The following is a 72,089-nucleotide window of genomic DNA, read 5'->3' on the forward strand; positions in this document are numbered from 1 at the left end:
GTATGATACTACCGGACAGTAGCATAACATGCCTGTTTGTGGATTGACTGAATCGTAATATTGATAAAACAAACGCTAATATCTATGATTTTCTGTACATTTTGATTCATACCTAACAACCACTTCTGAATTTGTGACTTTAGGGGTTCTATACGTTTAAGTGTCGTAGTTGTATATTGTATTCTGATTTAATCATGTGTTAAGCTTGTATATCTAATTATATTATTCATTGTAACATTGTTTATTATAAGCAAAGATGGATAGCGGCTAGCAGTGGAATCCAGGACGCGCGTTTCGTCCTATTTGGGACTCGTCAGCTGGATGTACCTGCACCTCAGAGTTGATGTTCACCCTGGGACTCGAGCCCAGTACCGTTCGCTTCAAACGCCATCGCGTTATCTACTTAGCTACTGAGTCCTGATAGCCACTTGCTTGTGCAATGGGGTGAAGTTTAATTCACTTGGTATTGTTTTACTTGAATCTTCCCATTGATGTTTTAGGACTGAAACTGATCAGTCTCTTATTGGCATATGTGCATACTGTGCATACTGTGGATAACGCGATGGCGTTTGAAGCGAATGGTACTGAGTTCGAGTCTCAGAGTGAACATCAACTCTGAGATGCAGGCACATCCAGCTGACGAGTCCCAAACAGGAAGAAACGCCCGTCCTGGATTCCATTGCTAACCACTATCCATCTTTGCTTATAATACTTGTAAATTAAGGCAATATCGAGGCATACGCACAGTATGCAACATATGCCAATAAGAGACTGATCGATTTCAGTCCTAAAAACATCAATGGGAAGATTCAAGTAAAACAATACCAAGTGAATTGTTTATTATGTTATAATAAGCGAAATGATATTTAGATATTATAAACAGATTTGTTTGATTGATAAATGATAATGTTATTTTTGTGAATAGTTGATATATAGTGTACTTAACGTCAAACCATTTCGATAAGTTGACATATTAGGATTTGAGCAATAAAATTTGATGAATATTAAAATGGAATAAACAGACATGATATTGGTTACTACCTAGTGATCAATCTATCATAGTGGTTAGGCTTCGTTAACCAATCACCCTTGTAACCGTTATCATATAATCCTCAACGGTGTTTGAAATCAGAAGGCAAAAAGAAGCAGAGACTACAGTTTATTAGCAGATAGATCAACCCACAAAGTAGAGAGGTGAATAAGTAAATCAGCGAATCGAGAGTGTATAGGACTAAATGTATATATATAGGGAAATGAATGGATCATCGAATCAATTAAGCAGTTAATAATAAAGCTAACAGAATGAATCTGATTAATTGAGTCTAGCATTGTATGAACTCATTGTTGTACAGTAGAATAATTGTGGTTTTTGCTATTCTAGAACATTAAAGTAACCTACCTACCTGTATTATTTGAGAATCATTTGCTTCAATAAACTGTACTATCTCTTGTTATTTTCGCGCTTAATTTGTATAATTCGTCATAAGAAACAACTTCTTAAATTAGAGGAAGATTTATTGTTTGTTGCACCTTTTTTGCTTCCTATGTTAATATTCAAAAATAACTTGACTGACTTTACGAGGTTCAACCAGGTCTGTTGTGAGATAGTAACTCACTGAAGACAATGGTGGATGTGTCACTCAATTTCGTGGATAAGTTGAATTTAGACATTAACACCGTTGGATGCCGGCTCAGTGGTCTAGTGATTAAGTGCTCGCGCGCGAAACCAGTAGGTCCTGCGATAGAATCTCGCAGGAGGCTAGGTCGTGGATGCGCACCGCTGAAGAGTCCCACAATAGGACGAAACGGCCGTACAGTGCTTCCAAGTTTCCCATAGTGGTCTAGCTCCAAATGACTCATGATCTTAACCATCGAAATTACTATAATATCCACAAAACCCATCTGATATTAATATGTATTCATTGAGCTTTCACTCTTCATATGTTGGTCTATTTGTATTCACTAAAAAATGATTTTAATAGATTCAGTGATTACGATTTCATAGATTTTCAGTATTTTTAAGAGTTAATTTAGATGTGTTAATGATCGAGATTATGACGCTAAAAAAATACGAATTTGCACTAACAACAAACAGAGAGAGAGATTATAATTTATGGACGAACAAATAAGATATAAGATAACAGGTCTCTGGTTTTAGCGCGAAATTCATCCATACATTTGTCTAAATAACGTTTTGGCATTATAGCTAATCTCAGTTCGTGATGAAAACCTTAAATCTAGTTCCTAAACTTAACCATCGACTACGAATCATGATTCTGCTTCCTTACACTGGTTTATAACCCTCATTTGGTCCTAGTTACTAGGTTTACACTCTCAAGGTCACTTTAGCCTCCCTCAAAGGCTGTCAATAAATTATAATCTCACCACAAACAGACGGACAACGCATTTGTCTCTTATCTACAACTCTCTCATATCTCATGATCTAAAATGGTAATTTTTAATTTACACATTCCCTATTGACTGCTTGTATGCATATCTATTGTTTTAATTTCATATTGCTAAAAATAAATAACATCTGAACAAATGTTAAATGATAGTTGATGTGAAATAGTTTTATACTTTATCGTCATAAAGCCTAAGTGAGAATATTAACCACTAAATCTTTAGAACATTGTACAAATATATTAAATGTTTTGATTAAGATCATGAATCGATTGATGCTAGACTACCATTGAAAACCTGGAAGTACTAGACGGCCGTTTTGTCCTAGTATGCAACTCCTCAGCAGTGCGCATCCACGATCTCGCACACGGGACTGACAAAATATTAGTGTATCTTTGATACATAAATCACACTGGATATTATTTGTTGTGATTAAGGATTTTCTTTTGATCTTTATTGATTTCCTCATGACGTTTTGTTATTTTTTAAAACGTTCCACTTGTTTAAACAAAATACAAACACTGTATACTTTTGATATTGCTTAAATCCTAGTTTAATAGTTGATTAGTTTATGAGTTTGACATGTACCATTTTGTAATAATGTTAAGTGATTGGAAATAGTCGTGATAGTTAGCACTAGTGACCAAGTGGTATCGGAAGTATTAAGGGAACTGACTCTAGCCGTAGACATTCGAATCCACGCCATTCAGTGTCACAGTCTCAGAAGCTAGAACTATGCGATATAGACTGCATCCAGAAAATATAGAGCACACGATATCAAGTCACACATTACGTCTTGATTGGTCGAATTCAGTCACTACTAAAGAGTGAGCAAATCTTTATCGACCGAGGTGGTTGGAATATGTATTACATATGACTAACAAATATTTATTTTGATAGGGCACGACAAGTGGTGTAGGAGTAAGTTGAAAATCAAGGGAGGCCAAATCAAAATGTAGCGTTAATGGATGAAGTCATTAACTGTTAGCCTGAGACAGGCTGACAGACAGAGACTACCTGGTGTGGGTCTTCTTGATAGCACTGATCATTGATTGGAGACGATGGAAGAAATAGTTGAGAATCGATCATATTAACACAGAACCATTTTCTCTTTATCTCACTCTTGGTCCTGAATTTCGGAATTTCTCCATGCATAACATTTCGTTCATTCTCCTTGAATTTCATTCTTAATACTTAGTCTTTCTCATTACAATTACTACTTGCTACATCGTTTATATTCCTTTGGTATTCGTTTTATTAATTTCTTCTCATCTCGTTGTAGTACGGCACTTTGGAAGAACATATATCTATTCAAAACCCTTTGTTGATTATAGCTGACTAACTAGGCAAAAATGATGTCAGTTAATATTCCGTGATTACTCAACGATTTATAATACTCCATATTAGTTTCTGAAGCCAAAATATGTTTCGTTAGTGAAGGATTTCAGTGTATACGTGGTAGTGGATTTGATGATTATTGTTTTTTAAAAGGAAAACAACTACTCTTTTTTATTTACAGCTTACTTACTTTTAGATTGAATGAAACACAGTTTTATATACATTTAGGCACACAGATTTATTCGTATTAACATTTGTACACTTAAATATTGGTAAAGAGGGAATCCAAAATAAATATACCCGATAGAAGTAAAAATGTAAGATTGTGAGATAAATGAAATAGAGGGAATATAGCTAAGTAAATAAATAAAAATAAGTGAATGGGGGGGGAGATTATAATAGGCAGGAGAAAGCAGTTATTAAAAATATACAACCAAAAAGAATCTTTTTAGATAAAGAGGTTGAGCTTACACTGAAGAAGGGATAGGATATGACTTTGAGAATTCAGAGCGCATACGCTATTCGATGTCCAATGCGTGTAAAGTTAGATGGTGGTTGGAGGTAGTCGACAGGAAACATATTGCAACATAGTCGATAGCATTCGATCTGCACTAAATAAGGACTTGACACACATGACATTGATCACCACCCAGTGATCAATCAATTGTGAATGCGTGTAAAGTATCATAAATTTTCGGGAATTTTTTTCTGATGTTTCATGAGTGATTGCTGCATACCGAAATTTCATTACAAGTTCTAACTTCCAGTTTCTTTCTTATTCTAACCGGCGAGTTGAGATGTACTACAGTGGTGTGTTAAAAAACAGACATAAGTAGATAGCTTAAGATGGTTGAAATGAAATTTTAAATAAAAATTTCGCTCTTATATGTGCTAGTCATCCACTAAATGAATAGAAAAAAATGCTAGATATCACGCTTTAAAAAAGAAAATTTATCCTCACATAAAAAGAATGTCATGGGAAACCAGAATAGAATCGACATCAGCTTTTATTTCAAGCCATGTCTGAAAATATCAAACAACTGAGTTGTACCCTCTTCTGGACCCCAACAGTGAGTTATGATGAAGCAATACATGCACACACGATCGTATAAACCAGTCAGGGTTGATAAATGAATAGTTAACAAGGTCAAAATTTGACTCAAGAAGAATGAATAAATTGATCTGTCTGGAAGATAGACTAACTCATGTGGGTTTGATATAGTACTAAGCACTACAACCCAAGGGCACTGATAGTCAACTGATTAAGTGCAATTTGAATAGCTAGAGCACTGTGCAGCTGTCCCATTCTAGAATAAGACTCCTCTACAGCGGACACACATTTCTTCACTGAGAATGGAACTCAGAAGGTTCGGTCTCGTGCGCGATCGCCAAGCCTCTACGTAACTGGTCCAGCATTCACTGATGCACGTATCTGATCTAAATCAATTCACAATAATGCGCGACCATCTTCTATTATGTGCGGTAGATAACTGTCCTACACTAGACATGGCTGAGCTCTAATATTCACAGCTTTCCACTAGAAATCTTGAAATCACGACTAGAAGTTAGTCACTAGTGAGCACAGGATTATTATTAGCATAGAAGTTTTGTAAAGTTTGATAAATATCACAATGTACATCACGGACTGATCAAAGTCATACCAACATTTTCTTGTTTCTACGCTTCACCAAATGTTGGTACAAATAATTTATTTAAAATAAATCATCTACTATTTCTTTCGTCATTAAAAATGAAATACCTTTCACGTTAGCATATGATCGAAGTTCAAAGAAGTGATAATGATTAGTGTTTGAAAATTACTTTTAATAAATAACATTAATTGTTCCTTCATCTACCACGGTAGAGTTATAATGGTGTAGTTTGTTTAGTCTTGTTGGAGTTTCTAGCATGATTATTTTCTACGGGATGTGGTTGTCGAACCCACGCTCAACCCTCCTCCTTTAACCGGGCTTGGAACCGGCAATAACTCTCGAAGAGCCACAGGCAATTAACAATAAAATGAGGAGCAATTAAATTGGAAAGATTGAGCAGTGTGAAATCCCTTCGATAGATAATAATAATAATGTAGGATGGAAAGTGCTGAATATTTAGAAATGAACTGATAGGTGATTTAGACATCTTGTCAGTAAAACAGTGGTCCTCATTGGGATGGAGTGACCATCAAGGTATATTGTGAATTGATTAGAACTGGACGACGATCCAGAGGTTTTAATAGCTAAATGCTTACCGCGATACGCAAAGGTCGTGGGACTGACCAGTTGTGAAATCAACATGGTTATCAGACAAAACAACAATAAGAAAGCAGTTCGACCTGACAACATATTACCTGAAGCACTGAATTCACACATAGAACTAACTGCAATTATGCTCAACGTCCTTTTCAGAAAGATTTGGAAGGAAGAACAAGTGTCATTAACAGACTGGAAAAAGCAAATCTTACCAAGATGCCAAGTGTGAGGAATACAGATGCGTCACATCACTATCAGTACCAGCAGAAGTTTTCCACAGTGTTGCTAAACCGGATGAAAGATTCAGTAGACTTCCAGTTTCGAGATCAAAAAACCGGATTGCGTAAGGATCGGTCGTGCACAGAATAAATCGCGACACTACAGATCATCGTTGAACAATCAATTGAATGGGACTCGTCACTATACATCAACTTTCTTGATTATGAGAAGGCATTTGACAGCGTTGAGAGCCGAATCTTACTCGACAATACTGTGTACCTGAGAAGATCGTCAACATCATACGACGGACTACAGTGTAAAGTCGTGTATGGAGGACAGCTGACAGACGCATTCCAAGTGAAGACCGGTGCCGGACAAAACCGTGTATTGTCACTCTTTCTTCTAGTTGTTGATTGGATTATGAAGACCTCGACATCAAAGGGAAGCACGAAATAAAATGGATAGGTCGGATGCAACTAGACGATCTGGACTTCGCAGATCACATAGCTGTTCCATCTCATACACACGAACAAATGCAGATGAAGATAGCTAATATAGCAGCCGAAACATAAACAAAGAAAAAAGCGAGATCCTGAAGTATGATAAAGAAAACACCAAGGCAATCACACATGATGGAGAAATTCTGGAAGAAACGGGAACTCTCACGTGCTTGGACAGCACCATCAACAAACAGGGAGAATCTGATACAAATGTAAAGGCAAGGATTCATAAAGCAAGTACAACATTCCTACAATTGAAAAACCTATGGAACTAAAAACAACTGTCGACCAACACCAAAGTCACAATCTTCAATACGAATGTCAAGACAGTTCTATTGTATGGAGCTGAAACTTGGAGAACTACTACAACCATCATCAAAAATTTACTGGTACTCATAAGCAGTTGTCTACGCAAGATACTGAATGTCCGCTGATTGGATGCCAACAGCAACAACCTGATGAATCAGAGAACAAACCAGCTTCCAAATGAAAAGAAAATTCAGAAAAGACATTGAAGGTGGATAGAAGAAACATTGTGCAAATCATTAAACTATATCGCGGGTTAATCCCTAACTAAGAATCCTGAAGACAAAAGGCAAAGTGGCAGAACAAATAATACATTGCACCGGGAATCTGAAGCAGACATCAAAAGGATGAATAGGAACTGGAAAGTAGAGGTGATAACAGAGTTTTTTGAAGAGTTCTGGGCGACAACCTATACTCCTCCACGAGTGGTAACGGGCGTAAGTCGAATAATTCTCCATTCTTCTGAACTATTGAATATCATTTTTTCAACAGACTAATCCCATATGTGTTAGCATTTCAACCTGACTGAAATTTGATAGTTGCAGTTAAGTAACTAAAGAACTTTGCTGTTGCTCAATAGCTAACAGATCTGAATCCTACATTAACTACTTTGATTTCAGAATTCGAGTTGCGTCACTACCTCTCACACCTTAAGCATGGTTTGAAAAGGCTTAACACAATCCTGTACTTAATTAATGAGTTACATTCATTATATTACTCTTCTACGCTTCATAGTAAAATTCATGTGAAATCGAATTGACTAATTTTATATCAATAAAAGTTCATCTATAGTTTTTAAGTGATGAAAAGATTAAATTATTCATTATACACAATGTTGTATAGTATATAAAACACTAAAACACAAAGAAAATTAGCATTCTTACAATGTAGTCCAATCATTACATGAATAATGAATGGAATATGGGAAATTAAACACCACAGTATACTTTTCATATGACGTCTTTATTAAGTGTGTTTCCATTTCATCAGGGAAACATGCAAGCTAGTTATAATTGGGGGAAAAAAACAAGACACGCAATAATTCATAGTTTTTTTTTACTTCAAATTTTTATTTATCATTAAAAATTCAGTTGTCATTACTAAATAATTCATATTTCGACTTTGTTAACTAAAATTATTTTCAGTAGTTGAGATCATGAATAGTCAATTAAAGCTAGACCACCATGGAAAATCTGGAAGCACTGGACGACCATTTCGTCCTATTGTGGGACTCCTTAGCAATGCGCATCCATGACCTCGCCTCTCGAGATTCGAACCTATGACCTATCAGTCTCACGCGCGAGCGCTTAACCAACTACTGAACTGGCATCCAATGGCTTGTTATTACAGTCGTTTGCAAGTTTTATAATTGGTATTTATATATTCTGTAAAACTAACAGAAAGCCGAAAAACTTATATAAGGTATGTAATTTCCACGAAAGGAGACGTTATGACATGAGTTACATAATTCGAACTACTAAGCTAACTAACAAAATAAAACTAGAAGTCCTATCCAGAAAAATGAGTTCATGTTTTTGCTTTAGTAACGTTTGTAATAGGATGAGTTATAACGAACTTTGAAGATATTTAGTGATCATTACTTGTGATATGTGGAGATGGCTTTTGTCACCAACTGTAAATAGACGACAAGCTATTGAAAATCAGGGAATTCTTGATGAATGTCTCGCTCTAGTATGAAACATCTCAATAACGCGCACCCAGGATTCCACAACGGGTCAGTCCCACGACCTTTGCGTATCGCGGTAAGCATTTAGCTATTAAAACCTCTGGATCGTCGTCCAGTTCTAATCAATTCACAATATACCTTGATGGTCACTCCATCCCAATGAGGACCACTGTTTTACTGACAAGATGTTTAAATCACCTATCAGTTCATTTCTAAATATTCAGCACTTTCCATCCTACATTATTATTATTATCTATCGAAGGGATTTCACACTGCTCAATCTTTCCAATTTAATTGCTCCTCATTTTATTGTTAATTGCCTGTGGCTCTTCGAGAGTTATTGCCGGTTCCAAGCCCGGTTAAAGGAGGAGGGTTGAGCGTGGGTTCGACAACCACATCCCGTAGAAAATAATCATGCTAGAAACTCCAACAAGACTAAACAAACTACACCATTATAACTCTACCGTGGTAGATGAAGGAACAATTAATGTTATTTATTAAAAGTAATTTTCAAACACTAATCATTATCACTTCTTTGAACTTCGATCATATGCTAACGTGAAAGGTATTTCATTTTTAATGGGAAAAGAAACAGTAGATCATTAACTTTAATTAAATAGCACGGCGGACCACTCTTTCACTCACTCAATCATAAACAAAATGAAAACTGTTCATGAATGAGTGGCTCGCCCAAGAATAAACAACATAAAGACTGCCCCCAAACGCCCTGGTACGGCCGACAGTGAGGAGAGTCCGCTCTCCCCCTCCAAATGCTCTTATGTGTCCACTTGCATACAACCACTGCCTCCTCTCAACACGAATGTTGTTTACGAAAGTGAGAGGACGAAAAGCGAATTTCCGGTGCTTTAACCGGGTTGGTGGACACAGAGAGTCCACCTAGGGAAGTTGGAAAACCCTGGTTAAAAACCAATGGGGCACATGGGCTCCAGTATCCTGAAGAAACAGATGGCCTATGAACCAATCCTTGGTTACCAGTTACCGTGGGACTACATCTCCTGACGTTGCTCCACTGCCTTGTGGATTAGATCTTTAGGTCAAAAGCTTCGGGCGTGACCACCCAAGAAAACCATCTACTTCGGTCAGGGCACCCGGGCAGTATCACAGCTCTCACACAAACCAAATGATTACTACTAGAAAGATTATTCTCGCTTCAGTTCGCATTCAGACAGATCCCACTCACAATCATTTGATAATACTAGCTTGTATTTCTTTCATACTACGCACTTATATACTTCTCTTTATTCTCATTCTGCATATTTTATTTTTCAACTCATACAGCAGCTCGCCTGTGGTAGAAAACCTGTTCTATCTAAACGATCTCGAGTCACTGACTGGTCGAGAATTGAATGCTACCGCCGAATACGAATACTGAAAGTTTTTCCGAAACCATGTGCACCATTCAAACTGGCTGCCTTCAACGTTCGCACACTTATGCAGATCGGACAACAGATAGGGCTGGCTACGTCTTTAGAAAGTCTTAATACCGATGTTTGTTGTCCAGCTGAGACCCGTATTCAAGACTGGTGAAGTACTACAAATCCGTTCTCCATAAGGCTTGCTTTGCGTGTGTTTATCCTGGGACCCTGTGGCATCTTCGTCTGGTCTTGCTGTTGCACTAAGCGCTAGAGCTGAGGCAACAGTAATTGAATGGATTCCCATTAACAGTCGGTTGTGTGCTGTCAGAGTAGAAGGTTACATCAAAGTGAGAAGAAATCGGTGTGAGAAACTATGTTTTTTTGACGTCGCCTATGTTCCAACAGATTGCAACCCGAATGCGATCAAGGATGAGTTTTACCACCAGCTAACAGTTCTTCTATAGAAAGTGCATTCGACAGATATTTTAGTACTAGCCAGAGACTTGAATGCTCACTTCGGCGTCTAGGCACAGAAGAGTCGTTTAAGGTGGCCAATCGGGACGTGTTGGTGGCAGGTCAGATAACGGGGACTGTCTATTGCAACTGTGCGCAGACCACAATATATTTCTGACTAGCACTAACTACTGGTACAGTCATCGTCGATGTGCCACCTGGCGTCCTCCCTCTGCATCTCAAGCCTGGACTCAGATTGATCACATCGTGATCAGCTACCACTGGCGTGGTTGTGTACAAGAATGCCGCTCCTTTTGGAGTACCTATCTGGACTCTGACCATCCACTTGCTTGCGTTAATCTCATCTTACTTTCCAGTGGCCAACAAATTCATCGTCCTAAACGAATTGACGTCAGTAAATTGGTTGCAACTAAATATCAAACCGAGCTAGGTTAGCTAACATTCCACAGAAAAGTATAGATGAGCATTGGTTGCAATTGCCGAAGCCATGAAAATGGCGAGTACAGTCAAATGCGTCTTCGCGAAACGTCTCACTTATAAGCACTTCTCGACTTTGAGGATGCGGATGATATTGTCTTACTGCGCGATAATAACCAAGTCAAGCAATCCGCACTTAATCAGTTGGCAATTAGCATCCGTAGGTATGGCATGTGCTTCGCACCTCCTAAGTGCAAAGTACTTTTACAAGACTGGCAGGACCCTGCACTCACCCTGGGCAGTAAGCAGATAGAAGTAGTCGAGAAGTTCGTGTAGCTGCATAAGTGCTGGCGTGAGTGGTGAGATCAATTAACGTTTAGTGAAAGCCAGAGCGGCTTATGCCAATCTGGCGCCGTTGTGATGTTAGTCTGGCTGTAAAAGGTCGGATCTACAATGCGTCGGTGAGAGTAGTTTTGCCTTATGCTTGTGAAACCTGGCCTTTTCGAGTTCAGGATGTTAGACGACTCTGTGTTTGATTATCATTGTCTCTAAAGGATTGCTGACGTCCAGTGGCAACACCACGCTAGTAATGCGGAGGTTCAGCATCGTGTGCTCTGGCAAAGAGAAGATAATTCATTTGGTGTCACCATCTTGAAACACCGACTTCGGTGGCTTGGACATATTCTACGAATGTCGTCCCAGAAAATTCCACGTTGTGCATTATTTGCCGACGCTGGGACTGGTTGGAAAAAGCGGAGAGGTGGTCAATGTATGACATATTTATTTATTTATTTGAACACATAAATATTGGTACAAGAGAGCGCCAATATATATGCGCCACACAAAACAATGAAAATTCGAAGAGAAATAGAAAGAAAAAAAAAACTAAGGAACGCAAAAGAAAAGGAGAACAATGACGAAGAGATTGGAGTAAGGTAGTGTGGTAGTAACGACGGAACGAAAAGGTACAATCAGAAGAAATCTTTCAGGTAAAGGAGACACAACCACTTTTTAGAAAGAAAGTAAAAGAAGGTTACAGCAGGATCGCCACTGGCTTCTATTCTGAGCCATATCTGATAACGTCTCTAGCCACTGTGTAGCACCATCTCTCGGACCCCAACCAGGGAGTCGTGAAGGACCAACACAAGCCAGTCCTTTGCAGCTTTCTTTCATACCACGACACCATGTCATGCACTGACCACCTCTCCGCCTCTTCCAACCAGTCCCAGAGTCGGCAAATAATGCACGACGTGGAATTCTCTGGGACGACATTCGGAGAACATGTCCAAGCCACCGAAGTCGGTGTTTCAAGATGGTGACACCAATTGAGTTATCATCTCTGTGCCCGAACACACGATGCCGAACCTCTGCATTACTGACATGGTGTTGCCACTGAATGTCAGCAATCCTTCGGAGACAGCGATGATCGAACACAGAGAGTCGTCTAACGTCCTCAACTCGGAGAGGCCAGGTTTCACAAGCATAGAGCAAAACTGCTCTCACCGACGCGTTGTAGATCCGACCTTTTACAGCCAGACTAACATCACGAAGGCGCCAAAGGTGGCCCAGATTGGCATAAGCCGCTCTGGCTTTCACTATTCGTGCATTGATCTCATCACTCACACCCCCACCAGCACTTATGCAGCTACCCAGATACACGAACTTCTCAACTACGTCTATCTGCTCACCGTCCAGGGTGAGTACAGGATTAGAATCCTGCCAGTCTTGTAGAAGTACTTTGCACTTCGAAGGTGCAAAGCACATACCATACCTACGGACACTGATTGCCAACTGATTAAGTGCGGATTGCATGCCTTGGGCATTATCGCACAGTAAGACAATATCGTCCGCATACTCAAGGTCGAGAAGTCTTTCTCCAGGCAACAGATCCACACCACCATTACTTACATTCATCAGAGCTGTTTCCAGAATGTCATCGATGGCAAATGTATGACATGTCGTGGTATGAAAGAAAGCTGCACAGGACTGGCATCTGTTGATCCTTCACGACTACCTGGTTGCTGTCCTAGAGATGGTTTAACACAGTCGCTAGAGACGTTACCAAATATGGCTTGAAATAAAGCCATTGGCGATGCTGCTGTTATCTTCTTTTACTTTCTTCATAAAAAAAGACGTAACCTCTCTAAGTGGAAGAGTCCTTTGGGGCTGTACTTTTGCTAATTGAACCGTCCCTCCCACTATTGGTATTTCACTATCATACACTAATTTCTGTTCATTGTTGTACTTTTTTCTTCTTATACGCACCTTACATTCTTTATCTCTTCCCATTCTCATTATTATTGTATGGCGTATATATATCTGATGCCCCTTTGTACCAATATTAATGTGTTCAAATAAATAAATAAGAGTAGCAAAGTTAGTGATAGTATCAATGGTTGCAGAAGAACCAAGACATAAACAATGTAAGTGGAGAAAAGGGATAATTTTAAAGCTCAGGAGGATGTAGGGAGCTAATAAAGAATTCTGAACAATGCCACTCAATGTTTCCAACAGTTGTTTACAATGATCATACAGACCAGGTAGTCGGTACCTACCTACATGGCTCAGTCCAGTTGTCGATGACTTTATGGACTGGTGTCATATCTTGACTTGGTCACTTTTAACTTCCTTCCAACCTACTCCTACACTGGAAGACATCATTTGTAGAGGTGAGCGGTGGTTGAAGATACGTGAAATGTCTCAACTACCTCAGCTGATGAAGATTTACTACCTCATCAGCCTATTGTCATATCTACCTAGTACGCTATGCCTAGCCTCGGCATTACTCACTCGGTGGTCTTAAATACACGAGAGAAGACCTATTGATAGGCTTTATGGAAGAAATTCGATTACTGATGTTAGCTCGAAAACTCTATCAAGTAACCTTAAACTACTAACAAGTAGTTCGATACTTGTGCATAAAATACTAGGTATGCAAAAGTTGGGAATAGTCACTAATGTGAAACAACCACAATCTACGAGGCAACTTGATATTCGGGATTTTCAAAATACTTTAGGGTAAAGTAATTTTGAAACACTCATTCGAAATAGGAAATTACACGGCCACTATCTCGGATCAGTCTTATCTTACTGGGCTGTATTTATTCAACTATCATTCAAAGATTTTGTAATGCTGATGACATGGGCATAATAAAAAAAGAGCTTGGCAAAAATTAGTGTCGGCTAAACTTGGCATACCAGATTAGAATTCCAGGATGAAAAACTTAAGAGGTTAAAAAATGTAGCAGAAGTGCTGATATGTGACTATTGTATCCCAACAACCAGCCTGGACATTCACCACTTATTTTCAGTTCATAACTAGGTCTCGAGATTATATTAGTCACCAGACGTAGCCTCCCGAGAGTTGATTTTGTTCCAGACAGTTACACAGGTGTGGCACTGGGACGGTGCGGGAACAATAGGAAATGGAGGGAGGATGAGGTGATTAAAGAGCCTGACTTTTATGACTTATACGGATGTTTTGAACAATGAAGATTAACATATTGTCACAAACAGGCAGTATTTCTAAAACAGATAGGATTGATAAATCTAAAGACTTAGACATCAGTCCCGGTATTTTCTGGACAGAATAAGTACTACACTACACGAAAATTCAAACGACAAGGGGAAGGTCTCAATACCTAAGACTCCACATTTGCACCAACAGAAACCAACAAACTGACATCCGCAATGTCACGCCAAAATTATCAAGAACACTAGATACATAATAACTCAGATACAACAAGTGATACATGAAGCTCCTGATTTTGTCCGTCAAGATTCAATCCTAAATTCTCCTAAATCATCAAAGAAAAGTGAATAGGCTAAGAAACGATTATATCATTTTATTTTTAACACATACCCACTTTAGTGGTCGAGTCACACTACAATTCAAAACTTGTAGAACCACTACAAAATCTCACTTAAACCTCCAACTACTATCTAAATTGAGAACCCTTTTAAGTAGTTATAGAAGTGAAGCTATAATTTATGGACGACACTAAAGTGACTTTGGGAATATCCACTTACTAGGGCTAGCAGTATGAAAAGTAAGAATTATGATTTACATTTGATATCAGCTAAAATGACAGGACGCTATTTAGACTATTGGATGAATGAATCTCACACCGAAATCCAAGACCTGTCACCCTAAATTTGACTGGTTTGTCCATAAACTATAGTCTCGCCGTTATAGATACTGTGTTACTTTATTATGCTAGAAAAAATTTAAGATAGCTCGGACAAGTAGTTATCCAAGTTGGCGATATACTACATAAACTCAAACTATTAAAGCCATGCAATACATTTATGGCCTTACAACTACAATAATCTATAACTAAACAATGTCATGAAATTTCCATGTTTGGGGTTTTTGAAAAAATCATATATTCTTATACATTTTTATGAACAGCAGTTCTGTCGACCAGTGACCAATCGCTTGAATGAAACCGCATAAGCCAAAAGATGATAAGAACTAGCAATTATAAGAAAGTATTGGGATATATTTATTGAGTATTTTTGCTTTTCGATTCTTTGAAAGGAACATCTGAAGGCCCATACTAAAAGGGATGTTAAGAGAAAAACCATTTACCTTGTCCCATAATGTCTTAAGGTCCCTTTTCATAGCGTAGGCATCCTCACCATCGGCGTAATATTTAGGTTCTATATCTGATACTCTGGAAAGACTGCTCAGAAACAAAGTAGGAATTACACAAAGTGTAGAGTTTTTTTGTAGAGAGTAAGTGCAGCCCTATTACTCTTCCGAACGTGAAGAGAGACATACCTAGCGTGAAAATTTTCTACCATAGCTCTTGATGCCAGATTCATCAGCGTTTGAGCAATCCCTAATCGCCGATATGGTCGTTTGACTGCCAAAGAAGTAATATGTCCATAAGGGACGTCTTCTGGATCTTCTTCCCTATCCAAAGTTAATGTACAACGACTTCTTACATTTTTGCCAAGACATAGCCCACAATCTCCCCACTATCTGTTTCTGCCACATATGATAATTGTGGCCAAGATAAACCATGATAAAAATAGTACTTCATTTGATAGTTTTCCGGCAAGCAATCTAGATTGCAATCTCTCATGTTTAGCAAGTCGGTTGGCTAGGGGATAAATATAAATTGCAATTACATCCTACTCTAGCATTCCTAACATTCATCTTCACGAAGTAACGTGACCTACAAATCAAGAACAGCGGCACTATGAGGCCTTACAGGTGCTATCAACTAAGTAGAAATATTAGTCTTTATTCACATTAAATATATCATCCTATCTTCAGCTTAAATGTGTCCTTAAGAAACACAGAGTATCATATTTGTTAACTGTTACGATATGATGAGTCAGTGTAGACAATAATGTAACTTCTACATACGATCGTGTAGATTAGGTAGTCACATGATGACAAATATACGCTTTTGGGAATAGGTCTATTATTAAACTAATACCAATAACGAAGAAGACCATAGTTCTACAACTTAGTGAATGTGAGAGCATCTTGCTAAACGGTGTTGCGAAGATTGAAGCCCGTCCCCTTGGTACAACAGAATGGACCACATCTGGGTCATGAGGAGAGTCCCTGTCTATGTGCTTCGGTTTTCGATGCGCCAAGTTATCGCTCAGGTTTACTTCTGAGTGTCCTGTCGAGTTTCAGGTGAAACTCTCGTCAACATGGTAAGTATTGAATGGTTGGAATGTTTCAAAACACTGTTCTACCAGGAGCTCAGCAGCGTCACAATAGTTGTTGGCTGGAACATTGGGATCTAGCAGTTGGAAAACTCTGGTTTTGGCATGCCAAAGGATGGGGGCTGCAAGACGAAACAAACTCTTCGGATTAGAGACCAATTTACTGATTAGCTTGACATAAAACTGAAGTCTTTCTTCACTAAGCGTCTTCGTGAATTGATTTCTTGCTTGCTTGAATTACTTTTATGCGTTGCTTTAACTGGTTCGTTTGTGTTCCTTAAAGTAGTACCTCCTAAGTTTCAGCATTCGCGAATTACCACTCCTCCTTATAACCATACGTTTATTGTAACTTTTGAGGACCGTTTGTAAAACAGATTGGTTTTTAGCACGTACGATCGTGTTCAGTTAAAATGTCTAGTAAGCGTCCACATCAAGCTAAGGGTAGACTTCTCAACAGACCTTCTGTAGGTTTTTCTGCAAAGCAGACACATTGTAACATGCGAAATTTCAGTGCATGTTTCTAGTAGAATGTTTTAACTTGATCTTGACGATAAAATTAAAGGCTATGACGACATGATCACGTCTTTCCATGGGTATGGCGGGATTTGGAGGTTGTTAATTAGGAACTCTTCGTTCGTAAATGTTTAGTCTAAGCGTGACGGCTTCCGACTGTTTCTCTAGTGACTTGTTGTGTACACATTTCCGAATGATCTCAAATCTTCATTGAGGTTGAAGAACCGATCCTCGGTAGACTTGTTACCTCTAATGTACGAGTGTTCAGCAAAGTTGACATTGGGAAGATGGATGCTTCCTAGAATCAGGATATGAGGGCATCTGACGCAAATAGAGCGAGATAATCTTTGTAGCATCCGACTGCGGTACTTGGTGTCAGCAGTAAGTTCCCTATAGGTGACTCCAACAAGACGCCTCGAAGCGTCAACTAATTTCACTGAGCACCATACAGACCCATCAAGACCGGATATTGCCAGCTCCTAGCTCGTAATTTACGAGAATGCCCACGTTTTAGATAAAAGGACTATCTTCATTAACAAAGGTCTAGTGTCCACACCCTTCTTGGCTACAAGCACCACTTGTCGAATCATTATGTTCTCAGGCTTCAGGGACTGCTTTATAAACTTCCACGCTAGGAAGTTATAGTCTTATTAGTCATGGTCCGTGTTTCCTGTAACACCCTGCACAGCGATATTTCTACGACAAAAGAACGTCTTTCGAAGTCACTTAGGGATGTTCCCGATGGGACCGCACTCAAAATATGGTATGTCAGGCAGTATTCTTAAACCCCCTTCTGATTTCAGCAAGTGACTGACCGTCAGAACGTCCTCTACGTCTAAGCCATGTAGCCGCCATTGGCTCGATTTCGAGAAGTTTGAGTTATCTGTTTGACTCGTATCAGATCATCCTATCTTTTTTGTCTTGCAGATTGAGAAGAAGATCAGAACTGTCTTTAAGGTTAATGGTTATGAAAGAATAACCTCAAAACATGACAATTTTCCCAGATGATCTTTTTATTTGACAGTCGGACTGCGTTTCGAATTCCCGCGCTCCTTGCTGACTAGTTGGGACATCATAGCGGCAGATTGCACAACAAAATCACTAGATGCTTTTACTACATGAACTGGGATGTTCAATTTTTTTCGACGGAGACACTCGATCCCTTCTAACCTTGTCGGTGGAAGTCTGTTAGCCTACAGAACTTTCGAGGACCACAGTTGCATTTAGAGTGCCCGTGCTGAAGGACACAAATCTTCAGAAACAGTCTAACATCGTTGATGTTATGGTAGGGCTGAGTTTCGGTATAACTCACTAGTGTCGATGCTTGTTCCGTTGATAATCATGTTGTCGAAGGTCCTCTTATTTACTTCGTTTGTTTACCTGTTTCAGGACTGTTTTTTTTCGGGGTTGCTGATAATTTTTTTCGCAGGCCTGTTATGTGAATGATGATATTGCTCAGCAATCCTCAGCGATCATGTTGCAGTCGACACATACCTACCTGCTATTTGACTTACTAATTATGTTGTAAGGAGTTACTGCGCTTCATGAAACCAATCTTTGCATTTGTCACACTGCGTGCACAGGTGAGAGAAAAATGGCATCCAGGTCGCTTACATTAGTTCGTCACGATTATGGTGAAATGTGAGTAGTTAGACAGATTCTAGAAAACGTCTACGGTCGTAAAACAAAAAAGCAAAAAGGGGAAAGCTGATAAGACAGGCAGTAAAAAGGTTGGAATATATTAAAACTGGCCTCAAAGTGGAAAACTCGTAGGCCGGAGAGTAAACCGGAGCGAAACTAAGGTACACTATTAAAGTAATCTGTCAAAGGTTAAGCTGCAGATAGATTATTTGGATCAAAAATGGTACCTTTTTTGCGTAAGGAAACAGCAGGAGTTTGAGGAATGCAAATCACGTTAGGACTAATCTTCACGTTCGTAAATTCAGCAAGATCCTGATATTTATCTGAGGAACAATAGGGGACTGACTTCATTGCTCACATTTTCGCCTTTAAGCCAGAAAAATGAAAATTTATACAGTTCATTTTCTGTGTCTTGATTTTAAAACATTTTGATGTCATTAGCATCAAGTAACATTACAGACTTGATAATATGTAACACGTTTTTAACCCAACATACTCCGTTAAATGTTGATTTTCATGGTAAAGCATTTACATAAATCGTTATTTTTATTCTCTGACCAAGTGGAAAGTATTTTACACATCTGAATAGGTATTTAGAATCTGAATGTTTTCAGCAGCAGCAGTAAAATACTGAATAAAAAATGTCGTAGGTCTTATCTAAGTTAACGTAAACAACACGAACTGTTCCTTTAATTATCCAGCAAAATATATTCGACCTTTCCCTTGATGGATAAATGTCTGTCATCCACAAGCGATCTTTCTATAAGAGTGTTAAGTACTGTCTGACAAGCGATTAATTTCAGGATAGTTCCAGTGGCTTCATCCATAAATATCCCGACCTGAGCTAAAGGAGGTGGTTACAAGTCGTTTATATTTAGGCACTGCCGTTGATATATATTTTGCGTTGTCACGTCAACTAAGTGTGTTCTAGACTGGAATAAATTGTCAAGATGTCCAAGCAGTAACGATAGAAGGCACGACAACTCGAAAGAGTTTTAAAATATATCCACGGAGTAGCCTGCTATGTTTGGCTATAAGGTCGTGAATATTTACACAAAGATAGGTTAATAAAAGGATTTCGTGCTTTAAAAAGTACTTGAATGTCTGCTGAATTATGGTCTAGTCTGATATAAGTGCATTCATCTTTGCTTTTATATTATTGGAGCCAATACCAAAACTGAAGACTTGTCATGATGTGACCAATTAATATATAAAGTTTTACATGTAGTTCACACCATTGTCTATACTGACCTGTTATGTAGTGATGATTAGCAATCTGACACTACACTCTCTTGAAGAACACATTTGGGCTGTAAAGAGAGCAATATATTTGGTGTGAAAACCAAGAGACTATACAGAGTGACTACGTTTAGATGGTTGAGTCATGACATTTCCATTACTGTTCCCCGTTCACCATTCTTGGACCTCTCTTTAGTTTTAGACATTGAATGTAAATCTTCTCAGTAATTATATGTTCAGCTTCAAAGATCGTGTGGTTATAAACTAATAGCACTACACTACTCTCCCACCAGAACCAACACGACGGTGGTTCGATACCAAATGAAGTGGGGTTGCCCCGTACTGGAGGTAACCAAGATAATAACGGAAATCATCCAGGTACGGATAAACCGAAAGATAACTAGAAAAGACGGCGACAATCGATCTAGAAATACATGTAATAGATTTAGACTTTTGCCACCCACAAGTCTCTTATATTCTAGAAGGGACACACCTAGTGGCGAAGCCAAATGGAGCTTCTGAATGCTTGGTGAATTCTTACTACCAGATAGTAGCTACAAGTAGTGACTATATAAATCAGAGTAGAAATAAGAATATTGGCGAAACTACGACGCGTTAAGTTATGGGGTTTAAGTGGTAGTCAGTATTAATTCAATTATTTGTGCTACTATAATATTAGGTCTGGTCGAATATCGTAATGTATATATATATATATATATATATATATATATATATAATTTGAGAAGTTATGTCGAGGTCATATCGTTGCTTGAATTGAATCGTCCTATCGTGACATTCAGTAGCATGCCATTTATGAACCTTTGAAGGACTCATTTTGGCCGAAGATGGAATAATATATTTAATATCAAGATCAAGAGATGATATGGAGTGACCATGTTTGAATGATCTAGATATACCATGTTCCCTCAATTACTTTACTGACGTTCTCCAAATGTTAAACGTTTAATGTAAACCTTCTCGGTTATTGCAAGTTCAGCTACAGGGATTGTATTGATAGGAACTAATGGAACTACAAATTCTTCACACTATAACAATGTACGTCAACTGTCTTGAATATAATGCAGACATCCACAATAAGACTATAAATGCGAGTTGTGTTTGTTTTTCAAGATGGCGTTAGATACTGAACAATTCAATAGTGATAAACCCTGATAAAAAAAAGTATATTATATAACCAGGGTAATTGTTCTAACTTCGGATTTGAAGTGAACAAATTTAAATGTCATTATTACATAAAAATTAAAAAAATGGTCATAACTGATATAATGGAAAGAAAAGTCAATTTTCGATTGAATTACTCATGATGAGTTTTATTCAACATTGACATCTGTTTTGATTTCACGTGAGGATCATTCAGTGTAGTATTTGATTTGTTTTCCCAGTATGATATTTTCTTCTGTATAATATAAGATATTCTTGTATTCAGTTGACATGAACTATGCTCAGTAAGTGATTTGTTATAACTGAGTATGTGATTTAATCCTAATCATTCATCAAAATGAGTGTACAATCAATATATAAACCAGTGTATTTTATACTATATTCGATTCGTCGTCGTCATAGTGTTTGAGGGGCTAATAAATCTTCACTTATACCAGTCTTTATGTTCTTACTTTCACATCGTGGGAATTGCCTAGGTCCCTCGTTCCGAGTATAAATGATCAGCGTTTTTTTTTGCGGCACAACAATAACGACAAACGAATATAACAATAATTGTATTTTTAGTATATAAAATAAATTGAATGAGTCAATCTAAAGAATGATCCATTTAGAACGGATACAAATCAATGGTACACAAAAGAAAAAACGATGATAAAAATATTCACATATAAAAGTAAAATAAAATAATCATAATGAAATCAGTTCGTTCAAAATATTTCTTATCAACAATAATATACATTTTATATTATGATAAATGAATAGGGGAACAAAGTTATACAACAGTTAATAACCACCTAATTCATTCATATTAAAATAGATGTTGTTTTGGTTCAAGATACATACAATTTGTTCTAACTAATTCTTGTTCTTGTTTTAAATTTTTTGAATTTTGATAAGTAATTTTATGAATATGATTATCATTATAATCACTATTATTTATTATTTCATGATGATTTGTATATTTTGTTTCCATGGTCATATCTAATGTATCATATTCTAATTGACTATATGGCTCATATATAGATAATTGAGATTTACTTATTGGGATATTAGTAGTTAATTGTGTTTTTTCTTGTAAAAAACAATCAGGAATTTCATCATAAATTGTTGATTGATATTTTTCAGATTGTATTGGTATATTGTATCTGGGTATAAATGTTAGTTTAGTGATAGATCTTTGTGGTGTTGGTGGAGTTTGATTACATAGAATAGTTGGTTCATTATTTAAATTTGAAGAGGTTGGTTTTGTAGTAAATAGTACTTTGGAACTACATAAAAATGATAAATAGACTATATATTGTATATATAACAATTTTTTTATGATTCAATTTCTCTTTATTATCATCTATAACTTCGCCCCTTTCTCATCTATAACATATAAATATTATCAGAATGGGTTTTGTGGAGATTTTTAGAAATTTCACAGGTTGAAATCATGAGTCAATTGAAGCTACACCACCATGGAAAACACGGAAGCACTGGACGGCCGTTTCGTCCTAGTATAGGACCCCTCAGCAGTGCGCATCCACGATCCCGCACCCCGCGGGATTCGAACCCAGGACCTATTAGTCAATCTTAATGATCATTCTGAATATGTCGTTTCTTTTTCTTGTTTCTTATATCTCTTTGAACTAAACTTTATTGATTGCAGTATATAAAAATTTCTATAATTATACTATTAACGTAAATTTAAGCTGTTTGTAGCTGATAATAAGCCTTTTAATATAATGAGTTCATGTTATTATGCAAATTTATTGTTCGCACTTTATTTAGATTTATCAAGAGACTGGACTGTATGTATCGGTAATATATTAGCTAGCGGTGCGAATATATAAAGGTTAATTGATTTTATTCTTTTCATGAATTTATTTTGCTTGATAAACTTAAACAATAGTTGAATTCATGAGTCAATTTAAGCTAAATCACCATAGAACACTTGAAAGCACTGGATGGTTATTTCATCCTAGTATAGGACTCCTTAATAATGTTCTAGCTTAGATCAACTCATGAATTCAACTATTGGAATGACTACAATCTTCATTCTAAAAATTTAAACAAAACAAAAATCTTTCTACTTAGTTGTATATAAGTTATTGAATTTAATTATTTCAAATTATTGACATACATGGAACGTTTTTTTAAAAAAATACGGTGAGACTATAATTTATGGACGACCTTTGAGCGACGCCAGACTAACCTTGACAGTGTTCACCTAATAACCAGGACCAAATAAAGGTTATAAACCTGTGTGACGAATTACAACTATGATTTACACTTGATGATTTAAGTTAGAAATTAGATTTAAGATTTTCATCATGAATTAACATAAACTATAATACCAAAACTCTATTTATCCAAATGATTGAGTGAATTTCGCGTCAAAATTCGAGATTTGTTATCTTATACCTAATTGGTTCGTTCAGAAATTATAGTCTCACCAAAAAACAAGCAAACAAATGAATTATTCTCAGAAGGGGTTTTGTGGAGATTCTAGAAATTTCACTAGCTGAAATCATGAGTCAAATGAAGCTAGACCACCATGGAAAACTTGGAAGCACTGAACGACCGTTTCGTCCTAGTATGGGACTCCTTCCTGACAGTGCACATCCACGACTTTGTGGATTGGTGGAAGTTAGACATTAACAACATCGTTGGATGCCGGCTCAGTGGTCTAGTTGGTTAAGTGCTCGCGCGTGAAACCGGTAGGTCCTGGGGTTCAAATGGATTATTCATTAGAAAATAGCAAAGGATATAGAATTATGTAATTGTAATTGCAATTTAAGTAATAACTATGTAACATTCAATAACAAACATGTAAATCATTTATATTATGTAATAATATCTATTGTCAAATGGTTATGATTAGTGTATTTCAAATAGTGTACACCATTCATAATACACCTAGTTTTTTCTTTACAAAAAAACAACAACATTATTATTATTATGACTGTTTATAAATGTATTATAGATCGTATTTGTAAAATATTGTATACTTCACCATTTCTGTTTACATTTGAATTGTTCATTATTCTAAAATTATAGCAGTTATAGACAAGTAATACTGAAAACTTGTATTCGTATATATATATATATATATATATATATATATATATATATATATATATATATAATATACATTCACTTCTGATCAATACTCTTATATAATATAAATAAACAATTATTTTATTTTTGAAAAATATTATTCATTAAATTCATTCAATATCTCATTAATAGTCAAGTGTATTTATTAAATTTTAATTAAGTTCTGACTAAAATATAGTTTTGATTCCATAGAGATAATTACACACACACACACACACGCAAAGTAAACACGTTGTATGTATGATAGGAATGAAATAAACTTTAAGACATTTATATTCAGTTTCAAGTTAGCAAACTCAGCTTGGAGCCCCTCTAGGGCTATTGTCGGTTCTAACCTGGGATAAAGGAGAAGGGTTGGGCATGAGGTTAGCCACACCATCCCGTAGAACACGAATTCACTAGAAAAAAACGCTAACCAGAAAAAAATTATTTAGACCATTTAAACTCTGCCCTGGGAGTCAGAAGGCTTTCATTTAGAAGAGTTATGATGTCTCATGTTGAAAGTCGAGTTCCTATGGAAGTCACGAGGCGGATGTTTCTTCTGATAATCAGAGCAACCATTTACTTAGATACATGGAATGCTCGACCGGGAGAGTCTTCCAAATTGCCACAGAAATTGCTTCAAATTAGCAACCCAATATATTCTTGATTGAAGGGATTAAACAATGTAAAACTATAAATGATAGTTGACTGATCGAATTTATTATGGATTAAATTAGAAGTCAAAGTAAATGGATAAGTACATCACAAATATTTTATTATTTTCATCTGATTTGGTTTAGAAAAGATAGATTTTTTTACAGAGAAAGTATTTTGCGAGATCTCGAAAAATGTTTAAACAACATTTGGATTTAATTGATTGTGTTTTACATTGTTGCTGAGAAATTTAATATTTTTGTGAAGAAACAAATATTTCAAAATTGTTATAGATCTTCTGAGAACTTAATTGAGTTTAACTCTATTTATATAAGCATAGGAAACTAGGATGAATGGTGACTTGGCATACGCTAAATATTGCTCAACTACTACAGTTTACTGACGTTCAAAATAATATATCGATTCATTTGATTTTAATTTTAGAATCTTTGCCTGAGATTTCTAACTCAGTAGCTTCAATAGTCGTTAAATGGTTTAAATCAATTTCGGAGAGAATATATTTAAATCTTTCCTCTTCATCTTCAGTATATATTTGGAGTATAGCTAAGTGAGCAACTAAGAAAAGAACACAGGTTAGTGCACTTGATTTTCGGCAGCCTGAGAGATTTCACTTTGTTCCTGTGGTTAATTACACCATAAAAGAGCAATAGTTTGATATAGAAGTTGAAATTTGACTTTACCCTTTTTGATTTCGTGATATCCCAAAGATGCAATCATTTAAGAAGTACTGACAGGAACTCGTCGTGTAAATACCTTTTTTTGCTACGTAAAGACTTCATCAAAGTATTCTGATTTTAGTAATTTAATTTTTTTATACTGTAGCAACTAGTGGTCAAAACTTCACCTTCGTATTAGAAACCATAATCAAGGAGATCTTCATGTGAGGCAAAACTCCCGACTTTACTGAGATTTACTAGACTTCAACTCCTGACAATCTGAGGTGAAAAGGCTCTCTTCAGGAAAGATTAGGTTGATAGATGACTCATTGCTCTTATCGTACTAGATAAATCTATCATTTTATTGTTGACCAATTTTTCATACCCTCCAATTGATTTTAGGGCTGAGTTGGTTTTCATATCTCTATGTATTTTTTTTATGACTCGAAACTGATGCTTATGAAAGTCCCCTTATTTATTGTCCTTAAACTGTCGAAGTCGAAGTAATTGACAGGTCGAGTGACAATCTACAACTAGACAACAATAAAGTAAACACACATGAATACAGGCTGTTAGACTGCCAGATATGAAGTGATTCACATCATCAAGTTGGTTTCATAGATAACATTGAATCTGCTCCTTTTATGTTAGAATGATTATTGTTTAGTCACTTGGTAGACTTATAGACCTCGTCTATTTCACATTGTATGAACAGCTGTTTAGAAACTTTTCATTATGCATAAAATTTACTATTTTATCTTTTTTCTTGTCATCTAAGCTTTATTATTTGTCAGTTGCCTAGGGATTGAATGATGAAGCTAAGAAGATAATTTTTCACTAAAAGTGTTTTCATTCACTGATTCGTTTGCGATAAGCATTCAAAGCTTTTCAGTAAACTTTAATTTTGAGTTATTGAATATCAACTATTTCTTCTGTATTACTCATTTTGAATTGTTGATAATACGACTGGAAATCAATGAGAGGTATATAAATACATATGGAAAAAAACACTAGCAATGCATTATCTATTTTTTTAAAAAAAAATCAAGCAAACATTTACGACGTGGCAAAATATTTTACCTAAATGTTGCAACCATGTTAGTTCTCGTTTAACAAATAAGTGTGTATAGCGTAAATGAAACTTAAACTTTAGAAATCCTCATTAACAATTGAATAATAGCATCGACTTACATTATAGGTTCACGATTCCAACCCGTTCTATAGAAACCACATAAACGTTTTTGTCTCCAACAAATATAATATAATATTCCACATGAAATAAGACACAGAACAATAAATACGCTGATAAGCACATATATCCAACTATTATTTGCTTTTTCTATTACCTAAGATGATAAAGATATTTCAGAAAAAATATGCGAGCGAAATAGTTATCGGGATGGGTCAATCAGAATTGAGGATGTAAGTTTTAGACTTTGTACAAAATTCAAATATCATTTATAACAACTAGAAGAAATATCTTTCTATATACCTTAAAATATTTAAAATGATTGTGGACAATTACTTTTTTGCCATAACCGAATAACAATGATGATAGTGAACAATATAAAATTTTAAGTTCTGTCTCTAGGTAACACATAAAAGATAAATAAACACTATCCTTAAATTCTGAACCTCAACATAATCATAAAACAAATCTTAACTTGATAGTACTATATATGTTATAGGCAAACTAATTAGATAATACCTCTTTGATTTCCCCAAATTTATCCATCCGTTTGTCCGTACAGAGTTTTTCATTATAGCTAATGTCACTTATTGATAAAAACTCCAAACCTAAACTCTTAAACCACACTCCAAGTACTTAATTTTATTCTGTTAGAAAAATCTATTAGGGTCTTCACAAGGGTCTGAGACGTTAGTTTTTAGTTAAATTTACGTCTGTTACTCCTCGTGGTGGAGCATAGGCCGCCCACCAGCACACTCCATCCAACACTGTCCCAAGCAATCCATTCCAGCTCCTTCCGGTTTTTGTTCACCCTTTTCATATCTGCTTCTATTTCCCGACCTAATGTGTTCTTTGGCCTTCCTCTTTTCCGCTTCCCTTCAGGATTCCAAGTTAGTGCTTGTCTCGTGATGCAGTTTGATGATTTGCGTAATGTATGTCCTATCCATTTCCATCGTATTTTCCTAATTTCTTCTTCAGCTGGAAGCTGGTTTGTTCTCTCCTAGAGAAGGCTGTTACTGATGGTATCCAGCTAATGGATGTTGAGTATCTTGCGTTGTCAATTATTTATAAATACTCGTACCTTCTTGATGATGGTTGCTGCAGTTCTCCAAGTTTCAGCTCCGTATAGTAGAACTGTGTTGATGTCCATATTGAAGATTGTGACTTTGATACTGAAAGTTGAAAGTTGTTTTGAGTTCCATGTATTCTTCAATTGTAGGAATGAGGCCCTTTCTTTGCCAATCTTCGCCTTTACGTCTAAATTTGGTCCTCTTTGTTCATCGATGATGCCTCCCAGGTACGTGAAGGATTTCACATCTTCCAGAGTTTCGCCATCAAGTGAAAGCCGAGTTCCTTTGAGAGGTCAGCTAATTCGTATTTGTAAGGACGAATTTATGTGTAGTGTTTTACAATTTAAAAGCAGAATAACGTGCGAAATACATTAATAGACTCAGTAGATATGTAAAATTGATTAACAATTATAAATATTATTGTTGTTTGCTTTCCATAAATTATTGTCATTACAAAGATTGTTTACTGGTTGGCTATAAACCGGTTAAAAGTTTGTCGCTGTTTTTTTTCAAGTTCGTCCTTAAACCATACTTTCGCGAGAAAAAGTAAAAGTTTAAACTAATTGAAATCATGAGTCAATTGAAGCTAAACCACCATGGATTGGTTGAAGTTAGACATTAACACCGTTGGATTCCGGCCGGCTCAGTGGTCTAATGGTTAAGTGCTGGCGAGTGAGACTGGTAGGTCCTGGGTTCAAATCTCGAGGGAGGCAGGATCATGGACGCGCACTGCTGAGGAGTCCCATACTAGAACGAAACGGCCGTTCAGTGCTTCCATATTTCCCATGATGGTCTAGCTTCAAATGACTCATGATTTCAACCATTGAAATTTCTAAAATCTCCACAAAACCCCTTCTGATAAAAATTTAAAGTCAATATCTTGTAAGAATTCAAGATTAGTATAGAACTTATTACTGATAAGTTTTTTAGCTAAAAGATTTTATGGTAAACGTAATTGATATTCACTAATACATACTTTTAACTTCTTTTCTTCAGTTTGGATAACAGGAATTAAAGTAATAAATTAGATAGATAAATTAAAAGGGTTTCAATAGACTTTTATAAAGTCTAAATAAATGATGAAGATAACAGGTGATTTATTTATAATCTAACATAAATCTGTCTTATAATCAGAAAACCGTCTTCAATTTCATAATTTTTCAGTAAGATTATCGTAGGTTCGATTTAAAAAACAACATACTACATAGATTCAATGAAAAGATATGTATTCAATTTAACTATATCTCTGGAAAATAACTTTCATTTACTAAAGTTCTTAAAATAGATAGGTTTTCTAGTTGACTCAGACTACTAGTATAACAGTTTTCTTGTAAGTACATTGTTTTTTATTCAACTATATCGAATAATATCCCATTATTTGAGTAAGTAATAATCAAGTAATAACCTAATATATTCCAATGAGTCCAACAATATCAATGTTAGGGAACAATGAAAGCAAACTTTTTGAAAATTGCGTATATGATAAAAATTCGATAATATATCAACTACAGATGATATATAATAGTTTCAGTTACTAACATTTTGCTAACAAAATCTATATCCATCTTTCAGTGCATTTGAGTATAGACATAGTATTAGTTTACAGATGTAGCGTGAAGTCGAGTCGCGGTTGACTATGAACACCACTACAAGAAGACTACGTACCAGTTAACCAATATGATCCTCCGTAAGCCAAACATCAAAAGGCAGTTGATGTCTGCAGTCGAGATGTATTTGTTGGCGATCACGTGGTATCGAAAGGATACCGAGGTCGTGCCAAAGGAGTACAAGCGTGGTTACCGAGCGTAACCGAACCCGTGCAAGGTCACAGTCGAAAGATAATGGAGCAGTAATATAGCTGTCTTTAGCACAGTTAAACAAACGAGCACAGTAAAATAGTCACTGGTACAATTGGTTTTAATAATAATAATTGTTTTCATTAAACCAATCGTGTTCTTGTGATAAAAGTAAGTCACTACACAGGTAATAACATATCTGTCACACATTTTTCATTTTTTTACTCTAAGATACAAATTTATTGCTAAATGTAGCAGAAAATGACACATAAATAAAACACAAAATGCAAATTATAAAAAGTTAAAATAACAAACCGATATAACGTTCAGATGAAAGTACAATATTTTACCAATGGTAAGTACTTAAAAACATTCTGAACTCACCAGTATTTTTAAGGAAATGGTATATTTTAAATTTCTAGTACTTCTTTTTTATCTAGTAAACCTTCATGATTGTCTCAACACAATATAAACAGTTAACATTACTCTGTGATACAAAGTAACTTCAAAATGTACGAACTTCATTAACCAATTAACTTCATGATAATCTTTTACTCACTAGCCATAAGTTTTCAGAATAATCTACAGGAACTTTATTCCCGAACTATGACTGATAGAGTTTCACTTTATCAATTGTGAGACAGCTGGCATTTTGTTCGCTGAGCTGGACCAAAACATCCAGCTCAGAGAACAAAACTCCATCAAAATCATCCATCTGAGATACAAATCTTCTTCACCATTTCATAGCTATCATTTGATGATGTTATATAATGATCATACTATAACGCGAATCGTGAAATATTCATTTTCGACTCTCTAGTTTAAAGTTTTCAAACTTTCCATTCTGTAGTGTGGTTGTAAGTTTCCACTATCGAGAACTTCTAAGTGAGGATTATACAACAGATTTTCAATAGTTCTTAAGCTGATATCAGTACTTGAAGTAAACTAACTACAAACAATTAAACAATTGGTATTACTCTTGCGAGATTCATATTGGAGTTTAAGATAAAATTCAATTTCATTTAAATCATAAACCGATGAAAGTTGAAATACTATTGAAAACTGGAAGCACTGGATAGCCGTTTCGACTCAGTTCAGAACTCCTTAGCATTACGAATCCGCGACCCCACAAACAAAAGTTTCGGGACCGATTCCTGGCAGCGGGGTCGTGGATGATTACTGCTGAAGAGTCCCGTAATGGACCTTAACGGTCATCTACTGCCTGCAGTTTCCGATAGTTTTCTAACTTAAATCGTGGTCTCAATGTAATTCAACAATCTCTGCAATCACGTACTAACAATAAAATTAAATGCTTTAAAAATAAATATTACTTTTCTTACTATTACGTCATCATTGTTGTTTTCTAATGAGACGGTTGATAAATTTACTCTTTTAAAATTTATAAAGTCAGGTAAACCATTTGAATTAACCATGGGTTTATAATGATCAGGCCATAAAGTTGGAGGTGTGTTACAACGTAGACCAGTCCACTGATTTTGACAAAAACAACGAAAATTTCCATAGAGATTTTCGCACATTGAATTTACATTACAAGATGATGTTATATGGTGGTTGATATTAATACTTTTGTTGCTACCATTATTATTCGGTTTCATTGAACACTCATCTATATCCAATTCACACCTGTTAACAGTATAAAAATAACATTAGTATAATACGGATTATCAAGAAACAGAGAGAGAAACAGAAAGAAGGAAAGATAACAAATAAATGCGATTGTAGGAGATTGTGAAAATTGTTGAACGCCATAGTTTAAATCATAGGGTGTTCTGGTTTGAGCAACCAACTAAACCAGAAAGCACTGGGCAACTTTCCCGTCCTAGCACGTGAGTCCTCAGTAGTGTGGACCCACGACCCAATCAGAGGTCCAACCCAGGACCTTCAGGATTCGTCGTAAACGTTTAACCTTTAGACCACCGATCCAGTACCTCATGGTCTACATCGCTACCATCAACCGATCGGTGACACTCTGCAGCCATCTCCTGCGAGATTAGTGGGTAAATGTTTCACACTCAAAATGTTTGGACACCTTAGATTACGGTCTGTCACTAGAACTCCATAAATTGCTTCTACAAATTAGTCACCGATAAGCACATGATATCGTACCAACCTATCATGAGTATATTAGGCGAGCTTAAGTAGTGTAGGCGATAATATTCCTGAAGGTTTTCTAAATTGATGTTTGGTAGTTGAAAGCGATCGTTAGGGAACCTTGAGTCTAGAAGTGAGATAGTCATCACTCTTCACCAGGCTTTGTCGACAAGTTTAATGAACTTGATGTCATTCACGAGACTCACACTTTCTTAATTCGCTGCTGTTGCCAAAACCGCTGCCATTGAGCTTTTTTAGAACACTACTGGTCTTGTCTAGGATTAAGATATTTACACCTACTGATCACTGAGTAATTATCAAGGTTGTATTTATCTAGTCTATAGTGCCGATCTAGTTCCATGGATTGAGTTGCACCCTTGACTCCGAACTAAAGGAGTTGAAAAAGCGTGATACTTTTCACATGATGTCATTTGATTAAGAACACTAACAGGAAGCCCTGGGACTAGATATTGTACCAATCAGTACATACTAGCAAGGTGGATATGGGGTCTTTTTAAATTTGCAAACCAGTACTTAAGTTGGTTAAATTTGATAGTGTTTTTGGATATCGCATTATTGCGATTTATTCCTGAGACTGAGTCTATCAGATTCTGTTGACGTTTCAAGTTTTTTAAATAAATACGACTAAAAATACTTGTATTTGTAGTTTGAAATTATCTTTACTGTCAAGCTATATCCAAAAAATATTATCCTTAATGACAGCTCCACGTTTCACGTCATAATTTCAACCGTGGTTAAATTAGTTCTTACTGTTTAGACTCATGCAATTATTTATTGATTTGAATACATAAATGTTGGTACAAAGGGGCACAGAATACACATGCGCCATACAAGTCACTTGATTTGTATGTGGGCTGTGATATTGTCCGAGTGCCCAAACCGAAGCAGGTGGTTTTCTTAGAAGGCCTTACACTGAACCTTCGACCTAAAGGTCTGATCCACAAGGCAGAGGAGCAACGTCAGGAGATTCAGTCCTATGGTAGCCGGCTACCAACAATTGATTTATACGCCATCTGTTCCCTCAGGATACTGGAGCCCATGTGCACCGTCGGTTTGGAATCAGGGTTTTCAAAATTCCCTAGGTGGATCCTCCATATCCATCAATCCGGTTAAAGCGCGAGATATTTGCTTTCCATCCTCTCAATTTCGTAAACAATACCACTGGTGCGAGAGGGCAGTGAGTAGGACTTCTGTGGGAGTGGCTGTATACTCATTTTGAGAGGAAGAGCTGACTCTCCCTACCCTCGGCTAGACTTATGGCAAAAGAATTAGAATTAAATCACGAATGTTAATACGGCAGACATCCTTAAACATAAATCGTCATATGTGAAACCACCTATTTTGTTCCAAAAAGCATCTTGGATAGTGTGCTTATGTAAAATGAACGGTTGTTAATGACCTTGTGATTTTTATCATTTTATCAGTCAGTGTCTAAAGAAGTAGAAAGAATTACACGAGTCTAGCTTTCGAAGAAAGCTTATCGAAATTCTAATTCCATAACTTATATGCAATCTGTTGAAATTAGTGTTTAAATTTAATATATTATTAACATTATATTCAATACACATTACAAGCATATTTTTATACATTTAAATTTAATCAGTCTGGATTACCATTTGCCTGTAAACCCAGGTATACAAGCACAGTATGGAATTGGATTGGATAAACTCCTGTTTCCTTCATCAAGATACTTTAGTAAGCAAAATCCATTTTGACAAAAATCTTGTAATGGACTGCATTGATTCGGGGGTTCTGAACAATGTGGTCCTGAAAAGAAGAAATGAAAACTTTTCTAACTTAACCACTTCCGGAAACTTATTGTCGTAGTCATTCACTATCTAGCCGTTACACTAAGAAACAAACTATATGTTAAATGACGTTTCTTATGAACGAAGCAATTTGTGTAGTATAAAGATTGACCTAAAACATAACACGCTTGTAGATGATAAAACAATGTGACAATGGAATGCTTCACGAAATTGAAGTTAACAGAAGTAAAATAGAAAGGCGAATAAATGAGAAAACAAAAATATGAGACAATGTACTGGTGTAAATGTACCACTTGGCCATATTACATAACTGTTGTAGTTGTCGATGTCTCGTTCCTTATAGATAACAACTAGAAAACGTATGGTTATTCACCAGGTGATAACCAAATATGGATGAAAACACGTATGACTATTGTAACTTGATGTGATTATAAGAAGACTTATCTCATTGGATGTGGACGTGGCAAACGACAGTAATTGACCAGGAATTAAAACGTCTATGGTCCCACTAAATGAAAATTTATTTCAGGCAAATCAGTATGAGACTTAGATATTCACTAGTATCAGACGAACAACTTATCGATAGTAATCTTCTTTTATTAAACTTCAAAAGCCTATAAGCAAACATTCAAATTTATTTTACCCTGACATAGTTGTGGCGAATTCTTGAAATATGCTGTTACACTTTCTAGGTTTAAGAAGATTGTGGAATGGAAAATAATTTGCTTTTTTTCAACCAACAATAATCTTGTCACCATCTGGCTCTGTAATCAAATCTCATTGTGATAAATCAAACGAGACTTAGCCAAAAAGTGGCAACATCTGTTTTAAATTATGTATAAAGCTGATATATCCCACAGACCTCAAAGAATTAATGGCTAATTGATTGATCATGTTGACTTAACGCCTACAATTTAAATGGATGATAAACTTGGTTCTTGTAAACAAATAAATAATGTGTTCAAATTTGTTCTGTTCGTAACTTGATCGGGCGGAATATTTTAAGGGTAAATTATGTCTAGAAGTATAAAGACTGTTTACTCCTAAGACGCTGCATTGCTTTTGGTAAAACTAATCACTATCCAAGAAAAACTGTGCTCTATAATCTGTTACATTTCAAGTTTTAAGACATTGAGACTTAATGATGGGAAAAGTGGCGAGAAAATTTGCAGAACTAATCACAAAAAGCATTATAAATAGCCAAATATAATCATTTAACCACGCAAATTGGTATTTTGGGGCAGTCGAAGATTTTGGTCTCTTAAAACAGCTCACTATTTATGGTCATAAATTTTAGGAGTGCTTTTATTAGAATTTGATAACATACCTGTAAAATTATGTTTACAGGAGCAAGTGTATCCAACATGAGTATTAGTACACGTTCCCATGGGGCCACATGGTGTTAATATACCACAGTGATCAACTTTGTTACATTCATCACCAAACCACCCTAGTTTTTCAGATTAGAAGAAAAGTGAAAATAAATACTGCTGACTAAATCTTGCCAATTAATGATTTTTCTAAACCTCAACTCTACTTCATAGTTATATTAGTAAAACCATGAGAATCAAACAAGGCATATATAATTTTCACTACACCTGTTCCGACGGGTTGTCATTAACTTGCTGACCATGGGTCAAACTTTAAATCTCAAATATGCTTCATGCTTGATAAAATATAACTTGTCGTTAACATAAGTATTTGTGATTTATACGCCGACAGTTCGTAAAAATATCTAGAAATGAAAGTACGGGACTTATGAATGTAGCTTATAAAGACCACATTTCACCAAAATCCATTTAGAGATCGGTTTATTTATTTTTGAGCATGAGACAGTAAACACATATAGTGCATCTGTGTCCGTGCAATATTCAAACCGAACAAGTAACTATAAGGCCTAGCCAGTTGCTTTGTTGTAGGATGGAAATCTCCTTTTCTAGGTGGCATCTGTTAACAAAAACCGCAGACAAACGGAGGAACTATCACTAACAGTACATGCGTTGGATAAAGTAGTGGGTTAAAATTAAAAATAATACCAATGTTTTGGAGCAACTTCTAAAGTTCGTTTCATCTGGGAATAAAATTATGAGGGGATGAGATATTTTTAATCTTAAGGGTGGAGTTTTATCAAATAAGATAAATATACGGAGATTACGTCGGATATTCAGAGATAATCTACGTAAAGACTTGAATGTGTGTTGCTTATTAAACCCTATTAACATCTAGTTGTTCGGTTATCTAAGCTGAAGTCACTCCAGAGATATTAAAGGTTTAAGAACCTCTTGGAGGTTTAACATGATTAAACACGATTCCACAAGACTTAATAAAATCATAAATGTTCATTAATATACTTAGAGCTCCTAAAACTAAACTTGTACTGACACTAATATCTAACTAAGCTAATAATCGTCTTGCAATACCTTAAAGAGTCAGTAGAATGATGATCCGAGAACATTTAAAACCTGACATAATATTGTTGACCCTCGAAAGTTCTTACAGACACAGTTTTGAGGTGAAACTCATACAGACATCAAAAGATTTCCGATTCAGGATAACTTTCAGGTGGTGAGCGATGTGTTCTCAAAGGCAATACATCGTCATGGGCAAATATCCTTTTAGGTAAGCCTGCTCAAGATACATGATTTATTAATAAATCAAAATCAAGAACAGAACATGCTGTAACCTTTTGGGGTTAAAACTTTACTGATAGTTTAGCCTAACTAGTAATGAATGGAAGCAATCTGAATGTCTTTAATAAAATGTTTCACACTGGTCCTTTCTGAGGAGTGCATTTAAATTAACAACCCCATTATCGTATTTATGGAATTTCTTCATATGGATGAACTTACCAGGAATACACACCTTTGCACCTGTTAAAATATCACAACCATAGTGCCGTACTCTTTTTTGTGGGACGCAGTTGACGCTACAGTCACTTCCATAGCTGCCACGATTACAAACAGCCCAAACTGCTACATACATATTTATGTAATCTTGCGTTATATTTCGAGATATTTTATGATAACGGTAGGAAGAAAGGAGTAATGAACCACCAGTTTCAAATGGATACACAGTGTACATGTATGCATTATCCTCAAATGTTGTCAAATGGTCATCTAAATCAGAAAACGAATAATCTGCATCCCAAACTTCGATCTTCAAGTACAATTTAGACTGTAAGTTGTTTAACCAAAATATATGAATGTTACCGGAAGTTTGTCTATTATTCTGGACAGTGGGTTTGGTATATAGTCTATTAAATCACCAAAAGATATAGAATTCTGGTTCATTAAAGAAGATTTCGGTGTTCTCATATCTAAAATGTTGCACCCCCTGTTCGATTCTAAGTAATCTAAAAAATGGAAACTACCTCGAATTTTGATCACCTATGCAAATTTTAAAGTACAAATCACAGTAATCTGGTCTTGAGAAAGAGTTGCAATGTCCACTTGACGAACTCACTGTAATGTTAACAAACTTTAAGAATAGTGTTGCATATCCGTCTACTTGCGAAGCATTTTCGAAAACTGAATTTGGGTTCAAAGATAAAAATCTGCTTACTAAATGACAATAAAATAACCAAAGACACTAAATGTCCAATATCCATAAACTAGCGATATCATATAACAACTTGCAAACATACCGCTTATACAAACTGTTTCTATTGATTGGTATAAACAATTTGGTCGGACATGGATAACTAATTTTTACCAGCCGAAAGAAGCACAATTTACACAATCTTTTAATGCCTCTCTTTTTTGTTCATTGGATCGGTACTGCAAATAAGCTCATTATTTCATATTAATGGAATTTATCTATCTACACTTATTTTCTGCTCACAAGCCACTGTAACGCACCTGCAGTAGCAAGTGAATCCGCATGATGATCAGTCTGCTAAGTTCTTGCCAGTAACTCTGAATTCGTGATTTTACTAGATACACTCGTACCTGAAGGTACTCGGTCAGCCATCCTCACCAGTTCACGTTTGATAAGCTGTACCACAAATCTCTTATGAAGACTATTCACTGCATACTTCATTCACTTAAAAAAATCGATCACAAATAACACATTTGTAGTGGTATTGGTCCTAATCTTCAGGTCTGAACATGAGGTAACTGATAAAGTAGATACTTAACATTTAACACGGAATGAAAGCCAACAATGGTGAACACGGGAATATTCATGCATTCACTCTGATAGCACTGCGCAAATTCTCAGACATGGTCATTCTGCATAACTTGTCTTTATTCATGTTAAAAATGTCATCCTATCTTCGGCTTAAATGTGTTCTTCATAAACACAAACTATCATATTGTTAATTGTTAAGATACCTCGAGCCAGTGTAGGCAATCATGTGACTTTTATGTGTAGGCAGTGACATCATGACATATTTACAATTTTAGGATTGGGTTTTTAATTATGATCGTACTAATAACGACGTAGATCATAATTCTACACACACTGATAAATTCCTTTAATTTCGACCTCTGGTTTGATCAGCCTTGTGGTCTTCTTATTATACGCAGTTTTAGAATGAAACGTTAATTAGAACTGCTCAGCCGTGACGTTTTCACGTCGCGAGTTGCGAAGGTGAACGTTGGAACTTGGGATGACGCTCACAACTAACTTAATGCTCTCACATGACGGATTTATTCACTATATGATCGGAAAAATGGTTGCATCCACATATTGCTTGTTTAAAAACTAAAGCACCACAAACTCGGGAATATGTAGTGGCATTGGACCATAACCACCCAATCCACAAAGCTGAACACGAGACCACTCAGAAAATAGATATCCAATATTTAACGCGGAGAAATGCCTCACGATGGAGAAGGCGCGAACAAGGAATTGAATGAATAGGGAGTTGGTCGAATGGCATGGCTCGACCATGCAGGCGTGGTCTCTGCTGAATGTTACCTTATATCTTCTATTCATATTAAATATATTGTTCCTTCTCTAGCCTAACCTTGTTCTACATCATGTATTGGTAATTGATACGATACAGTGAGTTGGTGTAGTCGATGGTGTGACTTCCACGTAAGATCTTATAGATTAGGCAGTTATATCATGGCAAATCTACAATTTTAGGATTAGGTCTATTAATAGAGCAGTACTAATATCATAGAGGACCATAGTTTTACAAATACACACACAATCCACACTAGCGTCCGCAAATTGACAGTTAGTTCTACATCTCCATTAGTGTGTAATGAACTACTTTTACCAAGAGAATGCGGTTGGTTTAATGGAAACAATTATTATTATAACCAATTGTACCAGTGATTGTTTTACTGTGCACGTATGTTTACCTATGCTAAAGACAGCCTTAGTACTACTCCATTGATTGTGACCTTTCACGGGTTCGGTTACGTTCGGCAACCACGCATGTACTCCTTTGGCATGATCTCGGTATCCTTTTGATACCACGAGATCGCCAACAAATACATCTCGACTACAGCCATCAACTGCCTTTTGATATTTAGCTTACGGGGGATTTTATCGATCAACTGGCCCGTAATCTTCTTGTAGTGCTGTTCATAGTCGACCGCGATTCGACTTCATGCTACAAGTGTTTGATGTTGTTGGTCTTGCCACTCAGTCACAGTGGTCCTGCATGTTTCGACAGGGAGTTTGAGATTGGAACGAAGTGCTGTTGCTTGGAAAATTAAGATATATATATATTATGCGTAGTGACATTTCTCACCTTTTATCCAGTGCCATTAATGAAAAATGATAGTCTCTGATAATGTATGACTATTGGATGATTCTTCCTTCTCAGAAAACGTATCACAAACACAGGGCTACCTTTGCTTCTCAGAAATATAGACTAGCATACAAAAAGTCACGGAAGATGAACCTGAAAACGTGAGTTATTTAGAACCCATCCGATTCACAAACACCATACATAGATCAACCCAAACAACTTCATTAATACTTATGATGTTGCAAGTTAATATATTTTTGAATGACAAACAGAAACTTCATGTACGTAAATTCAAATCATTCAAATCCATTAATCACTAAACGATGCTGTTTACCCTATTGCGGCTTATTAGAACATGTTCATATTTCGCTTCTCTTTAATTTTATGTTCTGTCGGCACCTTAGATCAATTTCTGCTATATTCTGCACTACATATCCTTACGATTTATTCCTCTGGCAGACTCATATACGACAAATGACTTGTTAAACAGTTTTCACGGTATTTCGAATCGCTCATATGAATATGTCATTGTATCGTCCAGAGAGTCACGACGCAAATGCATGTTATTTTTCTGTACTCTTATCAATTTGCTCATAATCACGTGCCAACAATTCCTTTTTTCTCTTCTTTACGATATTAATCTACTTCTTAACGTAAGCATGACACTTTTGTATAATGTACTGACCGCTCACGTGACAATACACTATTTGATATATTACAATTTTTCCGCTACTTATTGTTAACGTTAACCACATAACTCTTCTGTGTTGCTTTCGAAATTAGATGTCTTTTTGAAGCAAATGTACTATTTTTTACAGGAGGCTCTGTAGTTGCTGGTACTATGTCAACCCCACATTGGTTGTTGTAGCCAATTTATTTCTTATCCTCAAGCCTCAATTTGACCTTATCAATCATTCGCTTTTCAACCTTGACTGTTTTTGTATGCGAGTGTGTGTTAATTACTTGCTCTCTTCACTAAAAATCGCATCTCTTAAGGTAAATGCCTTCTTGATCCCCTTCACAACAATTCGAACAATTCTGAACCGCTTGAGGCAGTTAACCACGACTTTGGTTCAGTTATATTCGTTTCAGAGCTAGTGGTAAAAGAGAGCAAGATGAAGTGAGTTGCTTTACAATACAAGAGGTTTCTTCTAGGATCACCGTCAAAGGTTTCGCAGTGAAATAGAAGGGGAACCTATGATAACACACAGGTTAATATCCATATCGTTTTCATCGTTGTAATGTTTGGTGAATTCATGTTTCGTCAGTTTTCGAAAGTAATGAGATCAATGTAAACGCCTTTAATATTACGAAGCTGATGGAAACAGTGGTTCAGAGGATTTGGTTATACCAGTTCTTTCTCGGTTTCCCATACAATTAGTTCAATTATTACCTTATATTTATGCCTTCAGCTTCTGAGAAATTCAAACAAGAAAAGCACTTATCCATAATCAATAAGGATTGTTCACAACACGGACGTTAAACTGAAGGAACAAACGATTTCTTTCTATCTCTCTTAGAAAAAGTTTGATACTTGAAGACATTGAATGTGTGATTGCCTTGGTCAACAATCACTGCGCATTCCAAGGATCTTATGAGTCATGACAACCCCGATACTGTATAGAAGATGTGTTAATTGGTAACGTTAACTTCATTATTACTACTTGTTAGCAAGGAAAATATAACAGAATTGAATTTCGATATACACGAGGCATTTTGCTGTCGAAATGTGATAATATGCCCAGATTGTGGTGTCAGCCTTCTGAAAACAAAGTTATTGGAGCATCAGCTGGATGAGCATAGTAAAATTAAGTGTACATATTGTGACTCTTTATTTCAAGAGTCCAGTGTTTTGGAACATGAAGTATGTGTTAGAATAAAAACTTATACATATTAGTTTATATGCCCTAGACGACTTGTGGAGTGCGCTTTTTGTAACTTGGGGTGACCATAGACCTATTAGAAGACCACGAGTACACATGTGGTGCTAGGACAGAACGCTGCTCAGAATGTGGGGACTTCGTGATGCTTAAAAGCCGTCAAACTCATCGCTGTAAGAAACCCATAGGTAAAAATCGCATCTCTTAAGGTAAATGCCTTCTTGATCCCCTTCACAACAATTCGAACAATTCTGAACCGCTTGAGGCAGTTAACCACGACTTTGGTTCAGTTATATTCGTTTCAGAGCTAGTGGTAAAAGAGAGCAAGATGAAGTGAGTTGCTTTACAATACAAGAGGTTTCTTCTAGGATCACCGTCAAAGGTTTCGCAGTGAAATAGAAGGGGAACCTATGATAACACACAGGTTAATATCCATATCGTTTTCATCGTTGTAATGTTTGGTGAATTCATGTTTCGTCAGTTTTCGAAAGTAATGAGATCAATGTAAACGCCTTTAATATTACGAAGCTGATGGAAACAGTGGTTCAGAGGATTTGGTTATACCAGTTCTTTCTCGGTTTCCCATACAATTAGTTCAATTATTACCTTATATTTATGCCTTCAGCTTCTGAGAAATTCAAACAAGAAAAGCACTTATCCATAATCAATAAGGATTGTTCACAACACGGACGTTAAACTGAAGGAACAAACGATTTCTTTCTATCTCTCTTAGAAAAAGTTTGATACTTGAAGACATTGAATGTGTGATTGCCTTGGTCAACAATCACTGCGCATTCCAAGGATCTTATGAGTCATGACAACCCCGATACTGTATAGAAGATGTGTTAATTGGTAACGTTAACTTCATTATTACTACTTGTTAGCAAGGAAAATATAACAGAATTGAATTTCGATATACACGAGGCATTTTGCTGTCGAAATGTGATAATATGCCCAGATTGTGGTGTCAGCCTTCTGAAAACAAAGTTATTGGAGCATCAGCTGGATGAGCATAGTAAAATTAAGTGTACATATTGTGACTCTTTATTTCAAGAGTCCAGTGTTTTGGAACATGAAGTATGTGTTAGAATAAAAACTTATACATATTAGTTTATATGCCCTAGACGACTTGTGGAGTGCGCTTTTTGTAACTTGGGGGTGACCATAGACCTATTAGAAGACCACGAGTACACATGTGGTGCTAGGACAGAACGCTGCTCAGAATGTGGGGACTTCGTGATGCTTAAAAGCCGTCAAACTCATCGCTGTAAGAAACCCATAGGTAATTGTGAATTATATACTAATAAGAGGTTCTAGAATGTCTTACAAACCTACAGAATGTATGTATACTTTAAATCTAGTACTTCAATTTCAGGATCTCGAGAAAGACTTCTGTGTGGCGTTGAATTTGCAATATGAAGATTACATTCAAAATGTACATTCCACAACACTCCAAAAACATATAGGAAGTCAGACTGACACCTCACATCATAAAACAACTGTTGAGAGACGGTCAAATGAAAATGACGTGTAAGTTTGACGCTTCGTATTTGCCGAAATAATGTGTTGAGCTATTGGTTATTCAAAAAATTAATTCATTAGTACAACCGTAATGTCAGTACATGAGTATAGTGAAAGCGCCTCTATTAGCTTATTAACCTTTTAGTGTCTTTTTGTAAACTGCAATCTGGAGCCACGACAATTTGGATTAATAGAAGCATGAGTCCTTTCATGGTAAAAGGGATGGTATCATTTGTGTTTAAATGCTATATCTTGCCACTTATTATAAAGGATTGAATGAACAAATTAGTAATATACGGTTGCAAACATGTATTCTACCTCGTATTGTTGTGGGACGACGTCAGAAGTGTCAGTTTGAGAATTCAAACTAAAATTTATGGATTGTAGCTAAATGTAGAGCTCAGGTTGCTCTTTTTGCCGTCTTGGACTCGTCGGCTGAGTGTACATGCTTCATAGTGTTTATATTCTTACTGGTACTCAAACCAAATATTGTTGATCCTCAGCAGGAGCTTCAGTCAGTAATGTACAACGTAAGACCTGGTACACGTTTACATTAGTCCAAGTTGCCGCGGCCCATTAACATAGCGAGATAAGATTGTCACGGTTAATACCAAGCAGTAGTAGAGGTTGCAACTGTATTAGGGGTGATAAAAAAGATTGGGCGCCGAAGCTACGATCCGAGAGGTGAATATAGATCAGTGGAATAAAAAAAAGCAACTTAGGTAGTTATGAAACTTAGGATTTAAGGGAATGTAAAGAGTGAATTCACTTCTTCCATTACCAAAAAGATCGAGCTATGTCACCGGGCTTTAACTAGGTGATCTGCACCACCTATATGACTCGATTTAGCAGTAAGTGCAAGTGTAGTCAATAAGCTGGCAGAGTCTTACGTTTACGTCATACTTCTAAGATCTCTATTTTGGATCTTGTTACGTGTTACTGATTTACCGAAATCTTATTCGCTTTTCTTGTTTTAGGGATGAATGGGAGTCAAATTCGATAATACCGTGTGAATTTTGTCATTCCTGTTATTCAATAGATATGATTCATGAACATCAAGTATGTCTTTTGTTTCCATGCAAATTGTTTTGCAATTGTTAGTTGACGTTTGAGTGTAATTGAAGTTTTTTCCGTGAATTACTGCGAAATATGTGTTATTTTTTGTTGTTTATGATAGGTTCATACAGACTAAAGATAGGGTTGAACAACTTGATCTCTGGCAAAAATATGTGTCAATCTAAGTCAGCGCGTTTCTAATTCTCCAAGTAAAAGAAAATAAGAAGAAAAATCGAGTGGTTTTGGTAAAAACACATATAGTTTTGAGCAACTAAATCCAAGGAAATTTTAAGGTAAACGAACAATGCTGTAGTAGTAAAAGTTTACGAACATCAAACGCAAGGCTGTAAAGCGCACTGTCATTGCACGGAAACCCACTTAGTATCATTTACGTACTATTATATGATATAGAGCCATTTTCACTGAATGCCTTGAATGAGTTTCCATCATACTAACAACATGGTTACGATAAGTGCATAGTAAGCTCAGTCAACACTTGTTCACTCCAAGAAACGTATCATATCAGTATGTTAAAAAACGTCGAATAGTCTCTAAAAGACTATATAAAACTAGTCTATAAATTTCCTAATTGCTGATATATGTTTTACTGAGTTTTCAAGGCCTTAGGTAACCATATTCTGGCAAGCAGACTAAAATGAAGAATGTTAACCATCCAATTCGAATTTAGTGCCCTAGTGGTCTCATCCTTACCAAGAAGTTTCAGTCTTTACTTCCATAAATCACAGTGTTAAGCAGTCCTGAAACTATGATGAAACCGTTACTTAGTTTTCCAGATCATAACACTTTTTGATAAAAGTAACTCTTAAGTTATGGGGAAATGTTTGTTCTAATCTATGTTTTAATGTTTACTCTGATGAATAATTACATTCGTAGTTTACATGCAGAAACGAATATTGGCATTGATCGAATAAAGATGCGTAGTAAAACTCAAATATTATTAACATTCCTCTTTCTTTTTAGGAGAATAGGGGCTTATGATGTTCGAAATTTTAGTACTGAATCACAGGTTTGAACCTCTGTCCAACGATTTTGCCTTATACATCTAGTTAGCACTACTTTCCTATATTATTCTAGTGTGATTCATACCAGAGTAAACAAATCTATACTTGTGAAGTAGGTTACATCGATCATAGCTTACTTCAGTGTTATAACTGTATAATACTGTATTTTTACTGGTAATAAATAAATAAATTGTTATAAATGGTTACTACAGGTTTTGTGTTTACTTGAAAATGATTCATTGATGTCGGCAACAGAAGAACAGACGAATAAACCCAACGATTTATGTAATCAAGTAACTACAAATACAGAAAGAACACCGAACTCTTGTAACATTTCACAAGCAGCTGGATCCTGTGCTAACCCATCAAGTTAGTGGTTGTTCTAGTTGATTTTTAAAATATTTGCAATTTAACACTGAAAAACAATGTGATACATTACTGTCCAAACTGTTAACAATTACATCATATATATATATATATATATATATATATATATATATATATATATATATATATATAAATTTCTTACATTACAAGTACTTTCATCCAAATTTGAACGACTAGTTTTACAATAGTTGCACTCCGAATATTTATAAAGATTCCAGTGATTGAAATTCAGTTTCCTTCAATCTTCTTTTGGTATTTTGAATTATTTGAATTGTATTCTGAACTAAGAATCCCCGAAATAACGCAATTAAATCAAGAAGTACTAGATGAGCACAAACGAATGTATTGTATTTAGAATTCGAAATCAAGCATTCAACAAGTACAAAAAAATCATTAGTTAATTCTAACACCACACTTCTTTAAACTATTAACCAAATATCGAAATCCTTTGATACAAATATATAGTTCTTATATGTTCATACACTATTCTACTATTCTGCAACTCTAAACTAAAACGTGTTGTTGTATAGAGGCTTTATTGATCTGATCATAACTCAGTAGAATTCGAAATTGGAGTTTAGGTACCAAATAATTGTCAATAAGTTCAAATCATGGTAAAAGTCCATTAAAAGTCCATGACCAGAATTCACACTAAGTTAATGTAACGAAAATTACACATCCCTAATAGGTTCACAAACTATGTCAACAATGTTGAATGTGAAGTTTGTCTTATTGTAGGCATATTTCGTTTAGTGTGAAATGTGGAGAATTTGTGCTAAGATATTTATGTATGTGTACATTGATCTGATTTAAGAAAACATTTATCAATCATTCATGGCCTTAGATTGTGAAAGTTGATACACTTCACAATTGATTGATCACTGGGTGGTGATCAATGTCATGCTTGTCTAGTCCTTATTAGTGCAGATCGAATGCTATCGATCATGACTACTTCCAACTACCATCTAAATATCAATACATAGTGCCCGCAGTGTCGAGTCACCTAGACTGGTGGCCACATTGCATCATGATCGATAGCATTCGATCTGCACTAATAAGGACTAGACAAGCATGACATTGATCACCACCCACAGTGATCAATCAATTGTGATTACATCTCAGTCCTACAGGAGGTTAGTCACGGCTCGGATAGCTCAGTGGTAACGTCTCTGACTGTGAAGCTGGGTGACACGAGATCGAATCCGCCAGGGAGCACCAGTTCCCTCAAGATTACAGGTACACCTTGCTGACGAGTGCCAAGTAGCACGGAACCCGGGTCCGGGGTTTCCTGTTGACTACCTCCAACTACCATCTAAATAGTTGATACACTTAGAATTACATAATTCTGCGTAAACCTATATATCGATTATGCAATGTTTATTTAACTCACCATAGTGACCATCAGTAGGTAGTATATATTTAAACATTACTGAACCGCTTAGTTCTATAGATTGATTTTCACGTTAGTTTTTTTGAACTAGGTTTCTTTTTATCATAGATTTTAGTATTTGACAAAACTGTTAGTTATGCTTAAAAATTAACGTTACATTGTGTTTGAAAGTAGCAGAAAAAGAAATTAATAACAACTACAGCATATATATATATATATATGTTGTGGATAGACCACGTGTTACTCGTGATATACGTAAGTGGTTAAACGGCCCCAAATGCCCTGGTACGGTCAAGAGTGGGGAGAGTCCGCTCTCCCTCTCAAAATGCGCTCACATGGCCACGTGTATACAGCCACTCACACGGAAGTCCTACTCACTGCCTTCTCGCACCACTGGTGTTGTTTACGAAGTTGAGAGGACGAAAAGCGAATGTCCGGAGCTTTAAGCGGGTTGGTGGACACGGAAAGCCCACCTTGGAAGTTGGAAAACCCTGATTCTAAACCAATGATGCACATGGGCCCCAGGATCCTGAAGGAAAAAACGGCGTATGAACCAATCGTTGATGACCGGCTATCATGGGACTGCATCTTGTGACGTTACTCCACCGCCTTGTGGATCAGACCTTTAGGTCGAAGGTTCAGCGTGAGGCCCCCTAAGGAAACCACTTGCTTCGGTTTGGGCAGTATCACAGCCCTCACACAAATCAAATGAGAATTGTGTGGCGCGTATGTATATGGTGCCTCCTTGTACCAATATCTATGTGTCTAAATAAATAAAATAAATAACGTGGTTAAACGACTGTACTGATGTATTTGGTTCCGTCCGTTAAAAATATATATATCTATTTAAAACACTAACTATTATTTGTAAGTACATTTCATTGAAAACTAACACCATTTAAAAGAATCATTGGGAATAAACAGTTAGTGCAACAATGAATCTTCATTAATTGAGATGATTGGGGTATATATTACATGTCCGTAATCACTGCATACCCAAACGATTAGTTATATATTGGAGTAAAGCTGGGGGTGGACAAATTAAGACGTGATATCGACCCATGAATTCGTAAACTGTTAGACTGATCCATGAGGATATGTGTTCATTACCCAGTTGGGGTGATATGGCTCAGAAATGGTGGTAATGGCACTGATTCATTCACTTTTTCCATCCCCTTAGATCTTGAGTTTTAAAATGACCTTATTCTTTTTATTCCACAGATTTATGCTTTTTTATGGAATCATAATACATATACCTCGTCTCTTCTACTACCGTTGACAGTCTTACTACTTCGTCAACTTTGGTTTTTGGCTTGAAAATTTCATCTTAATGTGCTGATATGGCATAGAAACTTGAACTGACGCATGTGTTTCAGTAATCAATTCCATGTATGGATGAATTAGTGCTCCTTGAATATGTCATCGGTTCTCTAGTTATCATTATTTAACGTATAAATTACTATTCAAGTTAGGTGTATCAAAAATAAAGTAATTATTCTACTGATGACATGAAGTACTTGACACAATTGTACCAGCAACGCACTAGATGAAGAGAAATAGCAATATTATGGAGGAATAGGAGAGAAGAAAACTTTGGAAATGAAAAAATTAAGAACCAGTAGAAATTCCGTGTAAGTGAAACACAACAAAGGTTTTTTAGTCTAAATGTGGATCATGCTGTTTACAGCAGAATTCCCGTTGGTTCCCAATAAAACCTGTCTATCTAGGTCTCCTGCTACTGATGATAATTAAGGTTCCTTCTAAAGATTCAAGATGGAAAAACGGATACTAATGTAACACAGATATTCTTGACTTTACTACACTTTAAGGTAAACTGACTTCCACGAGTTCCCGGCGTCGTCAAATAACTGGCTCACTATAACCTCATTTTCAAAACTTTCTATTATTAGTTTTTAACTACTCATGTTTATCCAGTAGTATGCAGCGTCATGCTTAAATTGATACACATTAGCCTGACCCAAAATTATGCTAAGTTTGAGGTTGTGTAAGCTTAGGCTCTGTCATTAATCTATGATTTTAGCACCTGACAAAGAAAATCATGGATTTTTTCTTGGGATTTTCCAAATTTCGGGAAATTTACATCAATGGATCTGTGTAAAATGTATCGAATTTTATTATTATTATTATTGTCATTATTATTACTATTATTATTAATGGCTTTATTCAATATTATTTAGGTGTTTGTTGAGATTGTTAAATTTCTTATTTTATATCGCTTAACCAGTGGGATTCAACCTTGCCGAACATAAGAAAAGTATCGTCGACGGGATTAGATGGTGGGCATACAGCATCGCAAATTAAGTGAAGTTAGACATTTGATACACTGGTTGTTGCCTCAGTGATCTAAAGGTTAGGCTCTTTCCGTAAATCCTGAAAGTTCTGGGTCTGATCCCTGGGGGGTTTCACTACAGAGGTTGAGTCCTATACTAGAAAAAAACAGCTGTCAAGTGCTTCCTGGTTTTTAACGGTTGTTTCAATAAAATCAGTTCTTGATGTAAACTTTAATGTATCTAACAGTTAACATTATGGTGATTGACTCAATTTTTACCTATAACTTCACCGCTGACTTTCATTATCTTTGTATGTGTTCTTTTCCTTTTCCTTCTTTAATGTTATTGTCATTCCGTTTTTTTCGTTATATATTGTAGAAGCGTGTAACTAATTAATCTAACGACCCCTTTCTGTAATTATATTCATAGTGCCGGTAGCAGCTGTTTATTTCTTAAATGAAGTAGAAATATGTATTTTTGTAATTTGTATACGAAAACTTTAAATACAAAACTCAGCGATCAAATGCACATAGGATTCAAGTTGCCATGCCTCATATTGGCACGGTAGCAGGGAGATTAGTTAACAAAGATGAGTGACAGAGGAGAAGCAATAATTTACGATTGATTGATCACCAATGTCGTATTTATTAAGTCCATTAGTAATGCCCAAATTCTGTCGATCGAATTGCAACGCGACCACCTGTAATCAATCAATTGAAACTATCTCAGTCCTACAAGAGCTTAATAGCGACTTGAACAGCGCACTGGTACCGTCTCAGAATATAAAGCTAGGTTAGAGAAACTTGAATTTCACGGTGAGAACCAATTTCCTGAAGATTGCAGGTACCCCTGGTTGAATACCTCTAATCACCTAACATTGGAATAAACCATTTCAAATCTTTTGGCAAACTAAACATGCTGAATAATTTACGAAATAATATAGTCAAAATTTGGTAGATAAGAGAATGAATACAGCTACGGCAAGTTGAGACCATATTACTTAAGGTCTGTAAATGTACAATACGATTATTCAGCATATCATAGTCGACAGGATTCACTTCAATATGTTATGGTTTCTCTATAAATGCTATACCTTCATATGGTCGCCCTTAGCTTTATTTGATCTCCTCCTATGCCTGTGGTGTATGCTACTTGTGTTGACACATATAAGCAGTATATTAGCACCAATTGGAAGTAGGAAGCCTGCGATCAGGAGATTGAAAAGACTAAAATGAAGTGAAGAGAGAAGAAAACTAAAAGCAATCAAGATGACAGCAGGACTGAAGGAACAATCAAGTTTGTCAGAAACAATTCAAAGAAGTGCAAATGATGTTCTGAATGTATAGTTTTCACATTTTACTAAATCACAGAGCAATCACATAACTATCGGTACCAGCAAAAGGTCTCAACAGATTGTTACTGAACCGGATGAAAGATTCGGTAGACGTCCAAACTAAGTTCTATCTAAGGAGGAAATTGGGAAAAGCGCTTGCCTGGAATCCTGAAGGGACACGGAAAAGAGAAAGACCGAAGGATACACTACGTCGAGAAGGATGAATATGGACTGGGAAGGATTGCCCAAGATAAAGTTGGATGGAGAATGCTGGTGAACAGTCTATTCATTAAGCAATAAATCGGTCATCCCACTAAATCTTCGTTCACTACATGTCAATCATTATCAAATGTCGTGGTAGGCAGGAGCTGGGCATGCATAATATATTTCAGCATCTTAGTTAATCAATTTTTCCAATAATAATCTAACATCAGCATTAATTATCTACTTTTTAAACCAAACGTGAATAATGCTTTTAAGTCCTCTGTCATCAAATATTTACAACTTTTGATTTCACTGATTGAAATCACGAGTCAATTGAAGCTAGACCACCATGGAAAAGCCGGAAGCACTGGACGGCCGTTTCGTCCTAGTATGGGACTCCTCAGCAGTGCGTATCCACGATCTCGTCCAGTGCTTCCAGGTTTTTCATGGTGGTCTAGCTTTAATTGACTCATGATTTCAATCTGTGAAAGTACTATATTGATTATTAAATTCTTAGTTAGATTGTATCAATTTTGTTACTTGTTAATTATTGACTATCTTATCTATTCTAGTGATCAATTCTATAAAAGTACAATCTAAAAAGTTTCCTTCCACATCCCAACAATTAAAATCAACCAATAGAAAATCTGTTCAATGTTCTACATCATCAACATCCTCGTCATCATCATTAACATTACCACAAAACAATACAAAACATATTAAAACTTCAATGAATCCATTTTCTTCTTCCAGAATAAATAACAAAACTATTTCAATGAATAAGAATAAAGATCCTTTAAAATTAGTAAATAATCCATCTAAAAATTGTTTTATCACTAAAACTGTAAATCATTCACTTGATTCGAATTCATCATTAAATTTACAAAAGATGAAGAAAAATAATACAATAAAGTCTAAAGGTTTTTCTAAGTAGGATTGAATGAATAAGTCAAAGAAAATGATGATGGAATAAATTGTCAATGGATTTTAGAAATTGATTTTGTTCATTCAATCATTTAAATGATCATTCTATTTACTTCAAACAAATCCAATATATGTTTCCTTCTAGTACATCAGATTTCCTTGATATTATAATAATTTCAATAGTTTAGATCATGAGTCAATTGAAGCTAGACTAATATGGAATACTTGGAAACATTGGACAGTGAGAGATTGATAGGTCATAAGTTTGAATCTCGCAAGGCAAGATTGTGAATATGCACTGCTGAGTAGTAGTCCCATAATAGGACGAAATGACCGTCTAGTGCTTCCACGTTTTTCATGTTAGTCTAGCTTTAATTAACTATTCATGATTTCAACTATTGAAATTATAATAAGGTTTTTTGATTAAAATAAATTCATTGTCTTATTTCAAAGCTTTTTGTTAGGTCCCGATAAACATAATGAATGGTAACTTTGGGATCCTTTTATGGACCAATACTAAATGTATATTTTTATCGTTTAATTATTAAATAACAAAACTATTCATATTCATGTTCTTCTTATTACAAGCTTTATTTTGACCTATTAACCATTATTATACGTTTGTTTATTAGTTACTGCCTCCCGCATTCACAGCCACATTTGGGCAAATTTTGTACAAATGTTATTTTCTATTTTATGGTACGTTGTGGTTGGTTTGTGTTATGTCTTTAAGTTGGGTCGATTTTTACCCTGTGCTAATTGTTGTGTCCTTGACTGGAAAATTAGAGAGCAGCGTATTTATCGATCGATTCAATGACACGTAAACACGTACGGACGGCCTAGAGTCTCGATTGGTCCCACTTCCTTGTCTAGCCCAGTCAGTTGAGTCCAGAACACAAGTCACAGCCTCGGAGATATGAATCATGATATTTCAAACATACTTTGTTTATATACCAATCAAGCATACCACATCGTACCATAAGATAGAAAACAACATTTTGTACAATATTCAACAAGTGAACAGATATCGACCAATAGGAAATGTCCATTTAAAGTCCAAGGACACCATTGGACTTAACATGATAATTATTGGTCTATTCCTCCGCATCCACAACAGTTTGATTGGTATATAAACTCAGTATGTTTGAAATATGATGATTCATATCGCAGAGGCTCGGATTGATGTTCAGGGCTTAACTGGCTGGGCTAGGCGGAAGGTAGGGCCAATCAAGACTCTAGGCTGCTTATACGGGTTTACGCGTCCTTGATCCGATCGATAAATCACTGCTCTCTAATCGGCGGTCACAAGTTATAACACTTTCTCTTATCATTTTCAAATAACTTAAAATTATAAATAGTCGTATGTTTCTAAACAAAGTTTTGATATTACTTAATCCTTGATATTCTTGACGTTTTATTGTGAGAATTTGTGTATGATGGAGTTCAGATATGTCAATGTAGTTAAATTTTTATCATCGATAATATTAGATGGTCATTATACAGTGTTACAAATAATTGAAATTGATAGTGTACTATTGACAGCTGACCGAGTGCCTTTAATGATGAAACTGTAAGGTCGTGATTTCAACTCATGATGAAATTGTGGGTGCCTACTTTTAAGTAATCCCAAAATAGGTCGAAACAGATGTTCCTAGTTTTCAATAATACCCAGCCAAGATCAATCTGCTGCGAATGCAATCTACAAATTCATAATTCCATTTTTTTCATTGTCTCATTGTTACTATTTTTGATGGAATTTTGATTGATCTTAGTTGGGATATGTGGTTCCTATGTGGGTTGCCTTGATATAACCATTATGTCTCAAGCCTTTGTACAGTATAATGGAGTTTGGTTTGGGATGTTCTGGGTTTAAACCATTAAGTAAATATCAACCCTGAAATGAGGGTACATCCAATTAACAATCTCCAAATACGAATTGCATTGCTAGACACATCCCATCTATCCTTGAAATTCATGTCACTTCAGCTGATATTAAGTGGTCCTGGTATCTGACTTCATTTGGATTGTATGAATGATTGTAATCAAAATATACATGTCGCCAATATCCGCATACATTTATCGACCTAACTCGTGTTAGTGAATAACGGAATTAAATAAGTGAAATACGAGAATGGATTTTTGCATACGCATATTTCGTACAATTGTTAATCGGAAACCGAAGCAAAATGAAATGATGCGCGATGGAGAATGTGAGTGAACCAACTCGATTTAACCAAGCATGTATCAATATTTATAGTCGAACAACTAGGTGAATCTCGCTCCAAAATCCAAAACTTGTTATTCTAAATCTGATTGATTCGTCTATTAATTGTAGTCTTTCCGAGGATTTAATGTTTATTCTATGTATGTAAATATATATTCTCAAAATTCCTTTCTATAAAACAATGAGTTATTTTATTTTAAACAGTTATTTCACAATGCAGCTATAAAAGTACTCGTAATAAAAGGTACAAATACTTGCCGAAAAAAGAAATTCGTAGAGAATTACATATATCCTAATTTCATAGACTCAGTCAGCTAAAACGTAGGACCAGGCACATTTATGCATCGGTCCAACTTGCCATACCTTATTAACACAATAAGGGGAACATCGGATTCATAAAAGTTGTTCATTCAGAGGTGGTAATATATAAGAGAACGATGCATATAAGGATATAGTACAGGAAGAAAAAATTAGTTCGTAGAAATAAAGATATGAAGTGATTTTAATCTCTTAGTTGCCCATACCGTGGAAGGGTTCTTCTGGAGATACCTGAAAAGGAAATTGGATTAGGAGTGGTCTTACTGACTTGAGAGCGTGACCGCAGTGCCCAAGGGACAACTGCTTGAGGTTGGTCACACACGACCTTTTTATGAGTAATTTTTGTGCTAGCTCTGCACTTGTTGAAACCTTACCGCCGGAGACGGATATCCGTGGGATAAGGCGAGGTGTGCATTTTTAGGGTAGACCCTTTCTAACCCCATTCGTCCTTGTGGGAAGGCAGCATCGCTGCTATGCTGGTTGTCTGAAGGAAACACCTTACTGTTGCCACACCTCTGTATAGTCAGCAGTACGACTTCGCCTTCGGACTTTGAGTTTGTTGCTTTTAGTCTTACCGCTCTTCAACCGACCTGTCTGGTATGGTAGGGCCTTGAGGAACGGTTGTTCCAGCCAGTATAGCTCGGTTGCTTCATCAAGATAGGCAAGCCCGACCACCACCTCAAGGTAGCAACAACGGTCGGGTATAGATTATATATTTGATTTTTGACAGTTGAGCATTTTTCTCAAGCTTTCCAAGTTGAAGTACTTTTTCAGTTTTTTTTGAAAAATGAAATTTTCAACACTTTAATTATGATTATGTAACAAATTGTTTGTACATCTGTGCATTGCAACAATTTATATCACTTATCATATTGTTAGTATGGTTTCCATTATTCATTTTTCATGTCAGTCTGGGATGCCATTTCAATTGTACTAAAAGACAGTAACTATCCAAGACTAGTTCCTTAGTAGTGGTCAGTTACAACTCCTTTCTATTAAACTATCAATTTTCGTTAAAATACAATTATTATATTAGCTGTTCCCATTTGCTCTGTGAACATAGACGTTTGTCATTTTGTTGGAGGCTGTCGACTGAAAGCTCATTAATTAGCTTACTTACCAGCTGAGACAATTCATCTTTAAAAATAGATTCACCGATAAGAGAACTCTTCAATGAACTAATCTTTCTTATTTAACATATTAAAACACTCAAGATTGACAAGCGAATAATTAAAAACATCAAAATGCCAAGACTGTATTTCGACAAATGGATGAACAAATTTCGCACCAAAATCTGAGACCTGTTATGCTAAATCAGATTGGTTCGTTCATAAATTGTAGTTTCACCGAATAAATAAATTAGCCTGTTCGGAAGTTAGAATAGGCTATGTGAGTCTAACATAGCACTACAATAACACTACAGAAAACCTCCACTTGATCTCTATAAGGCTCTATTATTTTGAATACATAATTTTTATTTTGCAACACAATGAAATACATCATTTTTCGATCAAATAAACAACAAAATTATATACTATAAAAAAGTGCAGTGGCTGGTCTTAAGCCGAGCCCACATAGCTTATTATAGCTTCCGAACAAGACAGTTTATCCATTCTTCTCAGGCTACATCATGACGTTATTATTATTCACATATCAACTCTGACTTTACATGAACGTCTCTGTGTATACATCCTATCTTACTCATCGCATGTCTGTAGCTTATTTTGTGTGACTATAAATATTGATTAAATCGAGTTGGCCCATACAACTTCTCCACTGTGCGCCATCCTGTTTCACTTTCTCTTCTCCTTAACTACGTCTCTCTGATTATCTGTTCCGATCAATAACTGTACAATATATATGTATTATAAAATTCATTCTCCTATTTGACTTATTGAATTCTATTATTCACTAATGCGATCTAAGTCGATCATTATATACAAGGATTGACAACAGCAAACATTCATACAATCTAATTGTAGTCAGATCTCGAGCCACCTTAGGAAGAAAAAACAAAAAGGAAATAAGATTATTCACCTGGTATTTTTGCTTGTATCTTCCCATTGAGGTTTAAGACTGCGATTGATCAGTCTGTAGCTGAATGGATAACGCGATGGCGTTTGAAGCGAATGGTACTGGGTTCCAGTCCAAGAGTGAACATCAACTCTGAGATGCAGGTACATCAAGCTGACGAGTCCCAAATAAGACGTAACGCGCGTCCTTGATTCCACTGCTAGCCACTATCCATCTTTACTTGGAAATAAGATTAATTCAGTTAAAAAGGAAATAATACCATTATTAATTTTGATAAAATATTACATTTAATTAGAATAAAATTAAAATAAATCAATGTAGCGTGACAATAGATTAATAGTTAAGAGTAAATATAGTTCTTATCAAAGTTACCCCAGAAAATAATAATTATGATCTTACTAGAGATTTTATTTCTTTTCTTTTTATCTAATTCAATTATTTGAATGAAGTAGAAATGATCAATTTAGAAATTGTCTAAAGTAAAATTTTTAAAAAAGAATTTATTCTTAGACTATATATAGTTTTAATGAATATATTAGATAACATTAAGCAAGACTGCATGGAGGACAGTTGACAAACTCGTTTGAAGTAATGATCGATGCCAGCCAAGGTTGCTTACTCTCACCCTTTCTGTTTCTCCTGGTGATCGACTGGTTCAACATCTGAAGGGAAACATAGGATACAGTGGACATCTATGATGCGGTTGGACGATCTAGACTTCGCAGATTATTTGGCTCTTCTATTGCACACTCAACAACAAACGCAGGAGAAGACGACCAGTGTAGCAGCATCCTCAGTAGCAGTAGGTCTCTATACACAAAGAGAAAAGCGAGATTCTCCGATACAACACCGCATGCAACAATCGAATCACACTTGACGTAGAAGCTGTGGACATTTACATAACTGGGCAGCATCATTTATGAACACGGTGGATCTGATGCAGATGTGAAGACGCGGATCGGAAAAGCAAGAGCAGCATATTTACAACTGAGGAACATCTGGAACTCAAAACAACTGTCAACCAACACCAAGGTCATGATTTTCAATACAAATGTCAACACAGTTCTACTGTATGGGGCGGAAACCTGGAGAACTACGAGAGCCATCATCCAGAGGATAGAAGTGTTTATTAACAGTTGTCTACACAAAATACTTCGGATCTGTTGGCCGGACACTATTAGCAACAACCTACTGTGGGAGAGAACAAACCAGATCCCAGTTGAGGAGGTAATCAGTAAGAAGCGCTGAGAGTAGATAGGACACACAATGAGGAAGGTATCTAACTACGTTACAAGACAAGTCCTCACTTGGAATCCTCAAGGAAAAAGGAGGAGTGGAATACAAAAGAACACATTACGCCGGTAAATGGAGATAGATATGAGAAAAATGAACAAGAATTGGATGGAACTAGAAAGGAAGGCCCAGGACAGAGTGTGTTAGAGAATGCTGGTCGGTGGCCTATGCTCCGTTGTCAGTCACAGGCGTAAGTAAGTAATTAAGTAAGATTACTTATTTAAGTTTATTAAATGTCATTGTAAATTGATAATGAATGATTCATGAAATTTTAACAGTTGAAATCAGGAGTAGTTAATTGAAGTTAGATCATTATGAAAAACCTGAAAGCAATAAATGACCGTTTCGTTGTATTGTAAGACTTCTTAGCAGTGGACATTCAAGATCCCGCATCGAGGGATTCTAATCTAGGATTTATCAGTCTTGCGCGCGCAAACGCTTAACTTGTAGACCATTGAGACGGCCAACATCCAACGGTGTTAATGTCTAACTTCAAATAATCCATGAAATTGAGCGATACATCCAATACTGTCTTTAGTGAGTTGCTATTTCACAACAGACCCGGTTGAACTCCAGTGGTCGTTGTTTCTCACTAGAACTCCAGGAAATACCTCTTGAAGCTAGTCACTGATGAGCGTACGCTGATTAGTATCAGAAGGGCTTTTTGTTGATATTATAGTAATTTCAATAGTTGAGATCATCAGTCAATTGAAGCTATTCTTATTATTAACTTTGTATAAATAGCTTATTTAGTATCACATCAAAGTCACATGTAATAAAATGATAATTTCAACTCTTAAAATAAGTTTATAATAAACTTGATCAAGAACTGACTTCATTTTCTAGAGAAGGGTATTCCATTGACTCGGAATATGGCTTTATTTTGTAATGGTAAAGGATGTATATTTAAGAATGAGTGTACATATACATTCGATTCAGTTCATATCATTAGACATTTCTTCTGAAGCTCAATTTTGTTGTTCAAGTAGATTGTTCATGTTTACATATAGTCAGCTTGTGTATTGATAGTAGACTCAAACAACTGTACTACATCAAAGGATATTTTGTATTTTAGGAAATTATCTATTTCTATAGACATTGACTAGTCATTTTAATATTTAAATTGAATATATAAGTGCATAATCTGATGAAAATTTATTAAAAAGAATAACTATTGTTGGCTTGTCTAATATGACCATAATTTTTACGTGAGAAGATTCTAGATTCTTCTCCAAGTATCTACTAGCGTTGATTGGATAAGAAATAGCCAATCAGCGTGCCTCAATATCATTCTATACGAAACGTGCTTTAATCTAACTTATAACCAGCTAACAAAACTCAATGAAAAGATCCAGTCTATTTAACTCTTTGTGGTTTTAGACAGTCCTAGGAAAACTGGTACTCATTCTCCAGGCTTAAGTGCAATCCTAAGTACACCGATGTGCTTCATGAAACAAAAACATACATCGCTCATTTTCACGGTCAGGAAAGTTAATCAAATTAATCACCACTAACTTTTTATGAGACCAAAATAGATCACCAGCAACATTTAGTGGTAGCATTGAGTAGTAGTGAAAATTTAAGTGAAATTTCAATGATTTCTATTAACCATATTCCATTAGATCGATGTATATATAAAGACAAACAATGAGCTACTTTTATTGTAAAACTGTTATAAGTATGAAAACTTGACTTGGAACATAAGGTAGTTGGGATTTGTATGAAAGATTAAAAGAGAGAAAAATTCTTAGAAGATAACGATTTTATTCATCATCTAAGTATATGACATTCACTAAATCTACTCATTTATAATGAATGTTTTACTAACATTTAATAATTAGTCGGTGAATACCACACATAACTGATATAATGTGAATACGGTTGAGTATTACACCCTGGATTTATACAGTCGTACACAATATTGAATGGATTTCCCAATTAATTAAAACACATTCTTACATTTTATCCTATTCAAATACAACCGAATAAAAAGATACATCTCTATCCAAGTTGTTAATGTGACTTGTGTTTTCAACTAAACTAATTATTTTCTTAGTTTTGTGCAGAAAAAGAACAGATCAATCATATAATAATATAATGATGATGATAATATTAATTAAATTGATTACGGTTGAACACTAACACTACTGGATGCCGATTCAGTGGTCTAAAGGTTATACATTCACTTGCGAGATCAATGATCCTGATTACGATTCCAGTGAGTAGGACTGTGGATAAGCACTCTCAAGGAGTCTAGTGCTAAGATGAAATAGTCACCCAGTGATTCCACGTTTTCAGTGTTGATCTAACTTAGATCAGTTTATGATTTAATGAAACATAACCAATTTCCACAAGCCCATAATTAAAATAATAATAATTACAATAAAGTATTACCATCGTTATCAATACTATTATTGTGAACGTGAACACAAGTGTAGGACAATCGAATGTATTTGAAAACACAATTACAAACCATCTTACTAAAATCTCAGAACCATATAATGAATACATAATTTGCAAACTTTCAATCAATTGTCTCGGACTTCTTTGTTTCTTCATTTTCACACCAATTACTTTCTGTTTCCATTTTTTTCCCTTCTTAACCTTCTGCTATCAGACATTCTAAACCCTATCATTATATACTACTCATATCAATATAAGTAGCACACACCATACTATTATTAATAAAAGTAAACAACTAACTTTATGCATTGAAATGATAAGTTAAAAAACAAACGTACAACTAGCTGACAGATTGATTGACTAGCTGACTAAAATTGATCAATATTGTTGCGTGTTAAAAACAAGTTCAATAATCAATATAAAACATTGGTGATAATAACAAAAAGAAAAAGAAAGAAAAGGAAACACATTCATTCTATCCAATAGAATGATGAATAAATTTATTGATATTAAAAAGAGAAATTTTATCAAAGAGAAAACAAAATTGAAAGAAAAAAAATCGAACACAATATTTGTTATGAGTTTATGTCCGGCTTTCTATCACCTGATTTATTCACCATTCAAAATACGACTTATACAATCTTAGCACTATGCCAAACCAATGACGTTCGACCGGTATAAGCAGCCTAGCCTCCTTATTGGTTCTATGTCCGCCTAGCCCGTCCACTTGAGTCCAGAACACCGATACCGGCTTCCACTATGCGAATCGAATCATTTATTCCAGACATACTAGGTTTATATATCAATCAAACAGACCGCAAGGCACCATAAAATAGGAAATAACATTTATACACAAAGCCAAAAGGTGATTGTGAACGTGGGAGGCAGTAGTCAATAAACTGAACATAATTGAAGAACAGTAAATCGTACAATAGGTCAAAATAAAGCTTATAATAAGAGGGATATAAATATACATAATCTAATTATTGAGTAGTTATACCATAAGAATGTATAGATAATATTAGTCAATTAATATGTCTCAGAACTTACTCGTGATTTAATCTTCCCTCGGATATAACAATAATAATGAACATTAACTATAGATAGACTTATTCAATCGATTTAATGATTGTCATTATTGAATAGAATATCATTAGGTAACTAATGAGAAATAATAATAAAATTATTATTATTAATAATGATAATAATGAACAATTATATTATCATGGTCAGAATAGGAATTTTCCATGATGGTCTAGCTTTAATTGACTTATGAATTCAACTAATAAATTTATCCATTCGTTAGTTAGTTTTTTTTTGGGGGGGGGCTGGCGGTAGATGAGAAACTACATAGATATTTGCCTGAATTAATTTATGATTAAATAATGGAATGTTAATATGGCGACACTATAATTTATGGATGAATCAATTAGATTTAGGATTAATAAGTTTTGGATTTAAGTGCGAAATTCATTCATCCTGGTATTTTAGCTGATGTCTGTTTGTGATGAAAAACAGTATATCTAATTTCTAACCCTAACCAACGACTGTGAATTGTAATCCTTATTCTTCAAACTGCTTTATAACCCTCAGTTAGCTATAGTATGCAGATAGACACTCTCAAGGTCACTTTGGTGTTGCTCAAAGGTCATCCATAAATTTTAGTCTTACCGTTAATATTGTAGAAGAGTACTGATTTATTATAACTACTATCTGATATTGAGAATTATAGCCACATTAGAATGAGAAGACATTTAGGTGGGGAAGACCAATTTAATGTGTAATCACAGAGTGAAAATCATACATCAAAATATATCATTTGTACACTTCTCTAAGTTGTCTCTTATATGCTTTATTGCTGCTTCATTCCTGTTGTCATCTTGATTACTTTTAGTTTTCTTCTCTGTTCTCTTTATTTCAATCTTTCAAATTTTCTTGCTCCCAGACATTCCAATTTCGATTGGTATTACATACTACTTATATCTGTAAACATAAGTAGTATGCACTACAACATTTGTTAGTTATTTTTATTCATAATCTTTTTTTAAAGACGTCCTGTGAAAGACCTGACCATCATAACAGTGTGGTGTGAACAGAGAAACAAGAAGCCTTGACAAACTACGGTAGCTATTTTTCGGGACGTTATTTCATTTAATTCAAAGCTTGAAAAACATTAACATTTACTTTTGTCCCTAGTCTATTCTACAGATCATAAGCTTTTGTTTGATATATGGTTCACTGCCATAGCGCTTTTTGTTCCAAAGCTGTTGTAATTCAAACGTATTACTTCGTACTCTATTTTCTACGCTAATCCCCAGTTTTGGACATATTTGTATTTTCCTTATTATTGTACGTTGTGGTCGGGTTAGTCATATTTTTATTTATGTATCATTTTATACTGATCTGAAATCGGGAACCAGATCGGAATCGGGAATAAATCGAGTAGTGTTCCAGTTGACTTGCCTTCCCTCACTCGCGTGCGTATCAGACAATCAGGTGATAGAATAGTTTTCTTCTCTCTACCCCGCTTCAAACTCACGCGTACTAGCCTCAAGGTTAAGCCGGTCAGCCTTTTGCGTCAAGGTCGTAATCTGGATTAGACGAGTTACCCTCAGCACCAAAAGTGAGTAGACAGATCAAGGACGTAACAGTGGTTCTTCTATAAATAGTAATTAAATTACTAATTTGCAGACTTCGTCTAAGTGTGTATTTAAGGGTTATTAACCTATTCTGTGAAAATTAAAGTATCTAATGGTAGTTCGTTCCTGGAAATCTCGTAAAACTGTACTGCTGAAGAGTTCTATAAAAGGTAACATAATTTCGACAGTTGAGATCATGAGTCAATTGAAGCTAGACCACCATGGAAAACCTGGAAGCACTGAACGGCCGTTTCGTCCTATTGTGTGACTCCTAAGCAGTGCGCATCCACGACCTCGACTCGCGGTCTAGTTTCAATTGACTCATGATCTCAACTGTTGAAATTACTACAATCTCCACAAAACCCCTTTTGATACTAATCAACCTATGCTCACTACTGACTGATTTCAAGAGGTATATCCTGGAGTTCTAGTGAGAAGTAGTGATCAGTGGAGTTCAACCGGGTCAGTTGTGAGGTAGTAACTCACTGATGACAATGGTGGATGTGTCGCTGAATTTCGTGGATTAGTTGAAGTTAGACATTAACATCGTTGGATACCGGCTCAGTGGTTTAGTTGGTTAAGCGCCTGGCACGAAACTGATAGGTCCTGGGTTCGGATCCCGTAGTCATAGTCACTGCCCTATTCATTATAAACGCGGTTTAATAAAGAGCTTATTCAATAGAATCAATCGTATTTGTACTAGTGATACTATTGAAGTAGAGATGAAGCTCTTGACTGATACATTAATCAATAATGGTTACTCTTTGAAGTTCATAAACCGCTGGAGGGGTTACAATATGACTAGACCTATGATGCTTCTGGCACCCAAAAAGCGAGTTTATATTACGTTACCATTCAGAGGTGACACAAATAGTCTCATGTTGAAACAGAGACTTAAATTAGCTATCGACCGGACATTTTATGCAGCCCAACTTGTCATTATCGAAAAGACAAGGTCTATGTTTCACCAAAAGCCCAAACAGCACGAAAACGATTGTGTCTATCAATTTACGTGTATATGTGGAAACACGTACACAGGGAGGAGCAATCGTGATTTCCAATGAAGGGTGGGTGAATATATACCAAAATGGTTGCAGAATCAGATGAATTCCAATGATCAAATAAGATCACAGGATAGACAGACATCATCATCCATTGCGAAACATTTGATTGAGACGGGTCATAAGGTTGATATCCAATCAGCATTTGTTGTGTTGTACAAAAGCCTTCAAGTACGTATACTAAGGTTTATTGAAGCCTTGGCTATACGAAAATTGAAACCCCCTTTATGTGTTCAAAAACAATTTGTGCTTACACTTAACCTACCCTGGTAGTACTGATTTACTATCCAGAGTGGTAATCACATTTGGTTTTGTGTACTTTAATATTTTTCCTTTGTTATGACTTACCCTTAACCTGTCTAGTTGACCTTTTAATTTTCATATATAAATGTTCTTAACAAGTATATATGTGATCAGATTGTTCGAAATGTATTGCGCAAATATATCACATAATTCTGATAAACTTCATCTCATTGCATTATCAAAATTTATCAAAGGGACTAATTGTTTTAAAGATCTAATATAGATTTGAAATGAACAATTTTGCAGAACCTTCTATTCTAACTAGTAACAGTTTGCTTTAACTATATTCAATTTGATTAGGAGGTATAAACAGATACTAGAAATAAAAAAATTTATCTCACTGTAGTTGCAAGTAAAATTAAATTTACTGAGCAAGTTTCAACTAAATAAACTCCTGAACATGTTAAGAATCTTTGCACTTGGGTCAATAAGCATTCACGAAACACGGTGAATTCGATCAAACTTATCAAACAGTCAGATAAATCATAAACAAATATCGGATCAGGAATCAGTTTAAATGAGAAGATAATCAAAATAAATGACAATGAAAGGTTATGGGTTAATAATCTTCAATTACCACAAAAGTTAAAAGAACAAGGTGTCAGTAATATGTGAACAGATTGGAATACCTAATCTGATAATATTCTGTAGAAGAGCTGTGTAAACTTCTTAATGAAATTATCCAGCTCAGAGAACGAAACTACCAAAATAATCTACTTGAGCTACAAATGTTCACTATCCCAAGATTATACGACATTACTTATTATTAAGTTATCATTTAGTGCATAAACACCTAGCATTACAGGATATTTGTCACAGTGTAAACTGTTTAGTAATAACACCTCTGATTGATAATAGGTGGCATAAATTCTTGTTTTTCCGAAGTGTCAGACTTGTATTGCTAATGAATACTTGTTAACATAAAATTTAACTTCATAACTTCTAACCGTGTAACATAAATCTTCTTACATTTTGTTCTTACTATTTAATGAGCTGTATTTTTATAATATATAATACGGAAACCATATGGTTCAATAAGCATCAAATACAAAGGTATTGTCACAAGGTGTACAGAAAGTAGAAACATCATGCTGTATATCTATGAACAATCCCATATTGTTTATGCTTAAGAAAGGTGTACAAGACATCAATAGTTGTTTACCTATGTATAATAATCCTTCCTATTGATACTAGAATATTTTCAGATAAATAATATATGAACTTCCCTTACTTTATGCAATGATTTTCGTTAAACATCCATTGAAGACAACAAAGGACTGGGCAACTATATTGTCACAATATATAGCTCCTTAACAGTGTGCATCCGCTATCCTACCAAGTATCTAATCCAAAATCTTCAGGTCTCGTTGTAAAAGCTTAAGTTTTCGATATGGAAAATACCATAGTAGATAGAAAAGTTTTAAAGATTTAACATTTCAACTCTTAGGAAGTCTATCCAACATTCCAATGATCACAGGTACATGAAATAAGTGCTATTACTATGTAAAAATGACATGACTCTGATGTTCATAATATTTAACTTAATCTATGCTTGTGATTAAAAAATATTTCTCTTTCCAATTCATTACGTGTAAAAATGGTCTATAGAATAGTAGTTTAATAGCTGAAATTACGAGTCAATTAAAGCTAGATCATCTTGGGAAACCTGAAAGCACTGGACGGCCATTTCGTTCTAGTATGTGAATCCTCAGGAGTACGCATCCATGATCACGCTTCGCAAGATTCGATCCCCAGACCTGTCGGATTCGCACGCGAACACTTGACCTCTAAACCACTGAGCCGGCTGGTATCCAATTGTGTTATTGTTTAGCTTCAATTAGTCCGTGGAATTGCACCACCGTCCATAGTGGGTGCGCACTGCTGAGGAGTTCCATACTAGAACACAATGACCGTCCAGTGCTTCCGGGTTTTCCATCGTGGTCTAGCTTCAATTGACTTATGAATTCGACCATTAAATTACCATAATATCCACAAAACCCCTCTCTGATTATAGAATAGTCACAAATTCATGGTGATTGTTAAACAACTCAATTTAGTTTACATCATGTCTATACTTAATGATTGTTTGTGAACAAATTTAACTTCATTGAATTAAAAGGATCAGTCGTTTATAGACTTGAATAATATTTTAGATTTTTAAATATACTATTTCTTCTCTTCTTACTATTCATGTTCAGATTGTTGATCGCACGACTATCAAATTAGGTTAGTTCATATTGCAGTTATAAATCAATATTAAAGAATGTTTGTTATAAGCTAAAGATGCCTTTTTCATGTAGATCTAATTGAGTATGTAAATCTAAAGGTGAAGTTTGGCACAAAATTCATTTTCTTTGCTTTAAGGAATATCGTTTCGTATAGACTGGAATAAGTTCATCGTCAGGAACTATATTAATGAATACAGCTAATAAATTTTGGTTAACTTTCAAATATCAATTAGATGAATAGGTTGCCCCTTTTTATCCATTTAAATTTTATAACTACATCGCTAAATGACTTCTCAAAACTTTATCCGTAGCTTCTCGGGTTCATTCCCATGATAGGTTGTACATACTTAATGTTATACACCGATAAGCATAATGAATGGTAACTTTTGGGATCCATTTATGGAAAACACTATGAGTATATTTTTATCGTATGATTGTTATGTAACTAAACTGTTCATATTCATGTCTCTCTCATTACGAGTTTTATTTTGAACTATGAACTATTATTATACGATTTACCATTCTTGAGTTATGGCCTGTCTATTAATTACTATCTCCCTCATTCACAGCCACTTTTGGCCAAATATTATGCAAATGTTCTTTTCTGTTTTATTGGTACGTTGTGGTTGGTTTGATTGGTATATAAATCCCGTATGTTTGAAATAAATGATTCATATTGCAGAGGCAGAGATTGGTGTTCTGGACTTAACTGGCTAGGCTAGACAGGTAGCAGGATCAATCAGGACTCCAGGTTGCTCGCACATATTTCATGTGTCACTGATTCGATCAATAATTCGCTGCTCTCTGCTTGGCGGTATCGTTGCGTTATACAATAAACAGGGCACGCAGATCCACAAGTTATAACACTTAATATTAGAGTTGTTTTAAACTACAATTACACATCCATTCATTGTTTGTTGAATTCTTAATATTCTCTTGGTAAAATAGTTTCATGACATATTTTAAAGAAGTACTTCTCTTTAAGATAATTCTTACATTGGATAAATATTATGAATATAACATCAATTAGCATTTACTAACATTATAATCATTTACAAAAACTCATTTATTCAATACAAAGCTTCTTGAATCTGAAAAAAAGGTTTTGTAAAATAAATTCCTATAAAAAACCGACAACTAGTAACTGTTATATCTTAATGAGGAATAAACTACGGGCAACTTCTGAGATCTGGTTAGTGTTTTTTTAGCGAGTTAGTTTTCTACGGGATGGGGTCGCTAACCCCATGCCCAACGCTCCTCTTTTATCCGGGCTCGGGACCGGCAGTATCCCCCGGAGGGACTGAAGGCGGAGTTCTGAGATCTATTAATCGACCAATATTCTATACATATATATTGTGATTGTATAACTATTTAGTAACTAGATTATATATATACATGAATATTCCCCTTATTATAAGCTTCATTTTGGTCTATAAATTATTATTGTACGATTTACTGTTCTTCAGTTATGTTCAATTTATTGACTACCGTCTTCTACGTTCACAGACACTTTTTGTCCAAATCTTGTATAAATGTTATTATCTATTTTATGGTTTGATGCTGTCTGCTTAGCTAATATATAAACCAATTATGTTTGAAATGAATGATTTGCATAATAGAAGCTGGTATTGTGATTCTGGACTCAACTGACAGGATTAGGAGCAAAAAGGATCAATAAGGACGCTAAACTGTTCATACCGGTAGAAGATCATTGGTTTTGTAAAGTGCTAAGATTGTATAAGTCATATTCCGATTGGCGAATAAATTACGTGATAGATAACTAGCCGGACTTAAAATCACAGCTGTAACATTTCATTTTTGTAAACTATGACTTTTTTCTCTTTTATCTTAGAAAAAATCAAGTTAAATAGTTATCATTTCACATACACACACAATCAGAACTGTAATCTTAAACAAACAATAAAAAAAAACTGATCAAAGAAATCAAATTTAAGTGTTTAGTTTATTTACTTCTTTATTATTTTTTCCTCTTCAAAATTATTATCTTCTTACGTCATAAGTTCTTTTTTCTTTTTAATGTTTGCCTTTGATTTACATAGTAACAATTAAATAAAATGTGTTTATGATGAGTTTCTTTTTTTAATTATTTTTTTTGTAATGTACTGAGAAACATAATTTATTAACATCATTATTAGTATTTTCAAAAGTTGAATTCATGAATCAATTGAAGCTAGACCACCATGGAAAACCTGGAAACACTGGAAGGCCGTTTCGTGCTAATGTGAGACTCCCTAGCAGTGCGCATCCAAGATCCCACCTCATTATTGACTGGCTTCAAGGTGTATATCCTGAAGTTCTAGTGAGAAGTAGTAACCAGTGGAGTTCAACTGGGTCAATTATGAGATAGTAACTCACTGACTACACTGGTGGATGTGTGGTACAATTTCATGGATTAGTTGAAGTTAGACATTAATACAATTTGATGTTGGCCGGCTCAGTGGTCTAGCGGTTAAGCGTTCGCCCACCAGATTGATAGATCCTGGGTTCTAATCTCTCGATATGGGATCGTCGATGCGCACTGCTGAGCAATTCCACAATAGGACGAAACGGCCGTCTAGTGCTTCCGGGTTTTTCATGGTGATCTACCTTCAATTGACTCATGATATCAACTATTGAAATTAATACAATCTCCACAAAATCCTTTCTGATTATCATAATGTTGTATAATTATGAAGTGAATTTACATATGTTGTCTTACCCTTTTAATTATCAAACGTTTATATTTGTAGTGTCGGTTACTATGTTAAGTGTATATAACTTATTCTAGCTTATGGACAGGCCAGTTTATCCATTCTGTTTGAGTCATGTTTTGACTTTGTTAATTATTTTATTTATCAACCTTGATTGTTTTTATATGAGCGTACGTGTGTCTATATATCCTTTTCTACTCATCATATCTCTGTAGCTTATTGTTGTATGACTATAAATATTGATTAACGCTTGAATAAATCGAGTTGGCTCATACAACTTCTCCACTGTGGGCCTTCTCGTTTCGCTCTCTCCTCTTCGCTTCATTTGCTACGATTCTCTGATTATCTGTTCTGATTAACGAATGTACAAAATATACGTATTCAAACATCCATTCTCATATTTGACTTACTGAATTCCAATATTCACCAAAGCGATTTAAGTCGATAATTATATAAGAGGATAGTCAGGATGTATGTTTTGATAATAATCATTAATACGATTTAATTGGAGACAGATACCTGGCCATTAAAACATTTAATAAATAATTTAATTCATTAGAACAGAAACTTAAAACTCACATTTAAAAATGTTTGGAAAAAACAAAAGTACCTTCAAAGAATTATTTTCAGTATCTGAACAGCCTGTTTCTCTCATTTAGATATTTCAACAAGTTATATGTTTTCTTGTTTATTTTAATACATCAGTATATCTACTAATCACATATCCCATTCAAGTACATTTATGTAAAATATACGACCATTCATTGTAAAAGTTACAAAACAGTTCAATCAATGACATCATGGTTTCTGACAATATGCATTGAAACGAATGTACATTAATCGATTGTTGATTTCGGAACTGATACCATCTTACTATCGATCACTCATTGTTTATCGTGAGGATCCATCAAGAAACAAGAACAGGAAACTTGTTGAAGTACTGTGTGCTGGTAATTCCATATTATACCAAAAATGTAATATTGAATAATGCTAATAATAATAATAGCAATCATTATTATTATAAATGATAAGCAATCATATGGTATTTGCATTATGATTTACATGTCATGATCTCTCATTCTGTCAGCATTCAGATACTTTGACAAATAAATCAATCCATACAATGTGTTCATTTAACATTTTCAATCTTGTAATCAACAAACAGATTATAAGATTCTTGTAAAATAAACTATATACAGAGAAGGATTTTAAAGAAAATAGAAATATAGGAAAATGTACTACGGTATATCAACATTTTAAAAGTAGACAGCGTTCAAACTGAATAGGTTGTTTATATTTGATTTCTAGAAACAAAAAGGATCTATAACCGTTTGTGTTTTGTTTGAGATCACCTCTTGCCATTGGACACATGAAATAGAGAAAAATCATAGAAGTATTACAAGTGAATTGTCTCTATTCATCGATTAACATGTCATTACAACCAGAAATACACTACAAGTGACTAATAACTTATTGAATCGACGGTCAATCTCGTTAATTATGGCTAATATCCATCCGAGCATTTTCTATACAATTATTTAAACTATCCTACCCTTTGATATAATTCTCTGCCCTATGGTTGTTTATCATTTTCATAAATGAGTGAGTAAACAATGAATTTCTAGTAGATAGCTTCTTTACGAAGTACACGAAGACAATGCTGTCCAGAAAGATTATGAAAACTTCACAAATAAGTAATAAAACTCAGAGAAAGCAATGTCACCAAAATCACACTATTTTAGCTATAAATATTTTCTTCACTATCTGAAATATTCAGTAATTATCCCCATCAAGGTAAATAAAAGCACATGTTGAGCAAAGAAATATTTCCTTTATATTAGTTCGTCATCAAGGCTTTGTACTGATATACAGGTTTTACAGTTCAGAATAAAAATCAATCTAAAACGGCAATCTGCTAAAAACACAACAGTAAACCATCTAAGCTTAAAATTTATAACCCGAGCAATACAGCCCGATCCCGCTTCACAGGAGAACTAGACACAATATGGGCTTTACCGCTACAATCAGAATAGTAAAGCTCAATCCTGTGGCGCAACCATACAGGTACCAAGCACCGTGGTGGACCATTTATATACACATCCACGTCATATGTATGATTATTCTGATCAATGATCGCGTGAATAAATTATGCACAACATGAACAGGCCAAACGTGACCTATACCGCTTACACGACAGTCAAACTCATTAGTGTTAGAAATGGTGAATGAATAGTATTACTGGAGAATGGTTTGTTGTGCTGTGAACTATTGTCTTCTGTTTCAAAACAATATCGTTTGTCTTCTGTTAAATATATCATACTGGCCTGTAGTTCGTGTTTTGGGTTTATAGGCTCAATTATCTACAAAGATGGAGTATATGATAATTCCCGCTCCATTCTGATTGGTCTCTAAGTAGACTGCCACGATTACGAAATCGAGTTGAGTTTAATTGCAGCCTCTTTTTCTCCATAAAATATGGAAAAAATAAAACAGAGGTTTAGGAGACGTAAGTAAATTATATTCTTTAATTTTCTAGTATCATGTGATGATATGTCCTGCATGAACTTCGTTTCAACAGTAAGATAATATTCTTTTAACCACAATCGCTTTCATTCGATATGAACATCTAGATTTCAATGATTTTGTTTCCATTTTTATAAACGAACATTTTTCTAATATTCGTTTAACTTTTATTATCACGATGGAATTTGTGAAGATTTTAGTAATTTTAATACTTGAATTCATGAGTTGATGTAAGCTAGACCACCAATGAAAACCTGGAAGTATTGAACGGCTGTTTCGTTCTAGTATGGGACACCTCAGCAGTACGTGTCTACAATCCTGCATATGAAACTCGAACTCTGGACTTTCGGACTTACTCGCGAACGCTTAAACTATGGACTACTGAACTGGCATGCAACGGTGTTAATGTCTAACTTCCACCGACCCATGAATGGCTGAGCAACCATTCTTCTAGTGCTTCTAGGTTTTCAATGGAGATCTAGCGTACATTGACTTATGAATTCATTTACTTACTTGTTCAAGCCTGATGCTCCTTGTGGAGGAGCATAAGCTAACCACCAGCGCTCTTTTCACTTAACTGAGCATTAATCATTATTACTTCTAATTACCGTGAACTGATTACGTAAATACTTATTTCTGGATTTATGATCTCTATTCTGAATAAGTTAAAATCCTATCACCCGCTGATTACTTCAGTTTAGTTTAGATGATATTGAAGGGTTGAAATGACGGTGGCATTCTGTATATGAATAGCACGAAATGGTCAACCAGATTACATTCAGGTTTGATTTTCTAGCATACGTCCATAAGTTATCGCTGGATAATTTTTAAAACATTTCTGTTTAAGGATCACTTCAATAATAGATTGTTGCTCTGTATTCTGTAGCTAAATAAAATTTCTGCGTTTTTATGGTGCTTCCTACCTGAGAATAATGGTAGTAGAATTACATCAAATAGGTCTAATATAGCTTCAGTAGACCTGTACGTTATTTTTTTAACAGAGATTGTTAGATCAAAGGTTCTTCGGTTCGGC

At 35.4% G+C, this 72,089-nt stretch overlaps 3 protein-coding genes across 13 annotated transcripts; 1 reads left to right on the plus strand and 2 right to left on the minus strand.

Moving 5' to 3' along the window:
• Nucleotides 1-15,450: 15,450 nt before the first annotated feature.
• On the minus strand, nt 15,451-16,170 carry NAA10_1 (N-alpha-acetyltransferase 10). 4 transcript variants are annotated; one of them, XM_051219293.1, is made up of 5 exons: nt 16,113-16,170; nt 15,920-16,077; nt 15,681-15,879; nt 15,561-15,645; nt 15,451-15,528 (listed from the first exon to the last, which is right to left on the minus strand). In XM_051219293.1, the coding sequence occupies exons 2-5, from the start codon at nt 15,996-15,998 to the stop codon at nt 15,475-15,477; spliced, it is 417 nt and encodes a 138-aa protein (XP_051066017.1). In that variant the 5' UTR covers nt 15,999-16,077; nt 16,113-16,170; the 3' UTR covers nt 15,451-15,474. The 4 variants fall into 4 exon arrangements, with proteins under 4 accessions (XP_051066017.1, XP_051066019.1, XP_051066018.1 ...); XM_051219294.1 differs by having other exon boundaries at nt 15,753-15,887; XM_051219292.1 differs by having other exon boundaries at nt 15,561-15,643; nt 15,681-15,887.
• A 5,599-nt stretch (nt 16,171-21,769) lies between these two features.
• Nucleotides 21,770-37,232, minus strand: SCUBE2_1 (Signal peptide, CUB and EGF-like domain-containing protein 2). 6 transcript variants are annotated; one of them, XM_051219297.1, is made up of 9 exons: nt 37,112-37,232; nt 36,975-37,065; nt 36,814-36,937; nt 36,454-36,778; nt 34,932-35,054; nt 33,449-33,602; nt 31,043-31,346; nt 26,839-26,993; nt 21,770-22,500 (listed from the first exon to the last, which is right to left on the minus strand). In XM_051219297.1, exons 1-9 carry the CDS (start codon nt 37,209-37,211, stop codon nt 22,041-22,043), a joined length of 1,836 nt encoding a protein of 611 aa, XP_051066021.1. In that variant the 5' UTR covers nt 37,212-37,232; the 3' UTR covers nt 21,770-22,040. The 6 variants fall into 6 exon arrangements, with proteins under 6 accessions (XP_051066021.1, XP_051066022.1, XP_051066023.1 ...); XM_051219300.1 differs by having other exon boundaries at nt 21,774-22,500; nt 36,975-37,131; nt 37,166-37,232; XM_051219295.1 differs by having other exon boundaries at nt 21,774-22,500; nt 31,034-31,346; nt 36,975-37,131; nt 37,166-37,232.
• Nucleotides 37,233-38,953: 1,721 nt separating this feature from the next.
• Nucleotides 38,954-52,692, plus strand: TRAFD1 (TRAF-type zinc finger domain containing 1). Of its 3 annotated transcripts, XM_051215507.1 has the most exons (9): nt 38,954-40,431; nt 40,467-40,950; nt 40,983-41,175; nt 42,302-42,473; nt 42,509-42,531; nt 42,567-42,721; nt 43,690-43,771; nt 45,003-45,159; nt 50,968-52,692. In XM_051215507.1, the coding sequence occupies exons 2-9, from the start codon at nt 40,913-40,915 to the stop codon at nt 51,327-51,329; spliced, it is 1,182 nt and encodes a 393-aa protein (XP_051066027.1). In that variant the 5' UTR covers nt 38,954-40,431; nt 40,467-40,912; the 3' UTR covers nt 51,330-52,692. The 3 variants fall into 3 exon arrangements, with proteins under 3 accessions (XP_051066027.1, XP_051066029.1, XP_051066028.1); XM_051215509.1 differs by lacking the exons at nt 38,954-40,431; nt 40,467-40,950; nt 40,983-41,175 and adding an exon at nt 41,947-42,043 and having other exon boundaries at nt 42,076-42,473; XM_051215508.1 differs by lacking the exons at nt 38,954-40,431; nt 40,467-40,950; nt 40,983-41,175 and adding exons at nt 41,947-42,043; nt 42,076-42,268 and having other exon boundaries at nt 42,302-42,531.
• Nucleotides 52,693-72,089: the final 19,397 nt, after the last annotated feature.

This window comes from Schistosoma haematobium, chromosome 4 (assembly GCF_000699445.3).
Source record: "Schistosoma haematobium chromosome 4, whole genome shotgun sequence".
In the NCBI taxonomy this organism is placed as follows: domain Eukaryota; kingdom Metazoa; phylum Platyhelminthes; class Trematoda; order Strigeidida; family Schistosomatidae; genus Schistosoma; species Schistosoma haematobium.

Coding starts and splice junctions, on each gene's coding strand:
- TRAFD1 (XM_051215507.1), top strand. CDS start 40,913: ATGACAACCCCGATACTGTATAGAAGATGTGTTAATTG. Junction 42,474..42,508: donor TCGCTGTAAGAAACCCATAG/GTAATTGTGAAT, acceptor AAGAGGTTCTAG/AATGTCTTACAAACCTACAG. Junction 43,772..45,002: donor ATATGATTCATGAACATCAA/GTATGTCTTTTG, acceptor TGGTTACTACAG/GTTTTGTGTTTACTTGAAAA.
- NAA10_1 (XM_051219294.1), bottom strand. CDS start 16,133: ATGAATGTTAGGAATGCTAGA. Junction 15,646..15,752: donor GTAGAAAATTTTCACGCTAG/GTATGTCTCTCT, acceptor CAGTCTTTCCAG/AGTATCAGATATAGAACCTA. Junction 15,529..15,560: donor TTAAGACATTATGGGACAAG/GTAAATGGTTTT, acceptor CATCCCTTTTAG/TATGGGCCTTCAGATGTTCC.
- SCUBE2_1 (XM_051219295.1), bottom strand. CDS start 37,211: ATGGATATTGGACATTTAGTGTCTTTGGTTATTTTATTGTCATTTA. Junction 31,347..33,448: donor CCTGGGTTTACAGGCAAATG/GTAATCCAGACT, acceptor TACTGTTAACAG/GTGTGAATTGGATATAGATG. Junction 26,994..31,033: donor ATGACGTAATAGTAAGAAAA/GTAATATTTATT, acceptor TTATCATCTTAG/GTAATAGAAAAAGCAAATAA.